The following is a 70,261-nucleotide window of genomic DNA, read 5'->3' as shown; positions in this document are numbered from 1 at the left end:
TTAGTAAACATTATTAGGGATAGGCAAGACTGAGGGACTAAGCTAGTAAATCAATATGTTGTTAACAACTTAATGAGTTCGTTAAACTGTGGGCATCCCATAAGCCACTGTGAGAACAAGACGCACTTGTGGCTCATGGATTTCCCCCATCCTGATTGCTTGGCTGTTTGGTTTGCTGCACTCTGCTAGGATCTAATTGGTACTGTATTACTGTTTCTGGCATTGTGATTTGCTTTTTGTCTACTCCCTTGGCTTTGTTTGAAAAGAAATGTGGAAATAACAGCAGCAGGAGAAACAACAACAGTGTTTTACACTTAGGATTAATCTGCAAGATGTGAAGCAGTTGTTTCCATTTCACCTGGAATTTTACCAGGCCTGAATTGTTTGGAGATAAATAATAATAATAATAATAATAATAATAATAATAATTTATTTATGTCCCACCATCTGGCTGGGTTTCCCCAGCCAATCTGGGCGGCTTCCAACCAAATATTAAAAACAATACAGCGTCAGACATTAAAAACTTCCCTAAACAGGGAAGTTTTTGTCTTTTAAAAGTAAAATAGTTCTTTATTGCCTTGACATCTGCTGGGAGGGCGTTCCACAAGGTGGGTGCCACTACTGAGAAGGCCCTCTGCCTGGTTCCCTGTAACCTCACTTCTCACAGCGAGAGAACCGCCAGAAGGCCCTCAGCACTGGACCGCAGTGTTCGGGCTGGATGATGGGCATGGAGATGCTCCTTCAGGTATACAGGAGATATTGAGAAGCTCAAGTACATTTGCTACCCACCTCCCTCAACTGACTTTCCTCTGAGGGGAAAAGAACAATATACCATGCAGTAGCCTTTGCCAACCTGGTGCCTCTCCCCAGATACTTTGGACTACGACTCCCATCAGCACCAGCTGTGCTCGCTGAGGATGCTGAGAGGTGCAGTCCAAAACCTTGAGAGGGCACCAGCTTGATGAAGGCTGCTAAAAACCAGAGTGTAGGAAGCTACGAGAGTTCAGTGTGGCCTTGCTAGCTGGGCTTTTGAAGTCCACTGTAAACATCCAAGGGTTGGTTGAAAGCAGCTTGCCCCTTGCTTTGTTCTGAGAAGGACATCAGCCCCCTTCTCTGCAATTACTGGCCAAAGGGAACCGTGGCTTATATGGTGAATTGTAATTTCTTTGCAGGTACCCAGAAGGGCTGGAAGATGTTTCCAAATACCCAGCCTTGATCGAGGAGCTGTTAAGGAGAGGTTGGAGTGAGGAGGAACTGGAAGGCGTTTTGAGACAGAACTTCCTTCGTGTTTTCCAGGAGGTGGAAAAAGTAAGAGTGAAATAATTCTATCTGTTTATCTAGCAGATCACCTTGGGCATTTGGATGTTCAGCTGAACTCATGCTAGGGATAGGGAAGAAATTCAGTTTAATGCAAAACTGCACTCATTTGCACTTCCTGAAACAAACCTAAGGGTCTGGTATAGATGCCTGAAGGGCCACATTCAGCCCCTGCGTTCCCTATTTTTGGTTTACAAGCATAAGTAATGCACCAGGCCTCCTGAACAAGCAGTAGCAACTTTGGGACTCTTATGGAAAACACATGTAATCTCCATATTCACACAACATGGGAATGTTGATGGGATACTTAAAACATTGTGTGATTAATTTTGCTTAGCAAAATTCTGGGGTGATGGTGGAAATAGATAACTTCAAAATTTGTTTGAATGGTTACGGAAAGTTTAGATGATAGTTATAATAAATTGATTCACCTTATTGTAAACATTTATAGCAAAGCAAAATTCTACAAATTGAATTACAATTTTTAAATGCCTGATATTGTCTACTGGAACAGAAGAATGAGAGACATTAACTTAGATCCTATCAAAGTTAGTTGAGCTTAGGTCACACTGAAATCATTGGGACAAGTTAGTTGAGTCTTAAATTAACTCCTATTGGTTGCAATAGGAACTGAGTTCAATTAATTAAGTTGGGATCCAGCCCATTAAATATCATTATTATTATTATTATTATTAATTTTATTATTTATACCCTCCCCATCTAGCTGGGTTTCCCCAGCCACTCTGGGCAGCTTACAGAATATATAAAACATAATAAAGCATCAAACATTAAAAACTTCCCCATACAGGGCTGCCTGCATAACTTTCAGATGTCTTCTAAAAGTTATGTAGTTCTTAATCTCCTTTACATCTGAAGGGAGAGCTTCCCACAGGGAGGGTGCCACTACCAAGAAGGCCTTCTAGTTATGCTAATGGTCCAGTGGTTTAATGTGCTTATGGCAACTTGATATTTTAAAATTTATTTTCCTTCTATTTCTCTGGCCTCTTGAATGAAAGATAAGCACCTAACATAGCCAGTAGCTGTCAACTGCAGAGAGATATTACAGGCTTCCCATAGGCATCTGATTGGCCTCTGTCAGAAAAGGATGCTGGGCTAGATGGACCTTTGGTCTGATCTGGACTTTTGGTTGTTGCTATTGTTGTTGCTGCTGCTGCTTTCTTAAATAGACAGACAGAACCATCAGTATATAAAGCAGCATTCCCCAGCCTGGGGCCTTTCAGGTATTTTAGACTACATCTCCCAGCTGCTTAGATACCTGAAGTGAAGCCCCCTGCAGCAAGCAGGTTACAGTTAAAACTTAGACAGCTGGTGGAAACAAAAGAGCAAATGGAAAGATGGTGTGGTGACTGTAGTGAGGAGTAATGCAAATAAATATACCTACGGATTACATCTGCTTCTGTATTCTTCATTCTTTCATCCTTTTTAGTTTCATTGTATTGAAACTCCTATGCACCAGTTAGAAAAGATTGGTATACAAATTATTGAAATAGATAAAGAGGACGAACTCTAGGTTCCAGTGGGTTTTGCCTTCTAGTTAGCTCTGAATTTTGGATTTTTCTAGGTGCGTGATGAGAGTGCTTCCATGACAGCTGGAGAAGAGGAAATTTCCCCAGATGACGTACAACACGACTGCCGTTTAGACCTGAGGCGTCCTCCTGGTTAATGCCTTCTTCGTCTTCTACTTGGGGACAACCAAGCACCTTAGTATTGCTGTGTCCATGTGGGACTCATGTTGCTCACAGAGAATAATAAAGCTACTTGTCTCCACGAACATGTAAACTGGTGACATCTGGTGATCTTTTAAGATCAGGAGGAGTGATCCTACAGCCTACAGGCAGAATTAGGCCTGACACAGGCATCAATTTGGCCCATGAGGCTATTCCCCCCAACCTACCCACTTCTGCCCTACATCTGTATTTTCAGGTCTGGGGTAGGTGGAGCTGCCAATGCACAATTGAGAGCTTTAAAGTATGCACCCTATTGTGCAAAAAAATAAAATAATAATAATAGTATTTTATATATATAAAAAGGCTATGTTTCTTTTCTCCTCCTGGCTAGCCTGGACATATAGAGCACCCTGTAACATCAGTATCCTTCCCATTCCCTACAGACAGAGCTAAGCTTTCACAATAGTGAATCACTATTTTGTATGTGTTGGACGGCATCTGTTTTATTCTCAAGACAAACAAGATGAAAGTCACAGAGTGGGCTGTAACACTTTTCTCATCTCGCCATTATTGAGTCACGGGAATCAGCGGGATTCTAAAAATTGGAGGAAGATTATTTTTCTACCAAGATATTACTTTCTAAGGGGCACAGTCTTCCCAACCACAAGGTATGGGGTAGCCAACACGCAGCCCTTCAAATGTTACAAACTACAACTCCCATCATCCCTAGTCATTGGCCATAATGGCTGCTTGCTGGTGGGAGTTGTATTCTAAAACATCTGGGAGGAATCAGAATAGCTACACGTAACACTGAGTAATGCTATCCAATTTTGTGCCTGTTGCATTTTTACCTAGTAAACCAGGAATGGGAAGACTTTGGGCTTCTAGGACCCGAGAGCCACCAAAAGGAAATGTGGGGCTTCTTGGCACATGTTCAGCCCGGAATTTGTTTTTGGTACACGGATTGGCCACACAATAATTCTACTTCTGGTCTCCACTCTACCTCTGCAAACCTTATTCATATCAGCAGCTTCATTTGCTATTGTGTTCAACAATTGGAAACTAGAATCCTTTCTGATATACTGAGAAATCACCCATAGACCTACTAGACAACCCCAATCTACCTTCTGCATGGAGTCACAATGTCCATCTTGATTCTGGGGAGGGGCTAAATAATCTGGGTTCAATCCCAAATTCAATCCCAGGCTAAGTAATCTGGGTTCAATCCCAGGTTCAATTGCCTGGCGTTGCTCCCACCTCACAAGCTTTCATTACAGCCACTGCCCTGTCTCTGACTGCTAGCAGGGAGGCTCACAAGCCTGGCTCAGACATTGTTTCCAGGGCTGCACCAAAGAGCATGTGCAGGCCCAGCCTGCCCTCATGAATGCTTGTTTGCTTGCCCAGCCCTGTCATTTGGGATGGGACCCATGTGAATCACTGTGCCTGCCCCACTCTTCAAAAAAGGGCTGTGTCAGGTGTTGAGTCAGTGACTAGCTATTGCCCAGTCATGCGCCATAGAGCTCTGCTTTGAATTCCTGAGCTGCGTAACCTGATCTGTGTTTGGACATTGTAGTAATTTGGGGAATGAAACCTTTGGCAAGAATGGTGCCAAGAGTCCATGTACTGCATCCACGAGTGGGAGCCAGGACAGGGACATTGGCTTGCAGTGTAGCACCAGGCATCTTGCCTGTGAGAGCTTAACACTCCCATTGCCCAGCCTTCTTCCCAGCTTTCTTGGATGATTTTTCAACCCCTGGCACCATATCATTACTTACCCTGAAAAACAGAATTCACCCCAAAAGCTGCTCAATTTGCAGGTTCCATAGCAAAGGGTGGCTTGGGAACGGTGTCGTGGCAAGTTGTTTCACATACGCAGAACTGGAGATCAACAATTTGAAGGTGATGATAATGGCATCACCTATCAGCCTGGAGCTGTTTTCACCAAAACCGCAGTGATAGCAATGACAGGTAAGTAATTTTCACCACACACACACACACACACACACACACACACACACACACTATTTATGCTGCAAAGTGTTTCAGCTTCTACCTTCTTCAGCTTCTCCGATAAAAATAAATTGATGCTTCCCTCCTGTCTAGAGAAAACCTCCATCCAAGGGAGGTGGCAACTAACAAAGAAGCTCTGTGGTGCAGGCTGCCCTGTCATTAGTATTGAAGCAAAATTCAGCTACCAGCCCAGTACATGGAATGAGACTGGCACCATCTTATCCTTTGCCTCATAGTCAGCCCTGTATGGGCCATTAGGCTGCTTGTGTTAAGCCAAGAGGAAGGGAACAAAGTTTATGCTCTCCTCTCCTGAGTTGGAGCAAAGCTGGCAGTGTAACTTTGCACACACTTCTAAGAACACCAGGAGAGTGCCCGGCAAGGGGGCTCATCCTTCATTGAGTTCCAACTAACTCAGTCTAAGGAAGCAGGCCAGAATTAGCAGCCATAAAAGCCCAGACGAGCCCCAGCTGGCTCCTCTGGTCACCTGATCCCACTGCAGAACATACTCTGGCAATCTAGAGCGATGGCCCTGCAGTGTGACAGGGACCAGGCCATCAGTTCCCTCTGCTTGCAGTCTGCCACTGCCTTGCCCACAAGACTTGATGCTGCTTGGGTTTTTCTGTCGCAGCCACCATTCTATTGCTCCAGCCTCTTACAGTGACCCCTGCTGGAACAGGCTACAAGGGCTATCTAGTAAAACATTTTTAGCAGTCTCTACCACAGGCATAGGCAAACTCGGCCCTCCAGCTGTTTTGGGACTACAACTCCCATCATCCCTAGCTAACAGGACCAGTGGCTAGGGATGATGGGCGTTGCACTCCCAAAACATCTGGAGGGCCAAGTTTGCCTATGCCTGCTCTACCAGTTACTTTCCTGAGGGAAACTCGCAGGAGGATTTTGCACCAGCAGTCAAGTAATTTATTTTGGGCAATCCGATTATGTAAAGTTTATTACTGCTGTTTGAGATCAACTTAGCAACAGACACACTCAAGAAAAGTATTTTACCTCTGCAAGAGCACATTTTCACTTTCTAAGGTGATTGGTGTAAATACCTTAACCATGCACCAAACACATTTTATCCATGGCTCAAATACTCCCAGAAGCACAGCTGTTGCAACCTGATGCAATTCAGGAGTGTTGTTGTTGTTGTGTGTGTGTAGCTGTATTTTTTCCTGCAATGTTTAAAAGCTGGAGCTAGGTGGCAGCACTTTCTCTGTGTTTCCTGCTGTAACCGTAGGGAAGTAGCAAAGAATCCCCACCACCACCCTGCTTTAAAAGTAAAGGTTCCTGAAATTATGGAGCACCATCACAATTAGATAATTTTAGATTCTGGACTTATTGGGCTCGTGAATGGCATTGAATATTGCTTCACTTACTTAGGGAAGGGCTATAGCTTTGCATGTTAACTGTCAATGGCGTTTCCAGGTAAGGTTCTGAATGCTTGCTGTCGGAAGGCTGGAGAGCTGCTGCCAGTTAGGTGAGCTACAAGACCAATGGCCTTATCTGAGTCAGTGTAAGTTCCAGAACATGTGTTCAGTTATAGCGCATTGATATACTCTGCCTGCAGAAGGTCTCATGTTCACCCTCCAGTATCTGCAGTATGTTGCCCAGCATGGCTACACTGGAGTAGATAATACAGCTGTGCGAATTGGAGCTGATGGACACTGTAGTCCCAAACACCAGGTGTAATGGTTCTAGGGGTTGCTCGTGCGTAAGCCGGTGCAAACACCTGGCTGGGTTGCCTGAGTGAACCTTTCCTGTCCGGGCAGCCACTCACCCGTGGCTGTCTCAATCGCTGGCAGAATCCGTCAGTGGGCGTTTCTTAAACTTCTTCCAGCAAAGAAGCTCTTTGACGCCTAGTCTCCTCCTACTCTCTCTGTGCGAAAGCCTTCTGCGCAAGGAGGGCGTAGGCAGCAGAGGACCTCTACTCTCCTCGCTGGTCCCCGGCAAGGAGTCATGGGACCACCTCGCCGCTTCCCCCATCTGCCCCCCTTCTCCACTGGTGCTACGCTGATTCTCTTCCCCAGAGGATGGGCTGCCTCTCCCACTCCCGGGACGTTCTCCGGAATCCATCTGGATTTTGCTCTCTCCCTCCAGCACTGATGGCAGTTCCCTGACACCAGGTTTAAGGAAAGCTGTGTAGCGTGACTTAGTATAAGAACATTCCTGAGGAAGGCTGGGCAGTTGTGGAGGGTGATGCCTCTAACCTCCTTACCAGCCCCTGGTCTCCTCTTCCCAAAAGGGTTATTACCAATTCATGGCCAAACAATTCTCAGTATTTGCCTTTATATCTTGCCAGGGCTGCTTTGCAGTTGCTAAAAAATGTAATTTCCTCTCTGCATTGGATCACCTCCATGCCTCAGTGACTATATTTGTTGTTGTCAACAATGTGCCGTCACAAGAGTACTTGGAAAGTGGCCGGCTTAGCTCTCAGTGGTCCTCATTCATCCTATGAGAGCCAGTGTGGTGTAGTGGTTAAGAGCGGTAGTCACTTAATCTGGGGAACCAGGTTCGCGTCTCCGCTCCTCCACATGCAGCTGCTGGGTGACCTTGGGCCAGTCACACTTCTCTGAAGTCTCTCAGCCCCACTCACCTCACAGAGTGTTTGTTGTGGGGGAGGAAGGGAAAGGAGATTATGAGCCGCTTTGAGACTCCTTAAAGGGAGTGAAAGGCGGGATATCAAATCCAAACTCTATGGACAAAGCATGTGAGTTGCAATCCAGGACACAGTTGTGAGGGGGGCAAACCTGCCACACGTGGCAAGCATGAAGCCCACTGCAGCTCCCCCCCCCAGCCTTAGCCTCAAATCCCCAAGGGTGCATCTCTTCACTTTCTCCCAGAGAACATTACTGACTCGTAAAATGTATGCTCTGTCATTCTGCTGTAGTCACAGCACTCTGGGAAGCTTCAATTTAAAAACTATTAACAGAATAGATCGTAAAACATTTACAAATGCAATAAAATGAGAGGCAGTTATAGCCGATAAAAACAGTTCTAAAAAAAACCACCCCAACAACTAAGGGGAATCATGTTACTAAGAAAACAAAAAACCTTCAGTCTGGTAGGTCAAAAGTGGGCCAGAGTAAGACATCAGAAAACCAGTAAACTGGGGGGGGGGGGGGGAGAGAAAACCTGTGAGGTATGGACTTTGATTGTTCTATTTGCAGAAAAAGGTATTAGCCAGGATAGATAGATAGATAGATAGATAGATAGATAGATAGATAGATAGATGATACCCAGAGAGGCAGGCAGGCAGCTATACTGTACCAGTCATCTCGTCCAGCCTCGCTTGCACAATCTGCAGTGCAGGATGCAACACTGGCAGCCCTGACAGGTGCCCATCCAACTTCTGCTTAATTCTCTCCCAGAGAAGAAGAGCTGACCAACCCACCAAGGTAGACTGCTCTACTGTTAAAACAGTTGATCCTGTTAGGATGCTTCTCCTAATACTTAGCCAAGATCTTCCCTGCAATTTCATCTGTTGGTCTGTGTTTTGCTTCTGTGTGGCAGCCCTAAAGATATTCAAAGACCACTCATGCCTCCCCTTGACCTTTGCTTCTCTGAGCTAAACATGCCTGGCTCTTTCAAATAATTTGTTATAGGACTTGGTTTCCAGACCCCTAAGATAGTTGGAAATGAGATTGGGAGAGAGATATTAACAGCTATTTCCACCTCAGTCCATAGCATGGGTTGCTCTAATGCAAATCGTCTAGCTAATGTTCTATCCCAGTTCCTGCTGTTCGTGGGTTCTGTTCCCAGAGGAGTCCACTTAACCATTTCCCCACCTCTGTAGGTAAATATACTGAGTACCTTTTCCACTGCAGCGTTATGACATGCTTTGCCTGATTTTAAAGTGCTTTTGAGAAAGTCTGATGAAAGGGAGGTCTGCAGAGTGCATAATCAAGCCCAGACGGCAAAACAGAAGCATTTCAGAAATTCATGACTCCCCGGTGCTCAGATAAACAGCATCAAAATGAGCCAAAGCAATGTTAAGTAATCTTGGCTCTGGCCAATTTACACGACTGTCTTGACATTCTCACATGCAGGGGAGGTATATAAAATGAAAAACAATTGGATTGGGCCAGCATCCAATTTCCCACAGGGGACAACCTGTGAAGCCCACAAGCAAGACGTGCACACCTGTTGTCCTTTCTCATTGTGGTTGCCCAGCAACTGCTTTGAGAGACTCAAGCTCAACCTGTAACAAAATATTGCACTATGGAGTGTTTCGGTTCAGCCAGCCATGCCCCCCTCTAAGACACTCCATTCCCTCTCTCCTGTCGGGTCATCCTCTCAAATAGCCAGACAACATTCCACAATCACTTAATTAGCTGAGACTGCACTGGGCTCTGCGCTTCTGCAGAACTTGGAGTTTTCCTTCGGCTGCTGATACATAGCTGTCAAGTGTCCCTTATTTGAAGGGACAGTCCCTTATTCCAGCGCCATGTTCCGCTGCTGTCCCTTATTGATGGATGTCCCTTAAATGTCCCTTAAATGATGTCCCTTAAATTTCAAAGGAAGCAGCTCCTCTCCCTCCCCCCCTGCCGGCCAGGGAGGAGGGAGGCTCCAACTGTGTTGCTTGGCTGTGTTGCTCACTCAATAAGAAGTCTAAGAACGACTGGGGGGTGGAGCTTGCATGCCTTGTGTGTGGCTAGTTAATGCAAGCTGAGGGGTTTTTTGAATGCTGGACGCCATTTTGTTGTACGTGCTGCTGCAAACTTTGCAGTGCAAAGCCAGGCCGAGGAGCCATCTTAAGTTGAGGCTGGATAGGCCTTGTGGTGCATGTGATTCAGATTCTATTCAGTTGAACCTCTGGTTACAAAGTTGGTTGGACAGTGTTCTCGAAGCTACCAGCATGAGTTTGACCAGACTGCAGGAGGACAGGGAGACTGGAGTGCCTGGAACAGGTGAGGCTGCAGGTCCCTTATTTTGGCTGCTGGTCCCTTATTTTCAAGGCTGCTGGTCCCTTATTTTCAAATCTGTAAGTTGACAGCTATGTGCTGATATGTCCTGTGCATGGATGGTACTGTTTTGGCTACATAAGTCATGACACTCTGCTCCAAACACTGAAAACATAGAGGGAATGGCACAGCCTCTGAACGCTGTGGTTGCATATGGCTCTTGTGGAAAGCATCCATGGAGAGACCCAGCCTTCTTCAGAAGTTTGTCTGGTTTCCTGTTTTGAAGCCGTCTAAGTCAGCATATCATAAATGCAAGCTGTGTTCTGCGGGGAAAGTACTTTCTTTAATGGGGGGGGGGGCAATAGTTTTGCCAAATAAGTGTTCCTAATCAAAACTGCATAGAAAAATGTGTATATTAGGAACGAATTGCCATAAGATGCTGAAGAATTTTCCTGAGGACTTTTTGTTATCAGTGCAAGCTTATGTAGAAATGTGGAGAAGTGAATTGTAAAAGTGGAAAAATGTGAAACTAATAGAAACTGAAATTGATAGATTCAGCTTTCCCTACCTTGGTCACTCTTGGCTTTTTCCAGTCAGATCAGCCATCCACCTTATTTGACATTTACATATTGCTTCACTGACAGCTCCCTTATTATCTCCACTTTTCAACACCTAATGAAGCAATCTCCTTTGCTTCTTTAGGCAGGACATAATGACATAAAGCTGAAAGAGCAGCAAAATGTGTCAGAAGCCGGAACGCTTTCTTCAGAGAGCAGTACATTTTAAGACTCTATTCTTGCTCCTGATGAAAGCAGAAAATTGCAGCCTCTGTGTAACTTAAGGCTGCAATTCTATACCAGCTTAACTAGGAGGAAGCCTCACTGAACTTACTTCTTCTGAGTACACATGTGGCCATCTACAGGCTGTCAGTATTTTGCCAGAGAGATTCAGGTGCATCTCAGAACTTTAGGTTTATGCAATTAAAGTGGATTTGGGTGTTCTAGTCCAACTCCCTGCAATGCAGGAATCTGCAGGATATATACTTGAATTGTAAAAAAAAAGCCTCTTGTTTGCCTGAATGACTCTCCTTCATTGAAGGTTTTTAAACAGAAGTTGGATGGCTATCTGTTGGGGGACATATGCTTTGAAATACTGTTGTAAGCTTCAGGAGCACACAGAACTATTGGGCAGAACAGCAGCCTGAGTGGTCAGGACCCACCGGAAGGGAGTGAGGTTTTTGTCTTGTAAGACATTATTTATCTGAAAAGGGATTGATAGATGTATTAAATTATAAAATTACTGGCCATTACAGAGTGGACTGGAATGGGAATGGCTAAATAAAAATGTATTTGAATTAATGTTAATTCTCTCCATGGCTGTGAAACCTCCTTCCCTCTTCCTTACTGAAGAGTTCTGCGTAGCAGGAAAGCTTATGTACCTGTTAACAAAAGTTAGTCAAATAAAAAGTATATTTTGACCTAAAAAAATAAAATACTGCTGTAAATCTGTCTTGATTTTATAGTTTTATCTTATTGTAAACTGCTTTAAGGGCTTTTCTTTTCTCTTTTTTTTACAACCAAATGGTGTATAAATGAATGAAATAAAATTATTTACTTGTGATTCCTGTTTTGCAGGGGGTTGGACTAGATGACCCTTTGGAGCCCGACCAACTCTACAATTCTATGTTTCTGTGAGCCTCATTGGGTGTGCAGCAGGTCCAGGGAAGGGCATGTCCTAGGGAGAAGGCGTGGTTTAGACCTGAGGGGCCAGGCAGGTAGGATACCAGAAGGTTTCTATTGGAGAAGATGGCCCTCAGATTTCAAAAGATTCCCTGGTCTGGATTTCTTCAGGTCCCTGGGCAGCCTGCATTTCTTGTATAGAATATTGACACACACAAAGAAACACACCTCCTTTGTGTACATGTTCTTTAATACTGCACAGAAAGTTGAATGCCTAGCGAGCCAGCAGAAGGACTGAAATATCTGTCAATTCTGATTTCTCTCAGTTTCTCACTTTTCTAAGAATACATTTAGTTCTCCACCATTCCATATCAGTTTGCATGAAATAATTTAAAAAGTCCTCATGAAAATTCACCAGCATTTTAGTGCAAATTTCTCCCAATATACACATTTTCCAATGCAAATTTGCCACATATGCACACATTTGCAAAGCAATTTCCCTAAGATGATTCACATTTGCATGCTGATATATGCATTTTTATGCACACTTAGCCCTAGTATACATTTTTATATACATGGCTAGAGAACTGCATTGCAATGTTCAGAGAAATGCAAATTTCAAAGAACAGCTGTGTTTAGGTTTGCGTATGGCTCTGGAAAATGCAAAAAGCTTCACCTTTAAATTGAACTTCTGCCCCACCCCTAGAACATGTTTTTAATTTGCACTGTAGACTTTGGGAAACTGGGGAAAAGGCAATAATTTTGATTACCCTCATAGAAACACTCACTATACCAGCACTTCATCTGCTTAGCTGTCAGCCCTCTCCCCTCCCTCTGACTACAAAGCAAAGGGAGGAGGAGCTAGAAAGGGCTCAGTCTGCCACTCTCAGCCTAGGCTCACAACACTTCAGCCGCAGATCTTTGGAAGAGGCTTAAGGCAACAGCCTCTCAAGCGCAGAGGTCTCTTTAGCTCTTTCTCTCTCGCATGCTGCCTCCTCCTGCTGCTGACCTTTGGCTTCCAGTGACAAGCAAAGACTAAACCCAGAAGATTCTCATCCAGCTGCCTGTCTAGCCGCACACCCTTTTGTGGGGTATCACTGACGTTGACCACTACCACACTGGAGAAGGTATCCGAAGAGAGAGCATTCGGGATCCAACAGGTCTCCATCCTGGAGGAGAAGCCTTTGCCCCAGGGTCCAAGAACTCCCAAACCTCCAGACAAAACACACAGACACCCTCTTTTTCCTGGAGGGTCCAAGGAAAGGTAGTTCTCTCCCTTAAAAGGGTGTGGGGGCATCCCATCAAGTGACCTGGCTCCATGGAAGAAGCTGTGAGCAATGCTACCGTTTGCAGCCATGACTTTGGGTTCGAAGAAGCCAACGCCTCTCTTTCCTGGCCAAGCGTATCTGGAAGTGGCCCAGAGACGGTGATTGTGCCTGTGTTGTTTGGGGTGATCTTCCTCCTGGGCATGGTGGGGAATATGCTGGTCCTGGTGGTGCTTGGCCATCTCCGGCCAGGTGGGCGCCCATCACGCAGTGCCACCAACATCTTCATCCTCAACCTGAGCATTGCAGACTGCTCTTTCCTCGTCTTCTGTGTCCCCTTCCAGGCCACCATCTACTCCCTGCCTGAGTGGGTCTTTGGTGCCTTCTTCTGCAAGTGGGTCCACTACCTGGTCATGACCACCATGCTGGTCAGCATCTTCACCTTGGTGGCCATGTCGGTGGACAGGTACATCGCCGTGGTGCACGCCAAGCGCTCGCTCTGCATCCGCAGCAAGCGCAACGCCACCCTGGGCGTGGGGGTCATCTGGCTCCTGTCTCTGCTCATCGCCATCCCGGTGGCTCAGCACCAGGCCCTCATGAGAGGCCACCGGCAGGCACCCAACAGCTCCTTCTGCTGGGAGCATTGGGCAGACAACCCTGCAGCCAAGCAGGTCTACAAGGTTACCATTCTGGTGGTGGGTTACCTGCTACCTCTGGTGCTCATCACTTGCTGCTATGCCAAGGTGGGTATCGGGGCAAGAGGGGATGGAGATAGGTGGTTGGCAACAGGTTTCGGAATGCTGCCACAGACTTCTTCTCTGTGGCTGAGTTTAAGCCATGACTATTTGGTCCCAAAACTTCTTTTGACAGCCTGCGTAAGACCATTAGGTCTAAGACCATGTAAACTGCGCCACTGGCAATCCCAGCATGTTTGAAGTTAGCTATGTCACTAGATCTCTTGAAAATCTGAGATTAAGAAGTGGGGGGGCATTTTCTCCATTCTTGCACTTTTTCTCATGGTCATCTTCATACTTTCTCTCCATCAGCTATGTGCAAGTCTCTCCTCCCTTAGATATCTGGCAGAACACCTCACTGCTTTCTTTCCAGAAATGTTCTTCTTCCTGCTCTTGCTCTTTTTCTGCTTTGTTCTCTCTTGTAGACTGCCTTGGCTCCCGTTATTTTCTACATTCATTTTTGCTTCAGCCTAGTACAGGCGCTAAGATTTTCCTTTTTCTTCTTCCTTTCCAAGTCCCCTAGGACAGTGATGAGCATCAAATGGATTGTGTTCACGGGTGGACACTTTCTGGGGTTCTTGCAGCAAATGCTAAGTTACGGATGGTGGTCTAAGGAGAAAGGTGGTTCTTACTGCACATGTGGACCACCCATGGCCTGAGGGCCAATCCCTAGCCTCAGATGCCTTCAGTGTGGCCCCCAAAGGTGACCCCTTGCCACCGAATGCCTCCCCCAAATTATGCTGCATCTCTATGTTCATTCTCCCCATGTCCTGTGCACAGCCCTCCCCATAGAGATTTGGCCATGCTCAGGAGCTGGGACCTACACCTTAACTCTAATATTGGTAAAGGTAAGGGTAAAGGTACCCCTGCCCGTACGGGCCAGTCGTGTCCGACTCTGGGGTTGCTCGCCCATCTCGCTTAAGAGGCCGGGGGCCAGCGCTGTCCGCAGACACTTCCGGGTCACGTGGTCAGTGTGACAAGCTGCATCTGGCGACCCAGCGCAGCACACGGAAACGCCGTTTACCTTCCCGCTAGTAAGCAGTCCCTATTTATCTACTTGCACCCGGAGGTGCTTTCGAACTGCTAGGTTGGCAGGCGCTGGGACCGAACGACGGGAGCGGACCCCGCCGAGGGGATTCGAACCGCCGACCTGACGATCGGCAAGTCCTAGGCAAGTTACCCACAGCGCCACCCGCGTCCCCCTAATATTGGTAGGTAACCCTTAACTGGTGCTACTCCTGGGCTACACCAGTCTAGCTACTGGTGCTATTCTAGTGGATCTCTATGGCTGATGAAGCCTTGGATTGCTGGGGGTGGGGGAAAAGAGCTGCAGTTAGGGGTGTGAATTGTTGTCCATTTCCTCCTGATGTGCATCTATCAAAAGAAGGTCTTTCTCCCTTTTCATGCTCTCTCATTTCCCCATTCATTCAGTGGGATTTCTCTCTGAGTGGACATGTTGAGGATTGGTGCTGTAAGGCTGCATGTGCCATGCGCATTACTTAGACAGAGGTTATTCCCTAAGTCGGGGGGGGGGGGGACCAAATGTCCAAAGGGTTTCCTGAGAGTAAACCCCACAGATCTCCAAGGGACTTACTTTTAAGTAGACATAGTTAGGATTCAGGCAAATAGTTTGCCCCACCCTGTAGCTCTCAAGAGGGGATTCATTTTTCTTACTCATATTCTTCTTTTTCTTACTCATATTCCTATTCTTCCACGATTATTATGACTAGTTTAATTGCATGCTAGACAATTGTCTCATGATGCACGTTGCCTGTACAGCCAATTTGAAAAGGAAACAGGGCAGTATTATTAGCATTATCTACATAAACACCTGCCATTGGAAAAAACAAAACAAAATAACAGATCGGATTGTGGCTTGTTATGCGTGCTTACTCCCAGATTTGGAATTGCAGCAGTAGTAGTAGTAGTAGTTGTTGTTGTTGTATGTTTACTCAAAAGTAACTCCCGACCTTGGATGTGATTTGGACAACACAATATCCCTGAAATCCTGTGTACAACAGAACAAACGGACCTGCCTCATTGCTTTGAGGGGCTAAAGAGAGCCTTGAGTTACTGGGGGTGAAGTGCAGAAAGGTAGTCTTAGTAGGACAGGATCCTACAGAAGTAAGTGCCATTGAATTTAAAAGGGGTTACTCCTATGTAAGTCAGTTTAGGACAGCAGCCTTAGTCCAGTTTGTTTACTCAAATGTTTAAGTCCCAATCTCTGGATGCTTTGGACAGCACAACATGCCTGCAATGTAGCAAATCCTAATCAAATAACTCATTCTCAGAGCAGACTGACTGAAATGACTGAACCTAAGTTAGTGTGCCTATTAACTTGAATGACCTACTACTTTCAGTAGAACTAGACTGAATACCACCCCAGGCCTACTCATAAGGAAGTCCTAATGGGGCTTACACTCAGGTAGGTGGGTTTAGCGACAGATATGCACAGTTTTTATATTATTGTTGTTGTTGTTAAAAATTTATATACTGCCCTATACCCGGGGGTCTCAGGGTGATTCACAGAATAAAATCAAGATATAAAACCACAAAATACATAATAAAAACAAAAACAAAAACCTAATAGCTCCCCCCCCAAGCACATTTTAAAAGGGCATAGGATGCCAGCAATTGCCCCCTTGCACTTGAATGAAGTCTTGAGGACTAGTAAATTTGTGAATAAAGGCAATTTCTGCACTCATTTCAGAATTCCCTGCGTGGGTTTGGTTTCTTTTGAATAAAGGTCAGCGGAAACTGTGGTGTCTTTAGGATATATGGTTTTTTAAAACCCATTTATACAACCAGAGTATAGGATGGAGGGACTCGTGGCATTAATACTCCACAGGTCTTCCTTCCCCATTCAGTTTCCAGGAAAGCCCCAAACTCATATTTGGGTCCCACACAGAGCAAGACTTACCTTTTGTCTCTCCAGCTTCTAGCATTAGCCCAAATTCTGCCTACTGTTCTTCCACCTCACAAGAGGCTGCCACTTCCAACATTATTTATTTTATTTTAGCATATTTATTACCCAACCTTCACCAAAGGTAACAGAACAAGTTACAAAACAATAAAACACAACAGGCAGTAAACATTAAAACAATTACCCACCAATACAATCATATGCAGAAAATAAACCATCATTTCACCTTCCCAAGACCTGGGCAAAAGAATATACACCTTTTCCTTTTTTATGAAATAGCTGGGTCCAGGTGTACCTCAAGGAGCAGGGAGTTCCAATGTCTGGGAGCCACCTTTAACAATGATTGCAGGAAAGCCTGTGTTGTTCTATGATGAGATAAATGTTGTTTGTTTGCGACTGTTTGTAATGGAAGGTCTGTGTATTTAAAGCATTTTTAAGAGAGAGAGTGTGAGAGACACTCAAAGTGTATTTATCTCTTCCCATAACCCCTGTGCCACATATTCTCTCCAAGGCTCCTCAATTACCACCCTTAGACCATTTGTCCCAGTTAGGATGTGTGAATATTTCAATTTCTTTCAATTTCTCTCCCTCCCCCCAATCTTAACTACAGTTCTTCACATTACCACATCAGTATGTGGTGTTGTGGGGTTGTTGTTTTTTAAAAAGTCCTCGTGAACCAGTTACAAACATTTTAATTGAGTCATCATATGAGTTTTCATTCCATTTGCATATGAATAAGATAGTAGTTCTGAAGCAAGAAGTGTGCTCCCTTTATTTTTAGGTGATGTACAAGTGTGTCATCAGAAGACTGTATCTTATGGTACATGATGTTTTGATTACCTTGTACAAAGAGTGTGTGTGTGTGTGTGTGTGTGTACCTACCATCTTGCATGATAATTTAGGGACACCATTTCAGCTGATTCAAAGTTTCTGAATTGATTAAACTTTGCAGTCCTACTTTTTAATGTGTTTTCTTTCTGGGCAAAATTCAGACAGAGATCCTTTGCAGAATATCATTTTCTTCTGCAGGTAATAGTTGGGGCAGTGAAATTGCTTGCATCAAATTCTATCAAGCAAGTGGATTACATTAGCACATAGTGTGTCTGGGCAAAGAAAGCCTTTCCAAGGAGAGGGATAGCTATGATCATCCTTGTGTAATTTTTTGGGGACAAGACCTGGTTACACAAATTGCTACATAGTTTCTAAATAAGTTTTGGAAAGACCACAGGGAATACAATATGTGCGAAGGTAAAATATATTTATTGATCTGCCCACTTTTGTCTCTGGCCCTGGCCCTCTCTGACAATGCCCAGAAGGGAAAGCAGCCCTTGCATTCCCTTCTGGGCCACTATGCTCTCTGAGACAGGTGTGACTGGAGACATGTATATTAAGGGCAGAGAAGGTGGAAGCCTTCTGGGTGAGAGAGACAGGAATGGAGTGAGAATAGTTCTCTTCCCACAAGAGTACAGCCCTAAACTTATCTCACCTCCTTTCCTCATTTCTTTTCTTCCCCTCCAGCTAAGATCTTGGGAACTTCTACTTTCCCTTCTTGTGGGGCACCAGGGACTCAGGGAGTGCCACTATCACAAAATACAGAAGGACTTGATCCCCAATAAAATGTCCTTTTCATGACAGTATTGAGTCAGATTTGTCTCCCACGGAAGCTGGGACTATCTCGAATAATCCATGTTCCCAGCCCGGGTGATGCTAACGCAGCAAACTAATTGAACTGAAGACAATAAGAGTTGGCTTTCTTTCCCCTTTAATGCACACCTGTGCAGATCTTGTGAAGCATTAGGCTTGAGTCAAATCCAGACCCACATGCCTACTTGGCTTTATGAACCCCACCCCTATTCCTGAACCACGACAGGTCCTATTCTACATACTTGCTCAGTCATGAGACTAGTTCAACACCTGCCTGCCTTTTCTCAGATGGTTGTGTGTCCTGCTTTACAGAAGACAGTCCTCTGTTTGAAGTCATCCTCTATTTCATGGGTAGGCAAACTAAGGCCTGGGGGCCAGATCCAGCCCAATTGCCTTCTATATCTGGCGTGCAGACAGTCCAGGAATCAGTGTGTTTTTACATGAGTAGAATGTGTCCTTTTATTTAAAATGCATCTCTGTGTTATTTGTGGGGCATAGGCATTTGTTCATCCCCCCCCAAAAAAATATAGTCCAGCCCTCCACAAGGTCTGAGGGACAGTGGACCAGTCCCCTGCTGAAAAAGTTTGCTGACCCCTGTTCTATTTCAAGGGTAGGAAGCCTGTTCATTGAATGCAACCCATAGAAACCTAGGAAGCTGCCTTCTAGCGAGTCAGACCATTGGTTCACCTTGCTCAGTACTGCCTTCCTTTCAGTTAGTAGCAGTGACCCATCTGCTGGGAAGCTGGAACAGCAGCTATGCTCCCCTGGCGAGTTACTTCCACTTTCTTGAGTGGCTCCACCTCCTCACTGCAACAAATCCAAGGGGAGGGCGACTTGTCGTTGTGTGGACTCTCCGCAGATACCCAGTTATGCTGACTCTTGGTGCTGGGCCAGGTGCAAAGATGAGCAAAATGATAAGCAGCAACGTTCAACAAAGCGAAGAGCAGGAGCGGAAAAAGTGTCACAAAGAGTTAGGCTGGTGTAGTTGTTAGATCAGGACTTTGGAGACCCATGTTCAAATCCCCATTCAGTTAGGAAGCCTTGGGCAAGTCACTGGGAGTGGCCTAAGCTGCCTCGCAGGTTGTTATGAGGGTAATACAGCAAACTAATGTGCAGAAGCATATTGTTCCACTGTGAACCCACCTCAGGTGCCAACACTGCAGGGAAGATGTGGATCAATCGAAGGAAAGGTGATCAGTCTTGCTTTGGGACAGGCAGGTGGCTGGAGCCAATGCATGTATGTTTCCTTCCAAGCAAAAAATTCTGTAGTGTGGCTGCTTGGGAGTAGTTTGATTGCCTTCTGCCTCATTGCTTTGTGTGAGTATGCCAGCAAGAGGTATACATGATGGATTTTCTTTTAATTAATTGGCTTAAGTACGTAAAGTCTCCTAGCATTAATGGTTAAGCACACTCATTGCTTGGTTACAGTGCTTGCTGTAACTGCGTTTTCAAAAGGTTAATCTAAATTTTGTTGGTGCACTGCATGAATTCCCCCCTCTTAATGTCATTCTTTAAAATAATAAAAATAAAATCTCCAGTGAGTCTATCGTACCTTATCTTGATCCTGGAATGGAGTTAAATAAAAGCAAAACCTTTATGCAGAAATTATTTACCTGAAAGTAAATAATAGACATTTGTTTACAAGCAGCTGTGTAAAAAGAAAAAGTCTCTGTTGAGGGGAAGGGCCATAGCTCAGGGGACGGCATCTGCTTGGTTTGCATGAAGAAGGTCTCAGGTTCAGTCCCTGATATTTCCAGGTAAGACTGGGAATGTCCTCTGCCTGAAACTCCAGAGAGCTGCTGCCAGTCCGTGCAGACAAAGGTGAGGGAACTTTTTCAGCCCAAGGGCCACATTTCTTTCTGGGCAACCTTCCGAGGGCCACATGCCAATGGTGGGCAGGGCCGGAAACAAAAGTGGGCAGAGCAATGAATGCAAATGCCACCTTTGCACAGTAGCTTAGTTTCTGCACGTTCCCCTCTTTATCTATTTATTATTTATAGATATATTTATATACCACTATATCACAAAAAACATATCATCCTCCATTCAGGGAAGCAAAAGGTCTCATCAGAGTTCAAGGACACATTCCAGCCAGGCAAGAACCCCCAAGGTGCAACAGACTTCCGGGTTAGCGCCATCGGCGAATGGCGGAGTTCCTCCGACCGGAGGAACTAGCTCCGTGGAAACTGGGTCTTCCCGCCGCGGCGAAGGTGGGGACCCGCTAGAAATCCCAGGTGGAGGAAGCCTGGGAACGTGGGGTTCGGCAGGGCACCTGGAGCGCCCCCCTACTCACGGGGAACCCCTTTTTGGGATTCCGGAGTGAAGTGGGGTGCGTGGCGCGGTGCTGCGAACTGACTGCTACTTTCACGGAGTGAAGCCGCACAGCCATCGCCGGAGAGCGCTGACTTTTTCCTGTGGACAATTGGATCTAAAATAAGCACCCGTGAGTAGAAATGGAAAATTGGATCAAGAAATATCTTAATTTGACATCGAAGCGGGAAGGTTCAAAACAGGAAGTCCGCCTTCCGCTTTTTGTATATAGACTGAAGCAAAAACCTTGTAAGCTAAAGCCTGGAAAGTCGTTAAAAAAGCCTAGATTTCCTTCATTTACAACTACTGAAACCCCCTTGGAAGCAGGAGAAAAGGGGGGGGGGACTTTGTGTAACGCCTGCAGGAGAGGGAGTGAAGAAAGATAAGTTTCCACCGTCTCTAACCTGGGAACGGGGTGTCAGAGACAGAAATTGTTGGAGAGGTTCATTGACTGTGAATGGAATACTTTGACAGATAGCTAAAGAAGAGAAATAAACTGATTCCAATGTTGCCTCTTTCATTCTAAAGAAACAAAATATCTGAAAAAATGAAAGTAATTTTCCTTTGTTGGACTTGCCTTAAAAAGATGGATATAAATAGAAATTGTCTCCTCTAGAGGGAGCTTGCTAAATTGTTGCTGCAGCCACAGCTGTGAGATTAAGATCGTGGGATTAGTCCTTTTGACCTTGACTAAATATGAGCTGGAAGGAAGTTTTGGTGATTGCTCTATGCAAGACAAGTGCTTTGTTGGAACAGATGCATGAGAAGATGGATTTGATGACTGTTGTGACCAATAACTGTGGACAATTAGTGAATAGTGATACAGAAACCATCCAGGGTCCGACTCAGGAACCTGTACTGATTGGGCAAGTGCAGAAGATAATGGAGGAGGCTGCGGTTGCCCCTCAAATAATACAAATGGAGAGGCCCAAGGCCCCACAGGAGCATAAGCTGTTGTTTTTGAAGATTGAAGTTGGAGTGGGCCCGGGGGAGCCTGGAGCTGAGGAGGCTTTTAACTTTGGAGAGACTTCGAAATATGCTCGTAAATATTTTTTTGATTATATTGATGACTGTGGGGAGTGGGACTGTGGGGAATGGGCTGATTTGATGAAGGGAGACGGAGATAACTTTGGGTTGGAACCCCCCAGAGACCTACTCCTCAACGAGAAAGGAAAGAAATTAAGAAAGAGACCAACAAAAGACAAGGAAAAGTGCAAGTATAAACAAGAAGAAGAAGATCTGCAGAAGGGACATGGAAGAGACTTAAGGGCCTCGGACATAAGGCTTCCAGGTTGATGGACTAGATGGAATGGACAGTAAGGACTGACACGACCCGAGACCAGGAAGAAGAGACGTTGGATGAAGATTGGAAGAAAATTTATAAAGAAAACTTTTTATTTAGGGAATTAGACTAAAATTAATGAATATTAGGGAAAATGTTGGAATGAAACTATATGACTCTAGCAGAAATGATATCAGGGGTTATGTATAACTGAGTATTAAGTTTTAAGCTTTAAGGTATTTTATGGTAAGATAAGGTTAAATAAATTAAGGTAATTTGAATAACAGAATATGGGGAAAGATGGAAAGGATCTGTCGAGTTAATTAATAGGTTAAATTGTTAAGATAAATTATTTAATAAAAATTGAGAAAGATGGAAAGAATTTGCTGAAATAACTAACTAAACTAGAATACAAAAAGGGAGGTGCGAGGAGATCAACGAAACAAGCAAATGGAAGTTATATGGGATTTGTGCCTTTTTTTCTCTCCTTTTTAATTTTTTTTTATTGTATTGTTGTATTGGTTTTTATGTTTTGCGTTTTTTCTTCTTTTTATGTATTGTAGTGTTGTTTTTTCTTTTTTCTTTTTTTCTGTAATTCTGAAATTATTAATAAATATTATTATTTTTTTTAAAAAGAACCCCCAAGGTGCAAAGCAGAGTCAGCGAAGGGGGCAGCCTGGGAAGGTGAGGGGTAGGGGTAGGGGGTATCCTCCGGAGGGTATGGAGGACCAGATAGAGAGGCTTGTTAGGCCACATTTGGCCCTTGGGGATGAGGTTCCCCATCCCTGGTATAGACAATACTGAGCTAGATGGACCAGTGCTGTGACTCACTGACAGGCACCTTCCTGTGTAACGGATCTACTAAGCCTTGGGTAGGCAAAAAGCAGGCTGGGATCTACTGCTAAATCTTTTTGAAACCTGCAGTAAGTAGATCACAAGAATTTTCAACCTCCAGAGACAAAGAGAGAGAGAGAACACTCAGTTCTGGTAATGAGAATGAATCCCTGGGCTGAGCATAATGCTCAGAAGTATCTTTGTCCTTCTTCAACTGTGAGTGTATGTCTGCTGCACTGAGCCAGTGTGTGGAGGGGAAGTCCATGTGGTGCCCTCAAGATGCGTGTTGTTGGACTTTGATTCCAGCTCTCATCATCCCTGACTAATGGTCCTGCTGGCTGGGATTGGTAGAAGGCAGAGTCCAACAACATCTGGAGGGCACCATATTGGTTATCTCTGCACTTGGTTCCAGTTGGTGGCTGTCAGAGATCCCATACGAAAGCTAAGTAGATGACACAAACCGGGTGCCCGCCCACCACTGTACTTAGCAACGCACACCTGCTGAGACTGGCTGTGCCTCTTAGAGATCATAGATGAGAAGCAGGAGTTCTCTAATATAAAGATATAAATAGAAGCCAGTACACAACATTATTTGAATATCCAAGGAGACAGAACCATTCCTGTTTTTACAATACATGCTTTACCCATCTGCATATCCACTTTGTTCCATTTATATACCTGCACCTGACATGTAAGAACCCAAGAAGCTGGATCAGACGAGAGACTTAACTGGTCCAGCATCCTCTTCCCCACAGGGGCTTTGCCTGATACCTGGGCAAAGCCTGCAAGGAGAACATCGGGGCAATGGGCTTATCCTCTCGTTGTTCCCTGGCAACTGGCAAATCAGGGCCAGACTGGAATCTCATGTTAATTACATGAATGCAATCAAGTCATGTGGATTTTGTTATGTAAATAGCTGCTCCGGGGGAGCCTGAACAACCTCAGCACGACTGGGAAGGCAATGTGAATACTTTCTCTCCCTGCTACGGTCAGAAAATAATCAATCACCTTTCCAAAGCATTTTTGTGCATTCCACATTAGCGTCAGTGGAAGATTCAACTGAAATCCAGAGAGCAGCTTCAGAAAGGCTGCTGTTTTCATAACAATAAAAATGCATGTTATTTGCATTCACGCAATGAGCATTATGCCTAGTCTCATCCACAAAGGAATATTGCTTCCAAACGTGAAGCTAGCATATAGCCATCCCAGCTAGTAGCCATGGATAGAAAAGGGGCAGAAATTCAATCCAGAACACATTCAAAGCAGAATCTGTCAAATAAACACTATCTGACACAATATATGAAACAAAACACAGTCACCCTTGAATGGAGTCGAATGGCTGAGTCCAGTTGTTGAGTTGAATGGTTGCCACCGAAATATGTCAGTCACAATTTTAGTCCATCACACTCCCCTAGTAAACTGAACTCAAAAGACCACTTTCCCCCATTGCTAATAACAAGGTCAGATTTCACTTCAGTTATCCATACACTTGTCACTCCCAGACTGGACTACTACCATGGCCACCTGTTAAAATTGGCTCATGGGGTGGGTGGGTGGTGCTGGGGGATGTAATAATCTGACCCACCAACCAGATCCAATTGCCCACCCCTGGGATTGCATCAATGTCGTGAGAAACGCAAATAGCAGAGAGCTTCCAAAATGAACCCCAAAGCAGAAAACAATGTGTCTTAAGATGCTGAAAACATGGGTTTTGTTTTCCAAACAGCCCAACGTATTTCAGCCAATTATTGTTTAAAAGCTGTCTTCAGGGGCTATAGCAACAGAAGCAATACATCATGTGAATCATTTCTACTCAACATTTAAAAACAAACTAAATTGATTATGTACAAATTGCATATAAGCCTAGATAAATGAATCAATGTGGGAGAGGGACAGATCTGATTGTGGCAGGGGCCATGGCTGGGAGCAAAGGGTTGATCCCTGTGCTTCTTGCACACTCCATAGTCTGGCCCTTCCGCAGTGCCACCGGTTTGGTTCTGAAAACCAGCTATGCAGCGGCCAACCATGTGACCAAGGCCACACTGAGTTTGACCCTCACTTTCTGACCCTCATCCTTCTGTAGCAAAAGCAGCTTCATTCATGCTGAAGAGGGAGATAGCAGCAATCTTGTGGAGACCTCGAGCTTCATAGAAGTACAAAATATATTTTTGGCTTGCAATGGGAGGGAGACTAAGGTAGGAAGGACGGCGGGCACAGGTGACTGCTGGGAAATGTTGAGTTGCATGTGTAAAAATGGAGGTGGGACGGAATGGTGTGCTCTGGGAAAGGGCATTGTTAGCTGGATGGCAGGCCCAATTTGGCAATTCTGATCGGGTCCCAATTTGGACTGGATCTTTCCATGCCTGATCCAATCTGAGCCCTGAACCAAATCAGGGGCCTTTCATAGCCATGAGGAGCCTTTTATAGCGATATTTCATATGGTTTGCAAGGGAGGAGGGCAGGCGAAGGAGATGGTGCTGGCAAAGAGCCTTTGCTTGCATGATCTCCTTCCCCCTCCTCCTCCCTTGACCACATGTTTAATATCCTCCCCCCACCCTCCGCAAAACACACTTTTGACAGCTCTGGGTTGCTCCAGGTGGACCAATCCCTTTCCAAGACTGGCTTTCCGTGTGGCTACCCCTGTTTTGTGGAACAACATCCCTGTGGAGATATGACAGGCACTCTCTTTTTTTGTCCTTATGGAAACAATTGAAAACATTTTTGTTTCACCAAACTTCTCCAGCTAGGTGAAAAGGGCTCTGCCTTATGCATTCATTTTGCGTTGTTTCCAACCTATCTTTAGCTGGTTTTTCGGTACTGTTTTCAAAACTATTTTTAGCTGTTTTGTGGTATGAAATTAATACCACCACATTCTGGCCAGGCAAAGTCACCTGAGGAGAGCACAGGGTTGGTGCGAGGTGACCTGGCGAGAGTCCCAGGAGCTCACAAGAAATGGCCAGAGGGCTGCCCTTCCCCCCACCCTGACCTAAGGTACCCCACACCCCTGATGCAGCAGGATAAGAAACATCTATTGTGCAATGAAGCAAGTTTCTTCCTTTCTTTCCTTAGGTTATACGCCATCTTCAAAAGAAGGTGAAGAATATTTCCAAGAAGTCAGAGAGATCCAAAAGAAAGGTAAATTAAAAGAAAACAACATCCAATTACCAGGGAACATTAGCAAGCAAAATATTGCCTGCCCCAGCACTAAAGTATAACTGATCACAGAGCCCTGTAAAATTATTCTGTCATGCTCCATCAGAAGCATATACTTTTGCAGTGCTGTCAGCCAGATCACTATTTAGATGCGTGACTATGGCTTGTGGTTTTGGTCTGTTTCCTTCCCAATTATGTATGTGATTGATTCTGATTCTGATGTGATTAATAAATTGTAGCAGACGCTTGTCTCTTCATCCAGGTGACCTTTGGAAGCTGTACAAATGTAAAACTCCAGAGACATTTATCTTGTTCTGTCGAAATGACGTCTAAAGTTGGAATACATTTAAGGTCACAAGTGGGGGAGCAGACCTCCCACCCACCTCAAATGAGTGGCCTGAAGAGGCAGGAAAAGTTGCAGAGCAGGGGTGGGCACCTGTCACAAGATTTGGTTGGGATCCTAATTCAGCATGTCGGAAAACACCTTGCTTTGGTCTGAAGTATTTTGGAGACTGCCTTATTTGGCTTGGGGTCCGAATCTTAGAATTGTAGACCTGGAAGGGACCACGAGGGCCATCTAGTCCAACCTGCTGCAATGCAGGAATATTTTGCCCAACAAGGGACTCACAACCCTGAGATTAAGAGTCTCATGCTCTACCCAGCAGAAACCACTTTGGACAAAATGAAGCTTCATTCACTATGATGGGAAATTAAAAAATGGCTATTGTCTTGTCATTTGCAGGAATAGTAGTATCTATTCTCCAGAGTAGATAAAAAGCTGCCAAATTATAGGCAAAATATATCCTTGTGGTTTGGTGATGAGTTATCTTTAAAGTTTGATTATCTTTTCTATTTCTTTAGACTATATCTGTACTACAGTATAGATACTGATATCAATTCCTTGCCTTTCTGACATCATTTCCCATGCAACACCTCTCAACCTCTTAGCTCTCACTCGACTCCACCCATCCACCCTGGCTCTCACTCAGGGCTCAAACAAATTCACAGATCAATGCCAAAAACTCATACAGTGGTACCTCGGGTTAAGAACTTAATTCATTCCAGATGTCCGTTCTTAACCTGAAACTGTTCTTAACCTGAGGTACCACTTTAGCTAATGGGGCCTCCCACCGCCACACCATTTCTGTTCTCATCCTGAAGCAAAGTTCTTAGCCCGAGGTACTATTTCTGGGTTAGTGGAGTCTGTAACCTGAAGTGTCTGTAACTCGAGGTACCACTGTAATAAGAAGAGTTCCTGCAAGATGCTGGCACCACCTATATCTCTAGGCTTACTTTTATGGGCAGGTGTCAAGGTTGACAGAGCTTGCTCAGGCTGCTTCCAGCTGTGTCCCACACACCTAGCTCCAGGCTACAGCAGATTTGCTTTGATTGGAATTTCTTAGGGGGTCTAAAGGATGGCAAATAGGACACCCCACCACACACAGTTCTTTCTCTAGCCTCTGCACACTTCTTATCTTCTAGCAGGGAAGGAAACATGCGTATTTTTTAAAAAAATGTTGAATTCTTCAGGTGCTGTAGACCTTTTTGAAGGGATGAAAAACTTCAGAATAATGAGTTTAAGGAGGATAAAGCTAACAGGCAGCACTACCCCCTGGGTGTAAGAAAACAGTGGGAAGCAGGTTGTGGGCAGGCCATGGGTGTAGCCAGGATTTTTGTTGGGGGGGGGGCAGGACTTTGTTAGGGGGGGCAGAATTGATCAATTAGTTACAGTAAGTATTTCTATTGTTTTACTTGATCTGGGGGGGCAGCTGCCCCCTGCCCCCCCTGACTACACCCATGGGGCAGACAGCATGGCAGGGTAATGCCCCATTCACCCCCGTAGGCAGGCCTCCACTGAATACAACAGAAGGATGGAGTCATCTTGTACTTTGCCACATACACAGAACTTACACATCATTCTCCATTCGTCGCAGACGCTGTGTTCTTTCAATGCCTGGCTTTAAACATTCAAACAGCTTTCAAGGAGGAAAAATGAGGGGATTAACTTGTGTATCAAGGGGGAGAGAATAAATCCTGGATGTGAGCCATATTGCCTGTGCTGCTCTTCTGTTTTCAGGATCATAACTCAGACCGTATAGTCCCATATAGCATCCTCTTTCAAGCCAGAATAGCCAGTGACTCTTCTCTCCTTTGGCAGAGGAACTGTGCAGGGCTGCCTACAGACATTAGACCAGGGTTTCCCAAAACTGGGTCTCCCACTGGTTTTGAACTACAACACCCATCATCCCTAGCTATCAGGACCAGTGGTCAGGGATGATGGGAACAGTAGTCCAAAAACAGCTGGCGACCCAAATTTGGGAAACTCTGCATTAGTTCACAAAAATAACCTACTGGATCAGGCCATTTAGGTCAGCATCATGTTCTCACAGTGGCCGAACCCTTTGCTTATGGGAAGCCAACAAACAGAACACAAGCATAATAGCAATTCCCAGCAACTGCTGTTCAAAGGCATACTGCCCCCAACAGTGGAGGGAGAACATAACATAGCCATTGTGGTGGCTAGCAGCTAATGGTGGGCACTGACATTGGTGCTGTGGTCTTGGGGCAACAATAGATAGCTATAGTCCTCCATTTTAAATTTCCCAAAATGCTCCTGGAGAAATGCCCTTGGTGCCTTAGAGGTCAAATTACCGTATTTTTCACTCTATAAGACACACCAGACCATGAGACGCACCTAGTTTTTGGAGGAGGAAAACAAGAAAAAAAAAATTCTGAATCTCAGAAGCCAGAACAACAAGAGGGATTGCTGCGCAGTGAAAGCAGTGATCCCTCTTGCTGTTCTGGCTTCTGGGATAGCTGTGCAGCCTGCATTCGCTCCATAAGACGCACACACATTTCCCCTTACTTTTTAGGAGGCAAAAAGTAAGTCTTATAGAGCAAAAAAAACAGTAATACAAGGACTTTGAACCTGGCTTGGTAGCAAATGGGCAGCCAATGCAGATGCTTTAACAAGGATGTCCCATGTTGTTAGCCATGTTGTGCTCCCATCAGTAGTCCGGCCACTGCATTCTGCTCCCGCTGGAGCTTCCGAACCAGGCCCTAGGGCAGCCCCACATACAGCATATTACAGTAATCCAGCCTTGAGGTTACCAACACATGGACTACAATGTGCACGTGTACATAATGCATATATTGCTGACAGCAACAGACACAAAGGCATTATATTAGGGAAAATTGCTTTCAAAAATGTGTATGTTAGGAGAAATGCACACTAAAATGCTGATACATTTTTGTGAGGACTTTTAAAAAATTGCAACCTATGCTGAAATGAAAATGAGAAACTTGGAGAAATGGAAACTGGCAGATTCATCCATCCTTGTGAGTCACAAGTTCTCCCAGAGTATCCCCATTGCCATCTGCAAAATGTTGATGGGAGGTTGGATGGCAGCTTTTGCCAGAGGGCAGCTATTTAGCATCTGCTTCCCATCTGCAACAAGTGGGAACAACAAACTTTCTTGCAGCGCTCTTAGAGGGGTGACTCAAAATGATGAATGTGAACTGTGATCCCATTCCCATGAGCGGCATATGATTCTTATACTTTGGCCTGGCTGGTGGCACTTTTAAACAAGAGTGGTTGGTCTTTGCAATGCAGTTCTTCCTCTGCAGCTCTTACGTTTTTGGGCTACTACAAGACTGGCAGAAGTTGAATTAATTGGTTTGGATTGAATCTAAAAATCATTTCCCCATTTGGAGCATCTTCTGCTGAGATATTCTTCCTTGCTCTACCTTCCTCTGTCCATTAGCTCTCTAGTGATATTACATTCCATAATATGATTACAGACTTTGCCACCTATTATTCTGGTATAGATGAGGTGGGGAGGGGGGAAGGGGAGACAGAGAGAGAGAGAGAGAGAGCACATTCAGCACAGATACTTGAGTTTTGGTCTCAGTTTTGTGGCAGATTGCTCCATAACATTTTGTAAGTATGTTTACACTCCTATTTGTAGAAAATGAGCGCCGCCTCTTCCATTGCCAGCCCTGCCCAATAGCAAAGGGTGCCTTCTCCTATTACTGTATCTCTCTCTCTCTGCTTGCTGCCACCTGTGCATGTGTGGACAGGGATGGGTGAATCAGTCAATTTCAGTGTCTCTCAGTTTCTCCTTTTTCTTCTTTTTTCGTAATTCATCTTTATCGGTTTCTCCTTTTTTCAGTCTTAAGTTCAGTTCTCCACATGGGAGAGATCGCTGCTTTATTCAGGTCTTACTTGCAGGCTTCCCATAGGCAATTGGTTGCCTCTTACTGTGAGAGCAGATGTTGGACTCAATGGGTCTTTGCCAAATCCAGCAGGGCTCTTCCTGGGCTCTTGAGCAGCTGCAGGTTCTCTAGCAGAGAGTGCCCTTTCTTCACGTGTGCTTCACCTTCCCTGCCTCCACTCCACAAGCTGCTTTGTAACTATTTTCCAGAATTACCAAAATGTGCTGTTGAACATCTACGCAGCTCCAAATGGCTGTGTTCTCTGAGCCAAACACAGGTAACCAAAGCAACATGATTAGGACGCATTTCCAACAGCACTTTAGCCCATGTGAGGTTTGCACTTTTGCAGTGATGTTTGAATGATGACTCAAATTGAGATTACACTCAGGCACCTGACAGAAGCCAGTGCTAAAAGGGCAATGCAGACCATACCAGGATGTTGAGCAGGGCTGTCAAAACTCCATAGGGGTCAGTGGATGAAATTTCACACCCAGCGAATGTCCATAGGAACATGCCTAAGGTTTTTTGTTTTTAACCACAAAGTCCATCCCACCTTGATTTACCACCGTCATCCCTCCCAGGGACTACACCTCAATCCCCTGTAATTGACACATCCTGTAAAATCCAAATCAGGGCCTGCTAATGGTGGAGTGGAAGTGCAGGCCATCATCACCATCACACAAAAACACATACACACCCAGGGCCACAAACCCCTAAAGGAAGCATGAAATAATAGCCAATCTGTTAGGATCAGAGTGACTGCAATTCTTTGCCTGATTACCTGCAAGTGAGCTTCACTGAACTCAGTGGGGCTTTATTTATGACGGCATTGGCTAAGAACATAAGTGCATCAGGCATCTTTTTTTTCCTGACTTCTCCAGGCAGGGCTTGGAGACCCCCATCTGAAATCCATGAGAGTTGCTTCCAGTCAGTGCAGGCAGTACTGAGCCAGATGGATCAGTCGGTCTGTGTTGGTATATATATGGCAACTTCCTGTGTTTCCAACCCAGCATCCTGTTCTCGCAGTGACCAGGGAGCTCGTAAGAAGGACCTGTGCACAACAGCCCTTTCCCCAAGAGTGAATCCCAGTAACAGGCGTTCAGAGGCATAATGCCTATTGCCTCTGACCGTGGCTGGTAGCCGCTGATAGCCTTTATAAAATAAAATCAGCCCTGCAAAATCAGACCAAAGGCCCATCTAGTTCAGCATTCCACACGCAGGCAGGACGTGACTACAACTGGAGACATCTGGTATTTATAGATAGACAGGCTGAGCAGGTAGGAAAACAAGCGTGCAGGCTGTATGAATCCCAAAGCAGCAGCATTCCAGCACTCCAATAATTCCCTTGCCAGCCAGAAACTTCTTGGCAGTCATCTCCCGCCAGCCTAATTCAATCACATGTTTACAGCTATGTTTTGCTAATGGGAAATAAAGTTTTAGAGCCAAGCCCTGGATGTTTATCTTCTGCCCATGCATGAGCCCCCGCAGGTATATGTACAAAGGGAGTGACTTGCCTGTGGTGGTGTCACAGCTCTGTGCCTGCAGTGCTGTGTTCTTAGACCTCTGGCGATTAGCAAACACTATTTCCCTCCACCCCACACTGAATCCAAAGGGAAAACAAAGACACTTCTTTCTTTTGGGCATGAAGCTAATTGGGAAAGAAGCTAATTAATGGGTTGTTAGACTGTTCAAAACAGCTAAGAGGATTAGCCCCCCCATTGACCAAGTTCAGCAGTTAATTGCAGCTATTTTCCATTTAATGTGTTCCAGATGGTGATAAGGCTATCCAGAATTGATGATTATTCTAGCATCTTCTGACCATTTCTCAGTACCGCCTCTTTATAACATTCTCTTTTTTAAGTGGTTATAAGTGGAGGTTGTCTTTGTTTTGTACAAATGGTTTGTTAAATGCCTCTTGCAAATTTACCGTGTGCTATTTCTGTTACTGTCTCTCTGTGTTATAAGTAGGACGGGGAGAGTGGAACAGAATTTTGGGAGGCAGGCTCTAGAAATTAAAAAAAATATGATAGAAGTGTAAAAAAACTATCCAACCTACACTGCTGTGCAACTGCGCACAAATTAAACACGTATTCCTTCCAGATGTTTTGGACTACAACTCCTATCATCCTCGACCACCGGCCATGCTGGCTGAGGTTGACGGTAGTTGCAGCCAAAAGCATCTGGAGGGCACTAGCCTGGGGAAGGCTGATTTGCATCCCCCAAAGTCAGCCAAATCTGTTTTAGTTGGTAGCAATAATTTATAATAGCCAGACCACATTCTGTGTTGTTGATGTTGCTGTTAGAATTACACACCCTTCACTCTAAGGTCCCAGGGCAGGCTATACAACTATCAAAACACACTATTAAAATTTGAAAACCTTTGTTTGCTTTTGTCTTCTAGACCGCTCAAACAGTGCTGCTGGTGGTTGCTGTCTTTCTGATCTCCTGGCTCCCGCACCACATCATCACTATGTGGGCTGAGTTTGGGAAGTTCCCCCTGAACGATATCTCCTTCACCTTTCGCATCATCGCACACTGCTTAGCCTATGGGAACTCTTGCATCAACCCCATCATCTACGCTTTCCTGTCGGAGAATTTCCGCACAGCCTGCCGGCAAGTCTTCACATGCAAGGGCCTCCTTCAGCCGCCCCCTGCGGAGAAGATGGTGAGGATCCGCATGGAGAACTTCTCCACTTCTCACTCAACAACCAACGTGTGACAGGGGGCGGGGAGGAAGAGCTATCAGCAAAGGAAGAAACAAAAGAGAAACGCAGCAGTGTCCAGAAATTCCTTGCACAGGCACAGATTCATCTCAAAAGGGATGGGGGGAAAGGGGTGGGGGAAGCAGACCCATTCTGGATGTTCCCTCTGTGACATTAAAGGTACTCACAGGAGCTGTCCATTCCTCATCACCACCATTGCTCATAATTGTGGCTTCAGAGTGGCAGCTTTCTGAGATGTTTCCAACGTTTTATGGAGGGGTGGCACCTAAAGCTGCTACAGGCTGAGATTTAACTGTGGTTTACAGCTGAAAGTAAGGGAGCCACTTAAACCCTGCCCCAAAAGAGGATGCTGGTGTATAGGAATGAATTTAGAATCGCTGTAAATTCAACAGAAGTACAATGTGGGGAAGACACTGGCCAAGTGACTGGTGGGCCTGCTCACTCTTGACAGGTAACTTCAAACCCTCCCAGTCTATCCATACCCTTCTTAGGGTTCTTTATTTTTAAACTGGACTTGGACCTCAAAACCCTTCAAAGTAAGGGCTGTCCTTTGTGGAGCAGGACACATATCTGCTTTCACTATTCATGAAGTGTAGTAATGTCTTCTAGAAAGATATGTTCATGTGTGAAGTAAGTCTATTTAGCAGTGACGGATAATAAAGGTAAGAGGATGAAGGAAGACACACTGGAAGGCAATTGTTGCTATGGATCCATAGTGCTAAAGCTCACTTTTATCTCCACCACCTCATTTGTGAAAAGCTTCCTTGATTATATCATGGTGAGATGTTGCATTGCACATACCAAGACATTTTGAATTTTTGGCCCAAGATAATTTTGCCCTTTCGATGCAGAATGTACATTGGCATAGTCACTCTTTTTTGCATAATTTATTTAAAAACTGATCTGTATTATTTATTCTTGTTTGGGTAGATTCAGATTTAGATTTATTACGGCCATTGGCCCATATCAAAAACAATACATCAGAATTTATCCATAAACAATACAATTTAAACAGTTCCAAGTTAAAACACCCTTATAAAACCAATTTTACTTTAGTTAAGTAAACACTATACACAATAAGATCCCTCTATGTAAACCGCAATTCCGATCCATCAGATTTTGGGGGGTATACGTCTTAGTTCTGGCACTTATTGATGGTTCTTAAGTTTAGCTAAGCTGTCAGAAACATACAGTGATCCATTTCTCCTCTTTTGAAATAAAACATTAATCAGGTATCTAGCGATTGCAAGGGATCTACTTGTATCTTCGTCGTTTAATAAGTATATTATTTGGGCTTCCTGAGGACTGTCAGCAATTCTCGATAAATATGGGGCCAGAAACTTGGACCGTGAAGCCGAATGTAATGGACAACAGAAGATTATATGATATAACGATTCTATAGATCCGCTTTTACAGTCACAGAGGAGTGAGATCTGTCCGTTGGAGAGTCTGTTACCCAACACGTTTGATGGGAAAACATTGAATCTAGCCATTATAAAGGCATACCTGTGCGTCACCACAGATAAGGTAGTTAAGTAAGATGGAAGTTTCGTTGGTGGAGTTAAGCCAAGGTTTATCGGCGAACAGGTGCCTCCACCTGTCGCAATATTAAATTGTAAATCCATCTCCTCTAATTTGTGAGTTATAATTCTTTTGGCCGAAGTTAAATCCAATTTTAATAGTTCGGATGGAGATAGTCCTAGGGACACAAGTTTCCCATGTATTATTTTTGCCCAGGGGCTAGGGAAGTCATCTCTCCAGAGGCATTGTATCAGGTGGAGATTTGGAAGTTTATGCCATAAAGCCAACCAGTAACAGAGGATGCATTTCCATAATGTGGTTTCTAGAGATGTAACATTTAGTTCCAGTCGTATAGCAGTATTGCTTACACACCTGGGTAATTTTAACAACCTTCTTAAAAACTGGTTTTGGATTACCTCCAACTGGGTTAGATTAGCAAAGGACCCCCATAATGGGACTGCATATGCTATTGTTGCAATCACCTTTGCCTTGAAAACTTTTAACACTGATGGAATATGGAAAGCCCCATCTGAAAAGAAAAAACGCAATAGCGCATAGGAAAGGGCTTTAGCTCTGTTTAATACATATGCAACATGGACCTTCCAGCCCATGTTGTGTTGGAGGAAGACTCCCAAGTACTGAAATTTAAAGACTTGGTCAATAGCTTTTCCGTCTATTCTCCAATTATAGGTTTTTCGACTCTTGGTGAAAATTAGAACTTTGGACTTAACATGGTTAATTGTAAGAAAATTTGATTTACAGTAAACATCGAAAATTTTTAATGCCCTCCTAAGGCCGACTCTTGAAAAGGATAGGATCACTGCGTCGTCTGCGTAGAGTAGAAGGGGGCAACGATATTGGGCAAGACGGGGGGCGTGGATCGTTTCTTGAGCCTCTATCAGAGGCGCCCTCATATCACTTATAAATAGATTGAAAAGGGTCGGAGCAAGGATACATCCTTGGCGAACACCTCTATTGATAGTTACTGAGTTTGAGAGGTCGCCTGCCGGAGAGATTCTCACCCTAGCGGCCGATCCGTCATGCAGTTTAGTTATTAGCCACAAAAGTCTTTTGTCTATTCCCCATCGGGCTAGTTTTCCCCAAAGCAATCCTCTGGGGATGCTGTCAAAAGCGGCCTTTAAATCAATAAAGGCCGCACAAAGTTGGCCTCTATTTGGGGAGGAGTATTTCCGGGCAAGGTGGTATAAAACTAAGATCTGATCAACCGCTGACTGATTCGGTCTAAAACCAGCCTGTTCAGGCCCAATCAGGTTGTTCTCTTCGGCCCACTTAGTGAGCTTAGTTAACAAGAACCGTGCATATATTTTCCCGATTAATGACAATTCTTGTTTGGGTATTAATAGGAAGGAGCTAGTTAGGGCACTGATGCCTCCCTCTCAACCACTGAAAATTATTTCAGCTACTTTTCTGGGTTCTGATGTTTCAGCATGCCCTGCCTGAATACTGTTAAGTATAACTTCATAGCCATAAGGACTAGAAACTTGTTTCTCCATCTCCAGTTAAACAAACAAACACTTTGATTTGCAGGAAGCAGAAATCTGCTTCTAATACATTTTGCTTCCAATGCCATCCTCTGTGCTTATTCCGTATCCTGCAGAAAAGGTTGCCCAGGCATAGCCCAGATGGCCCAATTCATATGTCTAAGTGGCACATTTATCATTTGAAACACAATGTGCACAGCTTCATTTGTGAAAAGTGTTGATGTGACACCAGTTCCCTGCACAGTTCTGACAACATGAACAAGTCTATCACAAACCTCTGCTTTTGTGATGGTGTTGCTCAAATCCAAGGACTATGTTCAGAGCCCCCTGGAGGGTAAAAATTAAATAGATCAATCTCTACAATCAGAAAGAGAGTTTGATCTGATTCCACCTTGCCATGAAGACCTGTGTCCACATAGCTGTGTCTCCAAAAAGTAACCATGCTGTGCATAATATTCCTGCCCGATCACTGAGGTCTTTGAGAGATTTTCTAGTGGTACTCCCATAGTTCAGATGCATGGCTTGCAGTCACCAGGAACCATGCATTCAGTACTGTAGACCCAGTTTCCTGGAACTTCCTTTCAGTTGAGGTCAAGCAGGCCTGCTGAACTTCCGGCACCTACTGAAGACTTTTTTTAGTTCAGCAGGAATTATGATTTTACAGTCTTAATTGATTTTTGTCATTATGGTGCTGGTTTACTTGAAAGGATAGAATGATAGAATTTGAAGGGACCCCATGGATCATCTAGTCCAACCCCCTGTAATGCAGGAATATGTATCCATACAGGGATCAAACCCGCCACCTTGGTGTTATCAGCACCATGCTCTAACCAACTGAGCTAACCAGCTTCTACACAGCTTAGAGACTACAGTAATCATGATAATTGGCAGATGCAGGTGCAGACCAGATCTGGCTAAGATCCGGTAGGGCAGGGGAGAGACAACAGGGGGGAGGCAACAAGAATAATCAGAAAATAGGAGAATGGTAGAGGCAGAAGCAACGCATCTGTTAAGAAAATGTCATTAGACACATGTATATTTTGTGCTGAGCTTCACTGTGGTTTCCATAAGGCACCAATCTCTCTTTCTGTTCAGAGGCACTGCCTGCAAACTGTGTGATTGAGCATGTATATATTTTTATTTCATTCTGCGAACCGCCCTGAGACCTGTGGGTATAGGGCAGTATATTAAATAAATGAATAAATAACTGTTCATGTAAAAAAACACACCTGTTACTGTGCATTATCTGAATGCATCAGACTAACCACCAGGCTGTGTGTTTTTTCCTGCACTGTGTTGTTGTCGTAAAAATGAGAAACACCATTGGGATCAGTCTGCAGTGGGAATGTCCTTTGCTTCACTCTGCTGTGCAAAATTGGAAAACGCTTTATTAAAACATTGTGTGACTCCATGTTCAATAAGTCTCAGTGCTTTTATTATTATTATAAGAAAAATAGCCCTAATCAACTAGCTATCAATCCTGCATGGTGCTGCTTCAGGGACAGGCATAGAATAATAGAATTGTAGAGTTGGAAGGTCATACTTGGAAAAGTAATAAACGAGGAGGCAAGTCTAAAGCCCAAGAATTATTATAGAACGTGGTCCCCAGATGTTCCGCAGGTGGCCATTCATAACTGGCCAGTAAAGAAACCCAGCACAATAACGAAAACAAAATTTGAACTACAAGCAGGAATTAAGCCATTGTAAAAGCTTCCATGGATTTAGGAAACTCCAATTGTGATAAGAGAGGTAGCATCGAACTAGCCTTTCTGGATCCAGGTGTATGGGATAAATTTTGGTCTCTAATTCATATGTTTACTGAATTTATTCAAATTGAAAGGTTGTCTAAATATCCACACCAACCTTTCTCTGTACTTAATTCAAAAAGAAAATTGCAATTTGTAAAAGGCAACTTGAGCAGAAGGGGCAGGAAGTTGTTGAGCCATAAGAGTCCTGCCTTTTGTCACCTATCCTAATAATATCCAGATAGGTTCCAAGAGAAAAGGGAAGATTCATTATATTGGCCCAACTGCACCTACAGTACTGGAAGAAATATGCCCAGGTTAGAGGCCCCAAACTCCTCCCTGCTAGCAATATATTTTCCATAAATCAAAGGAATTATCCATTAACAAATGCTCAAGATAAGCTCAGGCTTATGAGTACCGGTAATTATAGAAAAGCATATTGTGATACCTTCAGCTCTCCTTTAAAATACCATAACTGACTAGAAAACATCCAGAAAGGTCTTAACATTCTTTCCTGGGACCTGGCTGGGATAATAGGAAGACAGATAAAGTTCTTTTTAGTACAGGTATCAAGCATTCGGAATAGCAGCCAAAGTGGGTTATGCTAGGACAACAAGAGTTGCATAATCATTTGAAGGTCACATCCTATTGATGCTGGTACAACCACTGCGGCTCTTGCACCAGCAAAACTGGTGGCCTTGCAATAAGTATGTATATTGCACCAACATGCAGATGTCAGGCTGGACTTAATCTGTTAGCTCAATGTGAATACCACTGAAGTAAAGGGGTCAAATCAAGACTTAACTCTCTTTGATTTCATTAGGAGTTAAATTCAGCTAACAGACTGGCTTCACGTGCATAGGAACATACAAATATTTTCCAGTCACAAGTCCTTTTAGCTCAGTATTGTCTACACTGACAGGATTGTCTACACAATCCAGGATTAGAGGTAGGGGCTTTTCTCAGCTCTACCTCATGATGGCTGGGATTGAACCGGGAAGCTTTGGCATGCAAAGCATGTATTTCACCACTGACCAACAGTTCATGCATCAAGAAAAATGTGCAAATGGCAGAGGGACAAGAAGAGCCCATTGAAAAGTTCTGCCCCAAATTCTCTAACTGCTCTGGCTGCTTAGGTAAGAACAAGAAACAAAGGGTGCTTCAGGTATAGGTTGACATTCTTTCTTTGAAGTTGAATCTGACCCCTATAGGTGAAAACAGTAAGGGGATCACACAGAATAGTTCCTCCCTCCCGATTCAGATGGTCCGCCCCCGCCACTTAATGGATCCAAATGGTTTCAAGAGAGTAGTAGGGGATGTTTTATCCCATGTTGATGGCCTTTCAGCTGATTCCCTGGTGGCCCGCTGGAATGTGGAGTTAACCAGGGCTATTGACTGTTTGGCTCCAAAGCGCCCTCTCCGATTGCATGGAGTCCGGACAGCCCCGTGGTTTTCCACGGATCTGAGGGCAATGAAACAATCGTTGAGACGGCTAGAGCACCGGTGGCGGATAACCCATTCTGAATCTGACCGGACACGGGTTAGAGCTCAATGTCGAGCCTACCAAGTGGCGATAGCGACGGCGAAGAAGACTTTCTTCACCGCCTCTATTGCATCTGCGGAAAACAGCAGCAGGAGACTCTTTCAGGTGGTTCGCAATTTAGCGGAACCACCTGCTCCATCAGGGCCCAGTAGGGGCCACATGATCTCCTGCAATGACTTTGCAAAGTTTTTTGCAGATAAAGTCGCTCAGATTCGAGAAGAGGTAGACTCCACCGTGGGAGCAGGGCCGGGGCGGGAGAGTGCTAGAGTCCTGTCTAGTCAAGTTGTGTGGGATCAATTCCAATCTGTTACCCCCGAGGATGTGGACAGGCTGCTTGGACGAGTGAAACCAACCACTTGCCTCCTTGATCCTTGCCCATCCTGGCTTATAAAAGCTAGCCGGGAAGGACTGGGCGATGGGCTTCGTGGGGTGGTGAATGCTTCCCTCCGTGAGGGAGCCTTCCCAGACCCGCTGAAAGAGGCGGTTATTAAACCGCTTCTTAAAAAACCATCTTTAGATGCGGCCACGATAGCCAACTATCGCCCAGTCTCAAATCTTCCATTCTTGGGCAAGGTGATTGAGCGAGTGGTTGCTGAACAACTCCAGGCACGCCTGGAAGAAGCGGACCATTTGGATCCCTTCCAGTCGGGATTCAGGCCTCATCATGGGACTGAAACTGCCTTGGTCGCACTGGTTGATGAACTCCGGCGGGCTAGGGACAAAGGTGAGAGCTGTTTCCTAGTTCTGCTGGATCTCTCAGCGGCGTTTGATACCATCGACCATAACATCCTTCTGGACCGTCTTGAGGGGCTGGGAGCTGGGGGCACTGTTATACAGTGGTTCCGCTCCTTCCTCCTGGGCCATGTTCAGAAAGTGGTGGTGGGGCATGAGTGTTCAGACCCCTGGGCCCTCACTTGTGGGGTGCCTCAGGGTTCTGTCCTCTCCCCCATGCTTTTCAACATCTACATGAAGCCGCTGGGAGAGATCATCAGGGGATTTGGGCTGGGTGTTCATCAGTATGCGGATGATACCCAGCTCTACCTCTCTTTCAAATCAGAACCAGTGAAGGCAGTGAAGGTCCTGTGTGAGTGCCTGGAGGCGGTTGGAGGTTGGATGGCGGCTAACAGATTGAGGTTGAATCCTGACAAGACAGAAGTACTGTTTTTGGGGGACAGGAGGCGGGCAGGTGTGGAGGATTCCCTGGTCCTGAATGGGGTAACTGTGCCCCTGAAGGACCAGGTGCGCAGCCTGGGAGTCATTTTGGACTCACAGCTGTCCATGGAGGCACAGGTCAAATCTGTGTCCAGGGCAGTTGTTTACCAGCTCCATCTGGTACGCAGGCTGAGACCCTATCTGCCTGCGGACTGCCTCGCCAGAGTGGTGCATGCTCTGGTTATCTCCCGCTTGGATTACTGCAATGCGCTCTACGTGGGGCTACCTTTGAAGGTGACCCGGAAACTACAACTAATCCAGAACGCGGCAGCTAGACTGGTGACTGGGAGCGGCCGCAGAGACCACATAACACCGGTCTTGAAAGACCTACATTGGCTCCCAGTACGTTTCCGAGCACAATTCAAAGTGTTGGTGCTGACCTTTAAAGCCCTAAACGGCCTTGGTCCAGTATATCTGAAGGAGCGTCTCCACCCCCACCGTTCTACCCGGACACTGAGGTCCAGCACTGAGGGCCTTCTGGCGGTTCCCTCACTGCGAGAAGCCAAGTTACAGGGAACCAGGCAGAGGGCCTTCTCGGTAGTGGCGCCTTCCCTGTGGAACACCCTCCCACCAGATGTCAAAGAGAACAACAACTACCAGGCTTTTAGAAGACATCTGAAGGCAGCCCTGTTTCGGGAAGCTTTTAATGTTTGATGTACTATAGTATTTTAATATTCTTTTGGAAGCCGCCCAGAGTGGCCGGGGAAGCCCAGCCAGATGGGCGGGGTATAAATAATAAATTATTATTATTATTATTATTATTATTATTATTTATCTGATGGATGTGCTCACCTAACACACAAGCATCAGCCTACATGAAACTGAGAAGTCAGACAAATCCATTACAACAGTCATTTATGCTTGTGCCTTTAATGAGTACACATAGTTATTTGGTTGGGCTGCTCTTTTGCACAGGTTCTCAACCTAAGTACACAGAATGTTTGATTGCACTTACACAGTCAAGTACCTATTCAAACATCACTTTAAACTAGAATCCTTTAGTAAGACTCAGGGCTTTTTCTTTTTAGACAAAGCTTCTTTAACAACAGGTTCCATCCCTGGCAATGGAGTCCTTTTACGAGCTGCAGTTTCTATTTTCCGGACAAGGTCCACATCCCACTTGTGGGTTACAAAGCTAACTGCAGTCCCAGGGAACTTACTGCCTGTGCGACCAATACGCCCAACACGATGCAGATAATCGTGCAGTGTTGCTGGAAAGTCATAGTTCACAACTAGCTCCACATGGGTGGTGTCCAGACCCCGGGAAGCAATATCAGTGCATACTAAGATGTCGAATTGGCCTTTCTGGAAGGTGTCAAAGATGCCAGCTCTCTCAAGTGCTGGCATCTGTCCTTGCAGGCGTAGGTGTTTAATTTTATGATCATCCAAAATGTAACCAAGCCAGTTGACAGTGCTGGCCTTGTTGCAGAAAATCAAAACAGCTCCAGATGAGGGCCCCCGGTCTTTCATAAGCTGCAACAGCTCCACCACCTTGTCAGCGCCTTTCAGACGGACAAACTTTTGCTCAACATGAGGTTGAAGACGATGCAGACTAAAGCTGGTTAGGACATTGAATCTGCTCAGATCAGTGACTTTACTCAGCAAGTCACCCAACCCCTTTGGAAGGGTGGCTCCTACAGCCACTAACTGGGCTTTAGGATTCCAAACATCACCAAGTTCCTCAGGGCTAGTGGCAAAGAAGGCATGCCGAAGCACATCTTCCACAAGGTCTACAAATGTGGGATCCAGCAAGGTGTCCACTTCATCCAACACTAGGCAGCACAGCTTTTCCAGGGACAATCCCTTTCTCTGCAAAGCCTTATACAGTGCACCTGGTGTGGCCACCAAGAGATCAGCAGGACCAGCCCGGAGCTTCTGCTGGACAGAGTGTTTGCCCCGGCCACCACCTATATCTGTCACCTGCAAGTCCAGTGGAGTGCACAGGTAAGAGGCAACGCGTCGCACCTGTCCTGCAAGCTCCCGGGATGGCAACACCACCAAGGAGCGGGGGGCAGGGATAGCAGCGGCCCCATATGTGAGGGCCGGTGATTGTAAGAGCCGCTGGATAAGGGGCAGTAGGTAGGCCAGGGTTTTCCCGCTGCCAGTCTCTGCAGCACACAGGGCATTGCACCCCGTCAGAAGGGGAGGGATAGCACGTATCTGCACAGCAGTGGGCTCAGAGATGCTGAGAACATCCTCTAAGATGGAGGCCAGCTGTGGCTGCACTCCCAGAGCTTGGAAAGAGGAGGGAGCAGCATCAGCAGCATCGGGGTTTCGCTCCTGAGGCGCCTCCTGTCGCATTCGCTGCAGCTGGAAATAGTCCCCCCGAGACAAGCGATGCTTCCAGCCAGCCGAGACCAAGGGCGGCTGTTCCCAGCGCCCCACCGTGTGGCGAGCGGCTTGACTGAGTTCCGGCCGCCGGCTCCGCAGCAAAAGCTTCCCGGTCCGAGGAATGTCAGCTGCGGGGGCGCCTCTTCCTCTGCGCCTGAAGGAGCCCCGCTCCAACCGCAGTTGCCAAGCGCGCGGGATCCGCACCACCTTCTCCTTCTCCGACTCCGGTGGAGGCAGCGGCCCGCCGGAGCTCGGGCGGAGGACCCAGCGGTGGAAAGCCAGCCGCAGCCACGGGGAAAAGCGGGTCGAGGCGCCCCGAGAGGCCCCGCACGCGGCGAGAGCCATGAGACGGAGCCTCCGCGAAGCAGAATAGGAAAGTTTCGGTAAGAGTCGCGTTCTAATAACGTCTCAAGTCCGCTCTTGTTTCTATTCGGCGATCGGCCTCACCGCATGCGGTCGTCGACTGATGACGTAAACCGCGTGCACTGTGCCGCGTTCATGGAATGGACAGTTGGTACGCCATAGAGAAAGAAGTAGAGTGATACTTCCGGAATGAAGCTTCCAGGCGGGATGGTCTCACAGAAATATAACAAGATATTGCAGTCACACACAAAAGTTCTGTTTATGGACTATTTATGCACGTAGAGTGGTGTCACTCTATTGCTGTGGTACCTCCGTATTATACCGTATCTAACACTTCATCATACCGTACCTAAATATTGCAGGGCTGATGCCCAAAATTTTAACGGTCCGGTCTCTGTTGTTTTCTATGGTCATCTCTCAGTTTCCGAGGGAAGAACAAAAATGTTTCTTTTCCTTTTTTCATTTTGTTTTCAAAAGTAGAACTCGGAAATCAAAGTTGTATTTTTCTCTATTTATATATCTATGGGAAAGGGGAGACTTGTGCGGATGACGTACTGCGAGGGGGTGGAGAAGGAATGGGCGCGCGTGCGTGGTAGCTGACTCCTCGAGGAAGGAGGTGGGGCTGAGTCCGGCGCGTGGTGAGTTCGTGGGGAATGGCATTTGCTTCCCCTAGGCCGCCCCTCTGCCCCTCTCCTTCTGAAGCTCCTTAAAGGGATAGAGGAGGCTCCCATCCCCTCCCCTAAACTCCCCTTCCCTAACTTTGGGCTGGGCTTTCATTTAGCCGTGCTTGGAGAAGAAAGCAGCAGAACATTAAAGGCGATAAAAATAAGTCCATAATAAATCGGCCTTCCCAAACCTGATGTTTTCCAGATGTTGAACCGCTGGCTGTGCTGGCAGGGACTGATGGGAACTGGAGTCCCACAACTTTCCAAGGGTCCCCCCCCCCATTACTGCATTGGTCTTTTCTTCTCCTTGGTGCATGAAATGAGCCTATTATTGGAGACCACCAACATCTGGAAGTTGCTTAGGCTGCTTAATATGCCATAATTAATTTGTTTAGTCATTAAGGTGCTGCAAATCTGGGTTGTATCTAACAAATCAGGGTTGATAATTTTTCATAATGTGGCGCCCTCAAATCCTCTCAATTATGGATCTTCTCCATTTTGTTCTCCCTTGGCTCAATGCCCTGTGTGGGGAAACTGCCCACACCGCCCTACATCTGGCACTGAACTCATGGTCAGAGCAGACCCATTGAAATCAGTGCTACTCAGTTAGTCAAGACTGATTTAATTCAATTGGTTCAATGGGTCTGCTTTTGAGTATGACCTAGTCAGATACAAGCCTTTTCTCTCTTTGCTTCAGCAGACTAACACAGGAGCTCCCAAACTGTAATCTAGGAACTGTTTGTGAAGAACAGCAGAAGCAACAGTATGTTTTATTATTTACTAAAAAAAATGTAGCACCTACCACAGCATATTGCAATTGCTACAACAGACAGAAAAATCATTTAAATGGTTTGCCAAGACACTCTGCAGTTTTCAAGTGGCCTGTGGGGAAAGAAGCTTGGGAACCACTCAACGAACACACTTAGTTAAAAGATGCAGCAGGAGTTTCATTAATTCTTAAAGTTTGGAGAGGGCCTTGTAATCAATACAGTCAAACAAGAGATCTTCAGTATCCCCAACAGATTGCTTTCCACCCTCTGCTTGAAAGCCTGCAGCAAGGTTGAAAAGCTATCCCAAATTGATTAGTTCCATTGTTGAACTGCACTTACCTTTTAGTTCCTTCTTAGTTTTCTTGCCTCTGATCATCCTTTACCAATTTGTCTGTTTCCTTAAATAACATTGTATTCTAGATGTGCTTGACTAAGTGCAGAATGAAGAGAAATAATTCAGAAGTGTTTGTGTCCCACTCTTTGGCCAAAAAAGGCCCTCAGAGTGGCTTACAAATAAATCTAAATCAGTGGACAGCCCCTGTCTGCAGGTTCCCCAAGAGACATGACAAAAAAGGAGAAAGGATTGGGGAGTACAACAAGCTCAGGTGCTATGTCTTACAGAGTGACCAAGTGAAAGGAAAAAAATTATCACACATCCCAGTCTCCCACAGGGGCAGTAATTTCAAAGTGCTTGCCTAGCTGCCCATGAGGCTACTTGCAAGAAGGGGGAAGTGCTTTGGAAATACTTGCTTGGGTTGGGGCCTGACTGAGAACTAGGAAGAAAATGAAGCTTCCAGCTCATATATAAGTTCCCACTGTGAACTGCTTCATGGTTGAAGTAAGATATACTATTGTAGTTTGTCTTTGTCATTGTTTAACAATAATGCAATTTCCCCCCAAAATGTTTTCATTTCAGACAATCCAAGAAACATGACGGTGAACACAACATCGCTCTCTTTCAGAAATAAGGCCATATTGGCACCTATGGTCAGGGTTGGGACCCTACCAATGCGACTTCTAGCTTTGGATTATGGTGCTGATATTGTATACTGTGAGGTAGGGTGGCTGAGTCAATGAGGCAAGAGAATATTTCTATTTTGCTCACGTTGTTCCCAGTGGCTTGGCTTGCATGTTGTGTTAATTTTGTTTCATTGTGGTTAACTGCAAACAAGCAGTGTGTTGGTGGATGTTGCTCAAAACTTGGAGTTCTGCTCTTTCTTTTGTCGGGCTGTGCCACACCAGGGGCAGTAGGCCACAAGCCTTTCCTCAAAGCTACAGTGTATTGTGGAAAGTTATTTGAAACTCTGCCAAACTCCTCTCTGCAATGCAGGAAAGTAGGAAGTGTGCATGAGCCCAAGGCTTACAGTGGCTCCTTCCTTCTCATGCATGTAGCATTAAACCATGGTTTAGCATGGTGATAAATGTAGCCTCTGGAGCAAATGCCCTACTCCTGGCTTAAGCAGCAAAAGGAAACTTCAACTCAGAACTTAACAGTGTTAAATGCTAACCAGGGTTTACATGTCTTTTTAAAATTTAAGGCACTTATACTTTGCCTTTTAGCCAAAAAGGCCCTCTTACAAAAATGAGTACTAAGATAGATCCTTCCCTCAGACCTGCAAGCCAAACCCCATGACACGAGGAAAAAGGAATGGGCAGGAAGAGGGAAAAGCAAAGTCAAGCAGAACTTCTTAAATGTGTTACAATTCTTATAACACAGTTATATAGTTCTGCTATGCAGATTTTAGCAGTCTAGAAGATCAGCAACTCATTGCTGATTCCAGTGGCAGTTCTGGCTGACTTTCTCTTTAAAAACAGCAGTCCCTCCCTAAAAGCAGCCCCCACCCCCAGTCCCTTCTAGGAGCAGAGTTGGTGACCATGTTCAGGCAGGAGGATGGGGCAGCTCCTGTGACATAGCTCTCCCTTCAGACTGCTGACTTGATGGGAAACTCCTCATGGAGGGACTCGATGTATCAGTGGTGGTTCTGGCTGTATAACCCTCCCCGGAAGCATTCTTCTTCCAAGGTCACAGTGTCGAAGCCAGGAGAAGTGAGCAAATACACAGATTTTCCTTAACATAAATGTCTTGAAGCTGCTTAGTCCAACTAAAGTCCGCTGCTGAAAGTTATTTTTGGATTCTGGTAATAGGAACCTGAGTCAGTTTAAATCATGATTAAGTTGGGGTGCCTTAGTGTAGATGAATCCACCTTTCCCTTTATTTGATGCATTTTTATAACTTTTGCCTTTTTTCTTGAAGGAGCTGATTGACATAAAGATGCTTCAGTGCAAGAGAGTTGTAAATGGCAAGTATCTGCTTATATATTCAGTCACTTGAGGGACAAATAAGGTGAGGTTATAGGTGGGGTTTTCCAGTTTTCTTCTCTTGGGCTCTCCATCATCCCATGCCACTATATATACTTCATGAGGCTGATGGGAATTACAGTTCAGCAACATCTGGAGGGTCAGTGGTTCCCCGTACCTAGTTTAACTGAAGCATCCCTTAAACCAGTGTTTCTCAGAGCACTGGGAGAATAGTTTGTTGTCTACTGCTTGTATTTAATTTAGTAGAAAATATTCACAGACTGCTAAATATTCCCCGTAATATTGGCTAATAGAATGCATTCTAGCACAGCCCCAAAATGAAGTCCTTCTGACCAAATGGTTGTGTAGGTAATTGCGAACTTCTTCAACTATGAACTAAATAAACCTTGAAATAAAATAAATATAAGTACACCATGTCCCTTCCTATTGCTGAAGATTCAGGTTATAAGTTGCTGGGACTTCAGCCTGTTCAGGATTGTTATTAGAGATAGGGGCACTCTGCACCGAAAAGCAGCATATAAATATTTGATATTTTGAGTTTGAAGGGTATTGTAATGGACCTGCTTCCTTTGGAAGAGTTTAACACTAATCTAACAATGATACACCCAATAAATTTAATTGGGAAAATGGAAAGCCTGCCAATCATCTTTATAATGCATGCTTTTTTTAAAAAATCTGGCAGCAATTTTGTTTTTCTTTCTGTCTTAAGATCTTAGAACTGAAACACTTTGAGTGAAAAGATGGGTGCATGCTGTTTATCTTTATGCTGTTCTGTTTCCCTTTTCTACCCTCCAGAGGTGCTTGGAACAGTGGACTTCGTTGCTCCCAATGAAAGAGTTGTGTTCAGGACCTGTGAAAGGGAAAAGGACCATGTTGTCTTTCAAATGGTAGGAAGTAACTAACCCTCAACATCCTGCTAACCAAATATGATCTGTGGTATTTACATTTTTTAATGTACTGCTAAGGACAGTTCCAATGAGATCTCTTGTGATTTCACGGGTGTAGGAGAGTACATTGTTTTGTAAGGTTTGGATGAAATCATGGGTAATTCTTGTCTGCCATGTATTAATTATTTTATTCATTTATTTCATAAAATGGCAACACTGCTTGATTGTAAAAAAACCTCAAAGTGGTTCACAAAAAGGTAAAACTGTTTTGGTCTATGTCTTTTTCTCTTTGCTGCTGTGCTGTTCAGGGGACAGCAGATGCTGAGAGAGCCTTGGCTGTAGCCAAACTTGTGTAAGTATCTGTCAAATTTTACCTTTTTATAAAAACCTTATTCATCCTTTGGGGGCCTGCTGAAAAATGGCTTGGTATGATCTGTACCAATTCACCCAGCCTTGCAAATAAATTGACAAAAATTACTATCTTGCTTATTACTCTCTCACTGCATCCGTTTTTGTGCATCAGGAGTAAAGATGATACTCCGCATGCCAGCATTTACACCTATACCAGGCAAAACAGTAGCTAATAAGAGCCTGCTTGTTTGTAACAGCCTAATGGTATGTTTAGGTTACTGTGCAAAGTGTTGCTTCCTTATATTAAAAGTTTTATTTTAATACCCCCAAATGGGACCTTGTGACAAGGGTGAGGACCCATTTTCAGCCTGTGGGCCGTATTCCCTTCTAGACAGCCTCCCAGGGGCAAAAGTAGATGGGCCAGAAGCACAAGTGGCCAAAGCAATGGATGTGAACCTTACCTGTGTATAGTACAGTGGTACCTCTAGATACGAACGGGATCCGTTCCGGAGCCCTGTTCGCATCTAGAAGCAAACGTAACCAGCGATGGCACGTCTGCGTCGCTTTTCGCTGCTTCTGCGGATGCGCATGACGTTATTTTGAGCATCTGCGCATGCACAAGTGGCGAAACCTGGAAGTAACTCGGAGCGCAACTCGAACACGCTCAACCCGAAGCGCATTCAACCCGAGGTATGACTGTAAAGGTAAAAAGGTAAAGGACCCCTGGACGGTTAAGTCCAGTCAAAGGCGACTATGGGGTGCGGTGCTCATCTCGCTTCAGGCCGAGGGAGCCGGCGTTTGTCTACAGACAGCTTTCCAGGTCATGTGGCCAGCATGACTAAACCGCTACTGGTGCACAGAGGACCCTGACAAGTGCCAGGGCGCACGGAAACGCCATTTACCTTCCCGCCACAGCAGTACCTACTTATCTACTTGCACTAGTGCTTTCAAACTGCTAGGTTGGCAGAAGCTGGGACAGAGCAACAGGAGCTCACCCCATCATGTGAATTTGAACTGCAAAAGTTGAGAATTTTTTCACCCACCCATGTGTTCCCCATCCAGGCAAACAAAATGCATGATCACTGTTCAAGGACACCTCCCAGCAAGGCAAAAGCTCTCAAAGAGCATGTTTAGCAGGCTTGGAGGGGATTGGCTTTTTTTTTTAAAAAAAGCTTCTCTCTTGAGTTCTCCAGCCCAGCTGAAAGCAGTGTTCCACCTGGTTTGGAAGAAGAGAAGCACTGCCACCTAGTGACCGCCCAGTACTGCTCGGCAATGTAAGAATGGCATCAACAGAAACACCAGTTCTTAACTTTGTGTCCCCACCAGCTGCCAGTGCCTCAGTTAGCCACTCCACAGTTGAGAGATAGCAATTGTTTGTATCATACTGTTTTAATCTGTAGAAAGCCACCTTGGAGATCCATTGTTCAAAGGCAGTGTATAAATGTTTGGGGGTCCTTTGGTTTTAACATACACAATTTCTTTTTCTCTCCGGCATCTTAGAGAGAATGATGTTGCTGGCATTGATGTCAACATGGGATGTCCCAAAGAATATTCCACTAAGGTAGGTTGACTCTTGTCCAGCTGTATTCTTTTTTTCTTCCTTTAAAGATAATGCTTCTTGTGTTTACGCATGCAGTTCAACTTCATATCCATTTTAAGAAATAGGTTTTTGTAGTTGCAGGACATGAGGAAGCCTCTTGGTGCCAGCCCCACTTCATACCTTACATTGAGTCGGACTGTTGGTCCTTCTAGCCCAGGGATTCAGGCATAGCTGAGAAAGACCCCAGCCTATCTGAGATGCTCTGAACTAAAGGGAAACTTGTGGTCCTCCATATATTGTTGGACTACAACTCCCATCATCCATGTTGGCTAGTGCTAATGGGAGTTAGAGTCCATCAGGTCTCTCATTCCTGAATTGAAGATTTCAGGGGTTGAGAAACATGTACATTGCTTTGTATCAGACTACTTGTCAATAGTTAGCATTGCAGAAAGTGTAATAATGATCCATGGGAGCAAACATGATTTTTCTGCATAATATGTGGTGATCTGAAATTTTCATGTGTGGGTGTGACTGTACTGCTTTATATTCTTTTTGATAAGTGCCCTGTTGGTTCTGTGGTACTGAGATAATGAATGCCTTTTGTGTGTGCCTTTTCCCAGGGAGGAATGGGAGCAGCACTCCTGTCTGATCCCGACAAGATAGAATCTGTAAGTAATTTCTGTATTCATTTTTATTTTGTCTTGCTTTTGGCTTTATGCTGTAACTCAACAAAGAATAAACTGCAAAATGTCCTGGGAATTGGATGGGTTGGCAAGGCATTAAAATGTCTGCTGTTGTATCACGAGTGTTTTAAGACAAAGGATGGTTTGTAGTGCTATTTTGCTATCTCAACAGCTATAGTTTTTGGATTTTGGGGCGTTGTTCAGTGCAGGACCAAAGAACCAGCTTGTGCTTAGAATCCTTGATTTCTAAAGACTTCCAGAGCATATGGAATGTTATTGATTTTTTTAAAAAAAGCTATTAAAATATATCAAGAATTAGAAGTCCTTGAAAGGATGAAGTACAAAAACAAGGTACTTGAACATTTCCAACCACCTGTGCATAGGACAAATGAGATTCAGAGAATGAACAAATAACAATGGGGTGCCAGAGTAACTGGTGCACGCTGTTCGAAAGCAAGCATGCCACAACTTTTTTTTAAGAAAAGAAATATGCTCAGAAGGAACAGTTGGGAGTAGCATGAAGCAATTGTTCTAGGGATTAGTTAAGTCAAACTTCCCAGCATGGTGCTCCCCGTTGTTTTGGACTTCAAGTCTCCTGCAAGCATGGTAAATGGTTATGAATGATGGAAGCTGTATTTCATAACATCTGGATGACACCAGACTGGGGAAGGCAACTTTTGACCTCAAGCTGCAGATATATTGTTTATTATGTTGTGTATTTTTGTGCTTTTATACTGTGTGATTCTCGGGTGAAGGCTGGTATATAAATAAAAGAAACAAACAAAACAAACAAACAGTCTGAGCAGATAGTGAATTAGACTTAAGATGTTGTTCACCTTTTAAGGTGCTTTTGCTCCCCCATGCTTCTTACTGAGAAAGGAAGTGAAGTGGGGAGGGTTGGGAGCAGAGCAGGTGAGGAAATCTTAGCAGTACTAGCTAGGCATGTCAAGACTGAAGTCCTGCTTTCCTTTTGCTGAAACAGTCCTTTTTGTCTCTTTAGATTCTGACTACTCTTGTCAAAGGCATTTCTAAGCCAGTGACCTGCAAAATCAGAATCCTGCCGTCAGTAAGAACATCTTGTGGTTTTTGAAACATTGGATCTTGGGCAAATGTGCAGTGCTTTGACCAGAAAGCACAGTAAATTATGATAATACAGTAATGGTTGTGTTTTATCAGAAATGAATAAAATAGCACTGCTGCCTAGGCAGTCTATGACAAACCAATGAAGCTTAAAAAGATGGAAATCATTAGCTTTTAAATTTAAGATGGCAGGCAATAGATCTGTTGCAAAAGCCAGCTGAAAATAATTGCTCAAGCAAATGGTTTAATCATGCAGAATAGTGCAAAATTGGAAGAAGCAACTCATGTGAAATTTCCCCTTCTGTGAACAGGAAAATCAAATGTTGCATCCATGTACAATCTGTCTAGACCAGAAATAGAGACCCTATGGCCCTAAGCATTGTCCCTGGCCCTGACTGGGGCTGATGGGAGTTGAAGTCCAGCAACATCCGGGGTGGGTGGGCGGTGCTGTCACTAGTTGAATTTGGTCTCAGCAATAACACACGAAAATTCATGTTGTGGGGTTCAGGCTGCTATTCTGCACACATTTACCTGGGAGTCAGACCTCCTAAACATAGGGAGATTTACTTCTGAGTAAATATGTATAGGATCACTCTGTTAAAGTTGTTTGGTAATGAGCCAAAGATAGACATAGCTCCTGCTGGCATAGAGCGTACATGGAGAGGGGAAGCAGAGCTGGGATGCACTGGCCTAGCCTCTCTGACATTAGGAATGTACAGCTCACTGCATGTAGACCCTGTCGTCACCCCTCAAAGTTGGGGTGTAATGTTTTGTTCACTGGGCCTGTGCATGTAGGCTCTCAGCCAAACATGACATAAGGGTACAGACGTCAGGCAAGGCCTGCCCAATTCCCATCACTCATTGGGCATATACCCAGGTCATCATAGAGTTAAGTACTGCCTGCATTGAAGGGAACTTGCAAACGGATGGGGGTTTATGACTTTTTCTCCATTTCCAGAAAGAAGAAACAATAAGTTTAGTGAAGAAGATAGAGCGGACTGGTGTTGCTGCTGTTGCAGTTCATGGAAGGTGGGTTAATTTTCCGTCTCTCTGGAGCAAAATAATTTCTGGTTAGCCCTTCTTGAATGTATTTCTGTGCCACAAGGGCCTGGCTGGCTGGAATTACATCTGTGAAGAAGAATGCTCTGCGCCAGTAATCTTTGATCTGTTTGTTTCCTTTCATTCTCTTCCTTGCAAAGGAAGAAAGAAGAGAGGCCTCAGCATCCTGTCCACTGTGATGTGATCAAAGCCATTTCTGAAGCAGTCTCTATACCAGTAATAGCCAAGTAAGTGGGACTAGATGGCTACTTTTTGTTGTGAGGCATCCCTATCTAGCAATGGGCAGTATGTTGAGAAAAAATAGAGATAGGAACTGAAAGATTCATTCATGATAAATGACATCACACTAGCACTCAGAGCAACGTATACTTAGTCCTAAATTCAATTTTTTTAAAAAAATGGTTTACCATATTGTTTTAATGTGCACTCAAACTCCAAAATGCCCAGAAATTACAAATGTTAAGGACTGTGCATCATTTAGGTGAGCTTGACATAGGATGTTATCCTATCCTGTGGTTAATTGCAGCTTCAGCAGTACCTTGGAGCTGGGTGCCTGTCAGTGGCAGAGTGGTGGAACCAAGTCCCAGATTTGTCTGTTGGCTTAAAAGTTAAAATTCTCAGGATTCCCCAAACCACATTCTGTGCTGGTGCATATCCACAGTCGTGCAGGTTCCTGATGTCAGTCCTTTTATTTTGGCTGAAGTGTTTATGCTTGCTTTAAAGTATTCCTGAGCTTTTTATTATTATTATTTGGACCCTCGCTATGAATAAGAAGCTTTGCACAATTGTTTTGACTGCTTTGATGATAAACTTCCTTTAATCCTTCTGGCTGCAACAGTAGCACCAGGTTTGAGTACCTTTCAGGCCTTTGCTGGATCAGCATGATCTCATAAAATAGTGGGGCGCATTGTTAACCAAATGAGTCTAATTAAAACAGTGCCATTCTTGGCTTGCAAGGATTGTAGCATAGGGAAATATTCATTTTAAGCTTTGTGGGGAATTAAACTACATTGCTGTAGCTTGGTGTGTTTTTTTAAAAAAAATATTTAATTCTAATACTGAGTTTGTTAATACTGATAGAAGTAATGCTGTTCTTATTTCAGTGGAGGCTCTCATGACTTCATAAAAGAATATTCTGACATAAAGGTCTTCCAGCAAGTAACAGCAGCATCTTCAGTCATGGTTGCTCGTGCTGCCATGTGGAATCCCTCTGTCTTCAGGAAGGAAGGTCCATGGCCCTTAAAGGAAGTCATGCAGGAATATATCAAATATGTACGGTTTCTTGATTTCTGTTCTAAAAATCTACATCCACAGTTGTTTCTGAATACCAGTTGCTGGAAACAATAAGGAGAGATAGAGTCCTGCTTGTGGAATTCCCATGGTCACTGTGAGAACAGGAAGCACCTTAAATTCAGCCTGGAAATGAATAGGCAGCCAATGAAGTTATTTCAGGATCATTGTTACCTGAACCCGAAGGGCAGCCCCATAGAGAGTGCATTGCAATAATCCAACATAAGGTTACTAGAGCACGAGTCACTGTAGCCACACTCTATCCAGGAATGATTGTAACTGGCAAACCAGTCAAAGCGGGAAAGACACTCCATGGCACTGAAACAAATGAGCTCTAGTGACAAACTTGAATCTGCTCTTTTAAGGGAAGTGCAAACCCTATCCAGAACATGCTGTCTACCCAATTTCCAGATTCAAGAGCTACTCCATAACAGCACTTCCATCTTAACGAGTTTCATCAAGCCCTTTGTTTTTAGATAAATAGGCCCTCCAGATAGTAGGATTTTAACCAACCTAGACATTTCAACCTAGGGATATAAAGAAACAAGATGGGATGGCCTGGGCTAGAACAGGATTGGGAGGCCTCCCCTCAACCCCAAGGGCCATTGATCCAAGAAGAAGAAGAAGAAGAAGAAGAAGAAGAAGAAGAAGAAGAAGAAGAAGAAGAAGGAGAAGAAGAAGAAGAAGAAGAAGAAGAAGAAGTAGTTGGGGGACACTTCACACAAGGGAAAATGAGGGATAGTTTTGAGAAAGGTGAAAGTGTAAATAAAGGCAAAAGCATCCCTTCTCAGTCTACTATAATAAATTTATATTTAGATACACTTACTACGAGCAGGATGAAATTCAGTAAGTGACTGAAGGAGGCTCACAGGCTGTAGGTTCACTAGCTGATTACAACCTGCTTTTTCTTCTACCATGTTGTTTCTTGTATTGCTTTCATCAGGCAGTGAGATATGATAACCACTACACCAACACCAAGTACTGCTTGTGCCAGATGTTAAGGGAGCAATTAGAAAACGCGCAAGGGAAGAAGCTACATGCAGCACAATCCATGCAGGAAATCTGGTAGGAGTATTTCCTTTTGAACCAAAGTAAATAGCCCTTGGTAAAGCGACCATTGTACTGTGACTGAGGAAGAGGGCCTGGAAGGGGATGAGTTTTAAAATGTAAATGCATTTGAAATGTGATATTGAGGTTGCCGTTTTAATATTTCAGTTAAAGTACCATACGATGACCTTGAATTTTAAAAAGTAGTTTAGGACCACCTCCTAGTAGTCAATGGTTTATTGCATCTAGTAGAGAGTTGCCATCAGAGACAAGTTTTTGAGGTCAGAGCAGCATGTTCAGTGACAGATTGCATTCACTGCCAAGTGGCAGAGTGAGGGGGATAAAGAGGATGCTTAACTTGGTCTCCTGCTTGTTCCTGCAATACCTACTTCCCAGTCACTTCGCTAACTGGGCTTCCAGGCACATAGTTGCTGCAGTAGGGTGGGGTGTGAAGATTGCAGGGCAAAATGGCAGTCAGGTTAAACATCTTCCTCTTCCTTGCTATAATTTAGCACCCCATGCTGCTGCTTGGCAGCTGTTCAGGAGAGATCTTGGCTCTGATGTAAAAAATGTAACTCCAGCATGATCATTCAGAACCAAGGAACAAAATCTTTTTGGAAATCATCTCCCCACAGCAGCTTTCCATGTTTCCAATGTAATCCTGCAGTTCTAAAGAAACCTATGCACACACTTTATACACAGCCGTGCAACAAATTTTGTGGCATAGACTGCCCAAGACATTTCTTAAGAAATTATGAAATGGGAAAATAGTAATACCATCCCTGCTAGCTTTGACACCTGATGCATTCTTCAAAACTTCTCTGCAATTAGAGGGTATATTTCTAGTATTAATTTGGATGTATTGTGGCTTTGTTTTTCATTAGTGAAGCTTTTGAGATGAGCAGTTTTTACCAAGAAACTTCTGCTCTTTTGGAAGCCAAAAAAGCATCTTTAGAAGCTAACAACCAAGATGAAGAAGACCACAGTGAAGATTCTGATGTCATAAAAATGGCTGTTAAATTTGATAAGTAAGAAAAAGGATTTGATTGTTCTGTTTCTTTCAGTACAGGGCTATCCCAATGTCTTCTGTTCTCCATTGAAAAAGCCTTCAAACACCCCACTCTGTCCCTGCCTTTAGTTGTGATGTTTTGTGGTCACTTCCAGTTTCGACACTGTTGCACACATATCGGATGCACCTAAGATGGTCACTGTCTTCCTTGGACACAAGGTTCAGCTTTCTGAGAGTCCCAGTTTTTGTATTTAAAGAAACCCTGATGGTGACACAGATATGCTTGGAAGTGTGTAGGCAATGCTTGCTAAAATTTCAGAAGCCAGAGAGGAGCCAATTTTCAATGATTGCAGGCAAGGGACAAGTTCCTTTGGTGCCCCCACAATACTCTTTAATTTTGATTATGACTAGGAAAAGCGAGAATTAATTATGCAGAATAAAATAAATGAGGGTATGCAACCACGATCTACTCAGAGTAGACCCAACGAAATGATTGAAACTAAGTTAATCATTGTTCATTAATTCCACTGGGTCTCCTGAGTAGATGTAACATTGAATACAATCCATGGAACATATACTCAGTTTCCATAATTTACTCAGGTTGTAGAATTTTGATTTTATTGGCTCGGAATTTGGATTGCCTGGATGCAGAGCTTAATTTTTATTTTTAGCACAGGCACCACACACCATGTCAGTTGCCCAGAAGAGTTTGTTTCTGCAGTCCTTTTTTTTGCATTGTGCCCACTTCAGTCATCCTTTTGCCATCCAAACACAGTGACTCTCCTGGGATGAGTAATAATTATGTTTTTGCTTTTCTCCTCAGACGAGAATATCCCCCACAGATCACACCCAAAATGTGTCTCTTGGAATGGTGTAGGAAAGAAAAGCACCCTCAGCCTGTTTATGAAACTGTGAGTCTCTGCGTTCTGCAACAAGTACTCTTTTGAAAGACACAGTTAATCCTATACATGTCTATAGTGGTACCTCTAGTTACGAACTTAATTCGCTCGGGACATCTGCTCTTAACCTGAAACTGTTCTTAAATAGAGCCGTGCTTTCGCTAATGGGGCCTCTTGCTGCCGCTGCGCCAGCGGCACACGATTTCTGTTCTCATCCTGGGGCAAAGTTCTCAACTCGAGGTAACTCTTCCAGGTAAGCGGAAGCATTTGTAACCTGAGGTGTTTGTAACTCGAGGTACCACTGTACTGAGAAAAAAGTCCAATTGAGTTTGATGGGATTTGCTACCAGGAAAATGGGCTGATTCACACACAAACATATAAATCAGCTTTCCAGGTAGTGTGCAGCATGATTGAAAGCCATGCTGCATTTGTACAAAGTGGTCTCATGTTTTATTTCTATGTGGCAGTTTTGTCTGTAAATGAATATGCCACATGTGTTTAGTTTCTGAACACTTATTGAGTCTCAGGTGAATGTGTGAGCTACCTGCAAAGTATAATTACAATGATAATGTTGAGCAGGATTTAAGATTTATCTGTGGTGGCTGTTGGGCACACGCAAGTTGTTATCATTTGAAGTTGCAATAATTGTGTTTGAAGTTGTGACATAGAAGCTTCCCAGAATCAAAGACCTCCAGCCAGATACGACTTCAGCCATCTTTGATGCCACCCTCTGGCATTTATTGTGAGGGTATGTGAAACCTTCCACACTATTTTTTTGCAAAAAATTGCATTGCCAAAAGTTATCTTACATGTCTGGAGCACTTTTTCTTCAAAGATGGGCAACTTTTACAAGGATGGTATTTTCTGATTTTTTTGCTCATTTCTTAGAATTAGTGCACATAGTTCCACATTTCAAATATAAAACTGTTCCTTGTAAGGGAAGAAGTGACTTTCTCATCTGGTTCCTCTGTGAAAACCCCAACGAACTGTTTTCTGCTTTTGTATTTACTGGATCATACATCCACCCTGCATCTTTGAAACAAGCTGTAGATCTAGTTCTGGTGGGCCTATTATCTGGGCTAAGCAACTTTACTGTTCAGGTGACAGCTAGTTCATTTTTAAAATCCCATGTTCATAGAAAACTAGCATGTCAGGGAGTAGACTGGGCTGGAACTCTTCTGCCTGACACCTAGATTTCTATCAGAAAATTCAGTTGGATGAGTTCCAGTCTGCAAGGTGAAGTGGTACAGGCCAAACACAGGTTTACTTCTTGGTGGTGACATTTGCCCCAACATCAAGTTAAAATATCCTAGCTGCTTGGTGGGCAGGATCTGATGTTTCATGTTGAAGTACCACAGCAATACACCTATTGAATAAGTTACGTGCATTCAAAGAGAGCTGTGCTGTTGCTCCCATTTACAATTTCACAGTTGCAATTCCAGGGACCTGCCACCTGAGGGCTGCCCTTACCACTTTCCCAAGAGGATATATGACCCTGGAGACAGAGCCAACTCACAGCTCACAGGTGTCTTTTTCATTTTATGAAGACAACATGAAATTATCCTTTGATGTCTTGCCTTATTTTAGGTCGAAAGACCACTAGATAGACTCTTCTGTTCTATTGTCACGGTAGCAGAACAAAAGTACAGATCAACTTTATGGTAAGTCTTTTTGGAGGGTGGGTTTTTTACCCCAAATAGGAGCTGGAGGGTCAGAGGGAACAACATATAACTGTTCATTAGTTTGCATAACCTGTAAATAACAAGTGATGCTGGTGTGTAGGCATAGCAATTTCAAATGTTTAAAGAACTTCACATGCATTAGACTGGTAGCACACTAAACTACCATTTTGCTTTGCCAGAATGAACTGCAGCAAGCCTTGGGCTTGTTCCGTCCCCTCCGTTACAGCTGTGACGATTTCAAAAGCTTTTGATTAATTACAGCTTGCTGTGTTGTCCAAAGCCAGGCAGACTGTGGTTAATTGGAATGTAGGAACCTGCTGTATATCAAGTCAGACCATTAGTCAGTCTAGCTCAGTATTGCATACACTGACTGACAGCAACTCTCTGGGGTGTCAGTCAGGAGGAGTCTCTTCCAGCCCTACCTTGAGAATTCATCATAGGACACGCAAGTGTCACAGCTGGGGTTGGGCAGCATGTACGTTTCTAAATTGTTCTCTTCCTACCTTACGTTTTGTTCTTTCTTACAGGGAAAAGTCAAAGAAGTTAGCAGAACAAGCTGCAGCTATTGCCTGTTTACGAACCCTTGGCCTCCCAGAAGGGAAATGGAATGAAGAAGCAAACCATTTGGTTAACAAACGCAAGAGGCAAGACCAGGAACACTTGAACAATGGAGAGCACGGAAATGACCTTGTAGCCGAGGCTGCTTGCAAAAAAACTCATTTTATTCCAGGCACTTCTAACCCCAGTGTTTCTTAAGTGTTGCGATGGTGTGAAAACAGCCATTCTACAACTATGCAGCTTGCCCCACTCACCCTCTATTTCTTCTGGATGCAGTCCGCTGGAACAGACAACTCTGGATTTTGAATTGCAGTTGCTTCTTTCTGCTCTTCCTTTGATGCCTTTGTAGCTTGCAGTTTCATTGAGAGAAGAAGATTGGCTCTGCATTGAATTCTCTTTTCCAGTAAATGGGGAGAAAGTTAATGTGTGTGTTTAAATAGTCCTGCAGTTTTCCGGTTTGAAATGATCTTCCTACACAGCAGTCTTCAGTCAGTTAGCCAGCTGGTTCTCTCTTTGGGAAGAGCTCAGTGACACAAAGGAGCTCAAGGGCAGTAACCCCAGTGTCACAGATATATTGAATATATTATCTATTTAATATCTGATGTTTGGTTGCAGGCTGGTGAGAATCTTAATACAGATTTGTAGCTAAGGAGGGAAGGTGGCTAGGGTGGAAGCAGATCTTGCTATACATCTTTTCCTTACCTTTTACAGCAGCAGAAGCCAACATGGTGGAGCTTGGATGTTGTTGAACTACAGTTCCCATCAGCCCCTTCCAACATGGACAGTGGTTGTGAATGATGAGAGTTGTGGTCATATATGTGGAGGGCAACACATTGGCAACCCTTTTTACAGAATGTATCTTTTTGAGCTATATGAAATTTTAAGCTATATGAAGTTCAAAAAAAGTGTACATCTTGTTATTTGTCTGTCTTCTGTAAGTATCAATTAAAAAGATGATCCCCTGTCTCCTAAAAGTGGTTTTACGTTAAGTGCTTTCTTATGTTTTGATTATATTCCGAGCCAAAGTGAGATGAGGGGGACAAAAGTAATTATCTGAACCCATTATATTTAGATGATCTCCTTACCTTTTTAGAATAGTCAAGACTATTTGTATACTAGCAACATTCCCTTCATGATCAAAAAACAAAACTTAGGCTTGAGCTGATTCAGTCCCAGATTTCTCCCACAAAGTTCTGTGGGGCAAAACAAATGGAATGCAGTTTTGAGACATGGTTAGGAGCTGGGAATGGGGAAACGGTATGTTGCAGAGAAATCATGAGGACAAATGAATGTTGGGCCACCAAGTGTGTAAAGGATGGGTGGCCGATTTTGTCCCACCGAAAAGTTGTCCTCGAGCTCAATTGTGATTCCCAGTAACTGATATTCAAGTAGGGAGAGTGTTCTTGCACTCCAAGTCCTGCTTGTGGGCTTGATGGCCACTGTGAAAATAAGATGCTAGACTAGATGAGCTATTGGCTTGATCCAGCAGCCAGACTCTTGTTCTGTAATGCTTTCATTTCTGCCATACAAATGAAGGGCATCCATTCACTTACATAAGAGAAAGTAAAGCATGGTGCTTGGGGACCTTACTGGGTCCTTACCGGTGATTCCCAAAAGAAGGCTCCTGCTCCCCAGCACTCCTGTCTCTAATGATATCTCATTTATTTGGTTGCAGTAACTGTGGGAGCTACTTAGAACTGAGAGAGATTTCCTTCACTATTTTCTGTTCTGTTTTTATCTCTTCTGTTACATCTCTTATGTACCTTGAAAAACAAGATTCCTGTCAACTAAACCAAATGCAAGGGGGGGTTGTACTCGATATAAACAGCAGAGGGCAGTGTGGTCCGTAGCTCATGCTCCAGCTGTGTGCTACTGTACTGCTGACCTTACCGCCTTGGTAATGCTGAACCAGGAGCAGAGGAGGCCACTTTCTGGGTGAGCCCATACTCAAAACTACTTCTGTCTCTGCTTCAACATGGCTACTGGTATTTCTGCCATGCTCACCACAGCAGTCACACTTCAGCTTGCAAACAAACAGAAGTCCGGTGCAGCAAAAACGTCAATGATCTGCTTATGATTCACGCATGAAAACTAGGTCAACATCAAATATGCACCATTGATTTAATCTGAGCATTGATTTTGAGGGACTGGGATTTTCTCGGCACAGCATTTGTACTGTCGCTTGTCCCTATAAGGACTCCCTCTTAACGACACCATCTGTTACCCAATTTAGCCAGCACAGATCCAAAGAGGGATGTCACACCACCACACACAAAATTATAACTCCCCCACTGTAGCCTTTTGAAAGCATGGTAAGATCCTACCTGTTTGGACTAGCCACTGAGAAGTGTTTTTCCTATCTGGATTGTGTCTTTGAACTCCAATAATGCTTCGTGCTTGCCTAAGTGCAGGAAAGAGGTGTGTGTGAGTGTGTGTAGAAACTTGCCACCGGCACAAAGGCAAAATTCACATTTTCTTTGCCTACATTTGCTTCTGACCACCGGGTGCATGTGGTCTCCAGGCAGCTGCCCTGAATAGAATGCGGCCTTCTGTCTGGAAAATGTTCCGCACCTTAGTGTTATCGAGTTTTGGATTGCCCAGAAATGGTTCGGATGCTGCATCTCAATTAATTCTGATTTCTGCCCTGATTTTTGATTTGTGTGTTGTTGTTTTTAAGCATGCAAATCTAAATAAGTAAACAAACAAAAGCCAGAAATGGGTGCCCTGTCAAAGATCTCAGTGCAGGAGATGCTGCCATCTCTCCCCTTCTGCATTTGCACACTGTCCATTTGGAATGTGACTCTGAAGAGCTCTTATAAGCCCTTTGGCCTTAGATACTCCTGCATTGGGGACTCCCTTCTCCTGAGGAAATGTCAGTGGAACGATTTTTGGAATGTCCCAGGCTTCAAGCCGAGCCCAGCCCTGGAATGTGGGGCCAAACGCTGCTTGAATAGCGAAACTCCAGCAGGGCAGTTTCAGAGCCACATGGCAGCTCAGCTGCTCTCTGGTTCAGGCTTCAAAAATGCTTGGGTGGTTTTTCTTTCTTTTTCTTTTTTTAACTTACCCACTCTGACCTGCAGGGCAGCGCAGCTTTCAGGAGGCTTTCAGCAGGGCTGCAGTGCCATGAGAAACAGGTGTGAGCTTGTTAAAGGACTTCTCATTCACAAAAGGGTTTTGTCACCAGTTGTGACAACTAAAAGTCACCGGGGGGGGGGGAGCAGGTGGCCGGGGTGGGGTGGGGGTAGGGTTAACTGGGGCAGGCGGCAAGTATCGCAGCCAAAAGGACCTTGTTCTCAGCTAGTGGCTGTTGTCTGGCTGGCACCAGCCTCTGATCTCCTGAATACACAACCTCTGCGTGAGCTTGTTATTTGTTGTCCCCCGGCAAAGGCAGAATGCAAAGAATGATAGGCGGTGAGCTCTTCTGGCAAAATCCACTTGAAAGTATAGAATTACAGAATTGTAGAGTCAGCAGGGACTACGAGGGCCATCTAGTTCAACCCCTGCAATACAGATTGCTCCTAGTCCTCATGATTCCCTCCCACCCTTCAGTTTGTATGTTTTCCTTTCTTAGGGTTCTTACTTTCCCTTTAACCATAAGGTCCTGGGGCAGTAAAATATGCAATTGTAAAAAGGTCACAACAAGAAAAGCATTAAAAAAATTAAAAACAATTCCATATATAAACACAGGTAAAAAATAGTTTGAAAACCAGTTCAGTGGTTACATTGGAACCTGCTGCACAAAATAGAGAAATAAAAAAATAAGCAATATTGATTATTCAACATAGCAGGCAATTATTGTTTAACTGCAGGTTTGGAGTGAGAGTGGGGGTTGATACCAACAATAATAATATGCATTTAACATATAACTTTGAAATTTATAAAACATACAGAAACTTCAAAACAATCAGCTTGATGCCTCAGTGGTATTTGAGTTCTCGAGTGTTGTCTTCTTGCGGTTCAGGAGTGTGGACCTGCAGAAACGTACTGTTGTTAATATTGCTTTCTGGGTATGATAATTGTTTTCATTTATTTATTTGCTACATTCATACTCCAGCTTCAGGTGGTTTTTGCTTTGCTACAGTTGAGTAGCTAGGATCCAGCTTGAAATGGAGGTTCTCCAAAAGGGCGGCTTAGTCCGACAGGCAGAGCGCCTGGAGTTCAAGTAAAACATGCGGCCAAGGCTTAGCCTATTAATAGCCTTCGCTTTAGTGGCGTGTGAACAAAGCAGTGACCTCAGGCTTTATATGACTCTGTGCAAAATCTGTTCAATAAGTCCTAGTGGGAATGTTTTCCTTGCTGTTGTTTCACTCTGGGAAATCTTCAGATTGGCAAGTTGTGACAAGAGAGTTTTTCCTGCTTTGATAACAGGAATAACTCTGAATTTGTTTTTGCCCCCCACCTTCTGCCACCCAGAATACGTTTGCACACAAGCTGTTCTGTCATAAAGTCGAAAAGCAAGCCTGAAAATTACTTTGGAACTCAGTGCTGTAAGAACTGATTATATAAGAAAAGCTGGGTTTTGCAGCCCTTGCATTGCTGAAAGTCCAGAACCTGCAGGGAAGTGGCTATGGGTCCAAATATTCTGCATCCCTCCTTGTCCTCTTTCCTGATTCTTGTGTGTGCCACCATTTCCCTGTATCTGCTTTCCATTCCTCCTACTTTATCATTCTTTGCAAGTTGAGAAAGAAAGTGACTTGCACATAGTTAAAAAGCAGTTATGTTCTGGTGTTTCTTTTTAATGAACACGCCAGCTATCTTTCTCTTATGCTACAATATTCTTACTTTGGCACTCTTGCTTTAAAAAAGCTGACAGAAGTCTTGTAACGTACACTTTTGGCTTCATTCCCTAGACCCCTTTAAAGTCATTGTGTTTTCACATTTGTGTATGCAACTCAACTGAAATTAATCCAGAACTGTGAGGACTCTCTTTTGAGAGAGGAACCGTGTGTGTTTAGACTGTCAGAATGGTACTGAGTCTCCCCAGGGGTTTTGCCTGTTTGTTGCTGAGTTTTTAGAGAGCCATGGCAGCACTGCACACGCACACCCTCCAGCGAATTAAGCCCTGTGGGTCTTGTCACCATTGGGAAGGTAATTTCAGTTTGCTGTGCTGTTGTGACCTGGGTATAATGCCAGCTTTCAAACTTCTACAAAATGGTGCAGGTGAGGTGAGAAGGGAATAAGAGTTCAGAGCTGATGAGCAGAAGTGCAGACACCTGGAAGCAGGTAGTTTGTTCATTTGAGAGCTGCTTGGGCCTTTCATGTACCGGTAATCCTTTAGCAACAGCCAAAGAACGCTTGCCATGTGGCTCTTTGCCTGTGCCAAGAGATGGGGGGGGGGGGGAGTTGATGCGGTGGCACCAAGATTTTAAGTGCCAACTCAACATCATATTGATCCTGGATCTATGAAATGGATGGCACTGTGTTTTCAGGACAGGGGTGTTTCTGGCCCCCTTGCTGTGATTGGATGGATTGCAATGGGCAAGGAAGGATCTATGTAACCTAACTGCTCCATTCTTCTTTTTGCGTGTCCTCTGGCATTATGAGGTTCTGTATTTTTGCAGAAATTGTCTTGTTTCTTTGTAATGAGGAAGGAGAGATTTGTTTGCTGGTGTTTTGTTGTATTTTATGTGAAATGGGTTGTTGAAATGTGCTTACAAGAATTCAGGCCTTTTTTGAATGCTTATAGGATGGCAGTTTTCATTGATTTTTGTTGTATATTTTTGTCATTTCTATGGGCTGCAAACTACCTTGAGGACAGCAATGAAGAAAGCCTGTAATATAAATTGAAAATGAAATGAAATAAGTAGACAGCTGCCTTCTTTCATGTGCATTAGCTATCAAGTGACTGTGGATTTTAATATCATTTTCCTCCTAATTGCCTTACGGTCAAACTAGATGTTTGGCGAAACACTTGGGTGATGGAATCCAGCGCTTTGTGGGGAGAAATTGTGGGGGGAGCCGGAAGGTGATGGGTTAAGCATCCCTCCCACCCACCCCCCACTCCAAATGCTATTCCTTTACCCTCGTCCCCTTGCTTTTTAGAAGTTTGTCAAAGACTTAGACTCAAATATCCGAGTCTTTTTGCTGAAAGTTTTGTTTGTCTCTTAGCGAGAGAGCCTGCAGATGATTTAGGGGTTAAAGTTAAAGCAATACATCATACCTGTGCTCATCTGTTTATTTGCTGATAATGAATTACACCCTGAGTGCAGACTTTGCAAGCTGGGATTTCTGTGCATCCCTTGGAGACGAGGCAGCGTTCAGAAACAGTTGGCTGGCCTGAGTCCAGGGATTCCCAGTGGAGTCACAGTGCTCTTCTGAGCAGGCGTGGGGTGGGGGAAGAGATGGCCCTGACACGATTTGGCAAACCGTAGCAGATCTTCAGCCATAATCCAGCTCTGTGTTGGATTACTTTAATCCCTTTGCTCTGCTTGCAGGAGCCCTTCTGCTAAGGGCGCTTTTAAACAAGCCTTTCTATCATGTTGCAGCAACGATGTTGTTTTCCTGCTGTTGAGCACTGGGGATCTCTGCAACGGGAGAAGATGGCAAATGGCACAATGTGGTGATAAAGTGGGCTTGCAAAGGAATGTTTGTTGGGTGCCTGGAGTTCAGACTTTTTCTTTAGAAATAAAAAATAAACCACAGCCTGGTTGTTAACTTCAAATTATATTTCTTATTTTATTTTAATTGTGTATATCCAAACAATTACAAAGAAAAAAATTCCCCCAAAGCAACTCATGAAAATCACAGATATAATAAAAAAGAGGGGGAAAGTTAAGATCTGTCAAATGTCAAAACCATCACAGCTGCAATGCAAAGGAGACAGCATAAAACTAGGGGAAAGTAATCATTACAAGCCTTGATGGATAAAATGGTTTTCAGCGCTTTTCCAAACACAGGAGTAGATGAGGATTGGTGTACTTTCGCAGATAGAGAATTCCTGAATTGGCGAGCCACTGTCCAAAAATCCCACTCCCTTTAACCTGCCATTCACATTTTTGCTAATGACACATCAGGGAATAAGGTCGCTGATGCTGATCTTGGGACTTAGATTGCATTCAAATGGGCGGAGGTGATCCTTAAGGTAATATAGTCGTAGGTCAATTAGGGCAGTAAAGGTTAATCGAGTAGCAGCCGACCTGTGACCCTCCAGATGTTGGATTCAAACTCCAGTCACCCCAGCTAGCATATTCAGTGATTAGGGAAGATTGGAGTTGTAGCCCAACAACATGTGGAAGATCACAGGTTAGCCACTTCTGGGTGGAAACCAGCAGTTCATACTGAGCCCAGAAACAAACTAGTAAGCAAAGTAATTGGTATAGGCTCGATATAGTCTGTGCTAATGGTCTTACTCTTGCCATGATCCTATGGCCACATTTTGAACCCATCGCAGTTTCCAAACTCTTCTAAAGGCAGCCCCACATGAGAGCATTGCAGTAGTCTAGCCAGGATCTAACCAACACATATGTGATTGATACCAGATCTGCTTTCTCCAGCGTGAAGCTGATAAAAGGCATTTTAACTATCAATGGCACCTGGGCATCCAGGAACAATGTGGGGTCTAGGATAAACCCCAGACTTCAAACTTGATCCTCCAGGGCAGTGCTATTATTCTAGAAAAAGAGGTGCCAGAACTCACCCTGAATGCCTCCCTTGTTCTCTTATAATGGAAATGGCGCCCACCTGAGAGGTGCCAGAACTGAGTTCCAGTGGGTTCTGGCTGGGGGGGAAAGCCCTGCTTCAGGGGGAAATGCAGTCTGACCTGGAAGAAGCTGCATACCTCCACCCAGATCAGCAGAATGCCCAACTACCAGAGCCTCTGTCTTGCCTGGATTGTTTCGGTTAGTTTGCCCTTATCAGAATCAAAACTGCCTGCAGACACTGGTTCAAAGTTTCCACCATCTCCCTAGGATCATCTGATAGAAATGAGAAGGATGGCTGAGTGTCATCAGTGCACTGATATGTCAACCCAAACCTCTGCGTGACCTCATCCGGCAGTTTTGTGTAGATGGTGAAGAGTGATCTGTGCCTAAAGAATATTTCTGAAAATATGCACAAACGTTTTATATGTTTTCGTTACTCCTTTTTGGTCTTTTAAAAAAGAAAAAAGTTTAGAGGAGGAAAGGAGACCACAAGTGGAAGCATGACAATGGATTTAATTGCTGCATTAACTAAAGAAATCCTATCCCTTAACTGTGAAGGTTTCCCACTAATCCTTGTTGCTTTCTAAGCCTTTGGCAGATACTACTGATGTGTGCCAAGTGATTTCTTTATCTAGGGGACCTTGAGCACACATAATCTCGACCATATCTCACAGGGTTATTAAGAGGATAAAATGGGACATATCTGTGTATAAAATACCTGAAAAGGATGCAGGTATGATCAAAGTATTCTTTTGGTGTGGCCCAGTTATCCCTGGTTTCCCTGCCTATCAAATTCTACTGATGCCAGAGTTCCTTTCCTGTAAAGTGCTGGGGACCTCAGAATAGGCTTGCAGGTTAATGGGATGATCCAATAAAATGTTTGTGTCATTCTTCCTCTGGGCCTTGGAGTGCATAGAGCAGCCTCCAGCCTTGCCCCAGCAGACAGTTGGTTTCAGGAAACAAGTGAGGTGGGAGTCAGTGAGCCCTCAACTAGAGAGAGCGAAAGAGGAAGCTGTTTCATGTTTCCTTTGCTTCAAGTCAAGTGCATTTGTTCATTGCCTTTGAATAAGGCAGCCTAGATTGGTCAACAGGGTCCAAAAATAGGCGTGTGGAACTTTCCCCGTTTTATTTTGTGATGTTATGTAGAGAACTGCCCTGAGACCTGCAGGTATAGGACAGTATACAGATTTAAAACAAAAAAAATATAATTATGCACAACTAACATACATAACTAAGGCAGGGGTGGGGAACCTGTGGTGCTCTAGATCAGCATTTCCCAACCTTGGGCCTCCAGCTGTTTTTGGACTACAACTCCCATAATCCTCAGCTAGCAAGACCAGTGGTCAGGGATGATGGGAATTGTAGTTCGAAAACAGCTGGAGGCCCAAGGTTGGGAAACACTGCTCTAGATGTTGTGGTGCCCCAGCCCGGATGACCAAAGGGCAGAGAAGATGGGGGGATGTAGTCCATCAAAATCTGGAGAGCCACAGGTGCTCCACCCCTGTACCCAAGCTATGAGCAAACCTTTGGACTGTCTATTGAAATATTCACTTAATGGAGGCATGGACAAGGGTCGTTGCTTTCATGTGTTGACTGGGAGGGGAGGAGAACTCTTTTTAACCACCAGTCCTTCATCCCTTAACATGAGAGAAGGGCCCTTCCCCCATACACACACACTGGGGATGGAGAACTTGTGGCCCTCCAGATGCTGACCGACATGGTCATTGGCTGTGCTGACTGGGGCTGATGAGAGTCGGAAATTTATCCCCATCTGGAGGACTATGGGTTCCCCATTCCAACACATCTGTGTTAAGTGATCTTGAGTATATCTTCATAGCTGAGTCAAGTCCAGAATGCTTTGTGAGAAGCAAGCAGGCATTATTGGGCAACTCATCAGAAATGTGGCTAATGGTCATCGGTTCCCCCTTCTTTCCAACCTGCTCTGAGGCATCAGCTCAGCTCCTGCAGGGCACCAGCTTGGCTTGCTGCTCTTCTGGAATGGAGAATGTGACGTAGAATATTCCTAGCCCCCCCTCGGGTGCCTTCACTTCACAGTAACAAGTTTATTACTAACAGACAAGCTGTGTTTCAGGGCAGCGTGTTTTCCAAGCTGTGATCTTCCCTTTGAGGAAAGCCCTGAAAAGTTCTAGGGAAACCTCAAACATTCCCAGAAATACAGTTGGAAAGGCACTGTTGAAGAGTGCAAGAAACACTCCAGTCAAACACTCTAAATGGCAAGTGTTTTGATGCTGCAAACAGCCTGATTCAGCAGTTCCTTAACTTTCATCTTCAGAAGCTGTACCATACACACACTGCCTTCTCCCCCACCTCAGTTTGATTCACTGTCCAAGCTTAGCGGTTTTAAGCTAACCTTGGAGGATGTGAGGCTGCCTTGTTCTCTGTTGCCAACCAGAAAAAGCCCATAGGAAGCTGCCTTATTCAAGAGCGTTTGGTCCAACTAGTGCAGTGTTATCTAGACACTGACTGGCAGGGGCTCTCCAAGGTTGCAGGCAGGGACTCTCACATCCCTACCTGGAAAGGCCAGGGGTTGAACATGGGACCTTCTGTCTGCAGAGCAACTAGCCTATCATTGAGCTACAGCCCTTCCCAGCATAGGGAGCTGCATTTTAATGTATCAGACCAGTGGTCAATCTTGCTCAGTGTTGTCAACACTGGCAGTGACTCTCCAGGGTTTCAAGCAAGATTCTTTCCCAGTCCAATCTAGGGAGGCCAGGGATTGAACCCGGGACCTTCTGCCTGCAAAGCAGATGCTCTGCCTCTGAGCTACAGCCCTTCCCCAGCTGAGACTCTTGACTCCTTCAATCCATCAAAGTTACTGGGGAAGGGTGGAGGTTGCCATCTGTTGCTCTATGCAGCCGATGCACCTGTTTGCCTTTTTGACAGAAGCAGAAAAGAGAACAAAGCCGGAGGCCAAATATAGATACAGATAGATCGATATAGCTGTATGCATGCACAGGCACGAACATGTGTGTGTGTGTCTTCCCCTGCACATTTTGTCTTCCCCTGCACAAGTCCAAACCTAAACCAAATGGATGTGTAAGCAAGTTGAGGGGAAAGTGAGCCTTTGCCAAAACAAGAAACCAAAACAAAAAACCCCAAACTCCCCAAGAAAACACAACGTGCTCTGTTGCCCTGAATTAGAAAGTCTTAACCTCATCCTGTTTGCATCAACAAAACAAACACTTTACTCTTCATCAGCCCCATGATCTCTTTGAGGCTGGCTGTGTTCATACCCATTGCCCCAGGTTGTGAAGTCTCCATCCAAAAATCTGCTGGAGGAGAAGAGTGAGAAGAAGCTCACCCACACAGTTCACATCTGACATGGAGGAGCAGCAGCTTCCTCGCTCACCTTCTGCGCCATGTGTGCGTTGACTTTTCTGCTGACCTCATGCAGCTGCAGACACACTGATGTGCACAGCCGGACTGGCTTGCCCTTGACGCAGCTTGGCACACAGGCACTGATGTTTGCTGTGGGGAATGCGCAGGTATGTTCTCTAAGGATCTGAAGGGCACACAAGGGACATGTCCCAGTCCTGATGGTCTGGATCATCCTAGCACATTTGGAACAGAGGAAAGTGCTGTACCGAGTCAGGCTATTTTTCCAACTAGTTCAACACACTACACTGACTGGTAACTAATAAATTATTATTATTATTATTATTATTATTATTATTATTATTATTATTATTGTTATTATTATTACCCCGCCCATTTGGCTGGGTTTCCCCAGGATTCTCTCCAGGGTTTCAGGCAGCAGTCTCTCCCAGCTCTTCCTGGAGAACAGGAACCTGCAACCTTCTGCATGAAAAGCACCAGGATATGAAGAATTTTGACAGTGGGGAATAGGAGAAAAGAGGGAGGAAATT

At 44.5% G+C, this 70,261-nt stretch overlaps 4 protein-coding genes across 12 annotated transcripts in view; 3 read left to right on the top strand and 1 right to left on the bottom strand.

Moving 5' to 3' along the window:
- LOC308482611 (dipeptidase 2-like) overlaps positions 1–3,109 on the top strand; it is a 21,086-nt gene extending 17,977 nt beyond the window's left edge. For both annotated transcript variants that reach the window (XM_081015871.1, XM_081015872.1), the window contains 2 exons: positions 1,173–1,308; positions 2,900–3,109. In XM_081015871.1, coding sequence (XP_080871997.1) covers positions 1,173–1,308; positions 2,900–3,001 — 238 coding nt within the window. In that variant the 3' untranslated portion in view covers positions 3,002–3,109. The remainder of the gene's footprint in view (positions 1–1,172; positions 1,309–2,899) is intronic.
- Positions 3,110–12,471: 9,362 nt separating this feature from the next.
- LOC308482903 (galanin receptor type 1-like) lies at positions 12,472–33,601 on the top strand. 2 transcript variants are annotated; one of them, XM_081016398.1, is made up of 4 exons: positions 12,472–13,603; positions 25,657–25,722; positions 32,056–32,115; positions 32,357–33,601. In XM_081016398.1, the coding sequence occupies exons 1-4, from the start codon at positions 12,914–12,916 to the stop codon at positions 32,672–32,674; spliced, it is 1,134 nt and encodes a 377-aa protein (XP_080872524.1). In that variant the 5' UTR covers positions 12,472–12,913; the 3' UTR covers positions 32,675–33,601. The 2 variants fall into 2 exon arrangements, with proteins under 2 accessions (XP_080872524.1, XP_080872525.1); XM_081016399.1 differs by lacking the exon at positions 32,056–32,115.
- A 7,454-nt stretch (positions 33,602–41,055) lies between these two features.
- DDX28 (DEAD-box helicase 28) lies at positions 41,056–42,976 on the bottom strand. The gene has a single exon (XM_081015850.1). It carries the CDS (start codon positions 42,875–42,877, stop codon positions 41,210–41,212), a length of 1,668 nt encoding a protein of 555 aa, XP_080871976.1. The 5' UTR covers positions 42,878–42,976; the 3' UTR covers positions 41,056–41,209.
- A 452-nt stretch (positions 42,977–43,428) lies between these two features.
- DUS2 (dihydrouridine synthase 2) lies at positions 43,429–59,708 on the top strand. Of its 7 annotated transcripts, none has more exons than XM_081015861.1 (17): positions 43,516–43,533; positions 44,261–44,323; positions 45,247–45,386; positions 46,585–46,630; positions 47,445–47,536; positions 47,845–47,888; positions 49,388–49,448; positions 50,048–50,095; positions 51,111–51,176; positions 52,149–52,219; positions 52,390–52,476; positions 53,353–53,521; positions 54,483–54,604; positions 55,471–55,614; positions 56,419–56,506; positions 58,082–58,155; positions 58,704–59,708. In XM_081015861.1, the coding sequence occupies exons 3-17, from the start codon at positions 45,261–45,263 to the stop codon at positions 58,930–58,932; spliced, it is 1,467 nt and encodes a 488-aa protein (XP_080871987.1). In that variant the 5' UTR covers positions 43,516–43,533; positions 44,261–44,323; positions 45,247–45,260; the 3' UTR covers positions 58,933–59,708. The 7 variants fall into 7 exon arrangements, with proteins under 7 accessions (XP_080871986.1, XP_080871987.1, XP_080871988.1 ...); XM_081015862.1 differs by lacking the exon at positions 43,516–43,533 and adding an exon at positions 43,540–43,914; XM_081015860.1 differs by lacking the exon at positions 44,261–44,323 and having other exon boundaries at positions 43,429–43,533.
- The last annotated feature ends 10,553 nt before the right edge of the window (positions 59,709–70,261 follow it).

Source organism: Podarcis pityusensis (genome assembly GCF_964106645.2).
Source record: "Podarcis pityusensis genome assembly, chromosome: 8".
In the NCBI taxonomy this organism is placed as follows: domain Eukaryota; kingdom Metazoa; phylum Chordata; class Lepidosauria; order Squamata; family Lacertidae; genus Podarcis; species Podarcis pityusensis.
The sequence above is the reverse complement of the archived record's forward strand: the minus strand, read 5'-3'. Positions and strand labels throughout refer to the sequence as shown.

Excerpts from the sequence above, each read along its gene's own strand:
- DUS2 (XM_081015860.1), top strand. The coding sequence starts at position 45,261 with ATGACGGTGAACACAACATCGCTCTCTTTCAGAAATAAGGCCATATTG. Across the intron at positions 45,387-46,584 it reads CTGATATTGTATACTGTGAG|GAGCTGATTGACATAAAGAT; the intron begins GTAGGGTGGCTG and ends TTTTTCTTGAAG. Across the intron at positions 58,156-58,703 it reads AAGTACAGATCAACTTTATG|GGAAAAGTCAAAGAAGTTAG; the intron begins GTAAGTCTTTTT and ends TCTTTCTTACAG.
- DDX28 (XM_081015850.1), bottom strand. The coding sequence starts at position 42,877 with ATGGCTCTCGCCGCGTGCGGGGCCTCTCGGGGCGCCTCGACCCGCTTT.
- LOC308482903 (XM_081016398.1), top strand. The coding sequence starts at position 12,914 with ATGGAAGAAGCTGTGAGCAATGCTACCGTTTGCAGCCATGACTTTGGG. Across the intron at positions 13,604-25,656 it reads TCACTTGCTGCTATGCCAAG|GTTATACGCCATCTTCAAAA; the intron begins GTGGGTATCGGG and ends TTCTTTCCTTAG. Across the intron at positions 25,723-32,055 it reads CAGAGAGATCCAAAAGAAAG|ATGTTTTGGACTACAACTCC; the intron begins GTAAATTAAAAG and ends TATTCCTTCCAG.